General features: G+C 42.6%; 3 protein-coding genes across 4 annotated transcripts; all 3 read left to right on the top strand.

Moving 5' to 3' along the window:
* Window positions 7,747-13,688, top strand: LOC8065902 (probable tRNA N6-adenosine threonylcarbamoyltransferase). Its single transcript, XM_002440707.2, has 4 exons — window positions 7,747-8,416; window positions 12,154-12,309; window positions 12,404-12,806; window positions 13,346-13,688. Exons 1-3 carry the CDS (start codon window positions 7,829-7,831, stop codon window positions 12,803-12,805), a joined length of 1,146 nt encoding a protein of 381 aa, XP_002440752.1. The 5' UTR covers window positions 7,747-7,828; the 3' UTR covers window position 12,806; window positions 13,346-13,688.
* LOC110430052 lies at window positions 27,760-34,215 on the top strand. 2 transcript variants are annotated; one of them, XR_002447246.1, is made up of 2 exons: window positions 27,760-30,038; window positions 33,783-34,215. XR_002447246.1 is itself a non-coding variant. In XM_021446909.1 (2 exons), exons 1-2 carry the CDS (start codon window positions 29,501-29,503, stop codon window positions 33,883-33,885), a joined length of 627 nt encoding a protein of 208 aa, XP_021302584.1. In that variant the 5' UTR covers window positions 27,760-29,500; the 3' UTR covers window positions 33,886-34,215. The 2 variants fall into 2 exon arrangements, 1 of the variants encoding a protein (XP_021302584.1); XM_021446909.1 differs by having other exon boundaries at window positions 33,797-34,215.
* On the top strand, window positions 42,401-48,796 carry LOC8055711 (NAC domain-containing protein 10). The gene is made up of 7 exons (XM_021448245.1): window positions 42,401-42,666; window positions 43,906-44,038; window positions 44,128-44,308; window positions 45,818-46,350; window positions 46,921-47,136; window positions 47,336-47,425; window positions 48,483-48,796. The coding sequence occupies exons 2-7, from the start codon at window positions 43,922-43,924 to the stop codon at window positions 48,519-48,521; spliced, it is 1,176 nt and encodes a 391-aa protein (XP_021303920.1). The 5' UTR covers window positions 42,401-42,666; window positions 43,906-43,921; the 3' UTR covers window positions 48,522-48,796.

Genomic DNA, 72,089 nt, shown 5'->3' with positions numbered 1-72,089 from the left:
ATTTGAACATAAACCATCTCAAATTAAAAAAAAATATTAACTATAAAGTTTTAAATATCTTCAAACTCCAAAATTTTGATATAAAATCTATCTTTATCCAACTTTTTTATGTAAAACAGATGATAGTTAGGTTTTTCCTACCTATCACGACCAATTGTAGCCACAAACTGGCAGTAAAAACCTACCTAAAACTGTGTTGGTTGTATCCACAAACCGACTTCCTAGCTAGGTAATGATATATAGGGTAACCAACTTTCTTATAAATAGGTTGAAACTAATAGTCCCGTTCCTCATAAATAAGTTGTAGCTATAAAGCTATTAAGAAGTAAACTTAATTTGCTCTTTCTTTGTTTAAGGTGATGCAACGAAACACACCATATAGAACTACCACTTCATACAAACAAAAGAACCTTGCATGTTCTTTTATTATCATACACTTGATGGTGTTATCACTAGGTAGCTTTAGCTGATAGTCAACATTAAAAACCATTAATCTCGTGTGTAATTGGCAAAAAAAAAATCTATGCTGCTGGTACCAGAAATACTGCACCATGTCTAGGAACTCACCAAATTAATCTTTTCTTCATAATTTTATACACCCTATATTTGTTTACTAAATGTGTCCTTGTACCATCCACTTGCCCTTGTGTCAAAAAGTATATATATTAGTGAGAATTAGGGGGTGTTTGGAACTGCTCTGCTCCACCTTTTTCAGCTTCGCTCCATGTTTTTTAGCCAAACGGTTTCAGCTTCACGCACTCAATTCGAGAAAAAAAGGTAGAGTTGTGAGAGCACCTAAAGAGGTACTCCACAAACTCCAGTTTTTGTAAAGCTGCTCTACGGTGGAGTTTATGGAGCAGAGTTCGTGGAGCAGTCTCAAACACCCCCTTAATATATTAGTTTGAAAGCTATGCTTTTCACGAATATTTGTTTTTGTGACATGAGCATTTTGATTGGATCCATTAACGTCGTGATTGTGGCTACACGCCGCCGCCGTCGCAAATGACAATGCAAAGTTCTTGTACCACTGGGAGATTATGTTATTGGAGGTCGGACACTATAGATTTCTTGTTTGTACACGTATTCCTACGGAGGATTCCTGCTAACAACAAACACCGTTGCTTGGATTATGCTACTGGTCTAAGTAATTAAATGAGATGTTGTATATGTTTGTGTTCTCATAGCCGAGGAAAAGCGAAGCTTGCCTGTTGTGGTTCTAGGTTAATGGTTGCTTATTGGAACGCACACAAACGTCAACGATGTTTCCCATCTTGTACTCCCTCTGTTTTTTATTAGATGCCGGATTAGCTTTATGCTAAGTCAAACATATTTAACTTTGATCATTAGTTTTAAAACAATTATATAGATTCATGTCATAAGATTATGTAAATTCACTATGAGAAATACTTTCATAATATGTAATTCATATGTTGTGAAACTATATTTCTTTTTTAAAAAATATTTGGTCAAAGATAATAGTATTTGAGTTAGAATCTAATGTGACATGTAAAAGAAAAGAGAGTATTATTGGATCAACCGAACCAATATTAAAAGCATACAAATTTACAATATAAATGGTGGGCTATATATATATATATTTATATATATATATATATATATTAGAAAATTTTGATTTAGGAAACATTAAGATGTAATAATTGTATCAACTAGTATACGAAGAAGTATGCACGACTGTGAAGAGCAGTGCTTATTTGAAGGTGACAGCAGGAATTTCAGCAGTAGACTTAGCCTGATAAATTGAGTACAAAGAAAATCGTCAATAGAGAAAAAAAAAACAAGAAAATCTCCTTTGCTACAAAATGTCTTCTTTCTACATCCATCTCGACCCATGAGAGGTTTCTTCATTGGAAAATTCTCCTATTTCTAATGTTTCATCAGAGTGTAATGTGTGATAGTGGCATTGGAAGTTCAGTGGATGCCCTTTTGAAATGTTTTCGCCGTGCCCTTTAGAAAATAAAAAAGAGAAGAGGACGGAAGTTGGAGAAACCACATCACTTTTGTACTTTTTGCTGGAACCAAATGCCAAGACCCACTTAATTTGTATCCCCAGATGTTAAAAAGGAAACCATACTTTAAGGAAAAAAAACATCTTAATTGGTTTTAATCTCGTGGATATATGTGTCATTTGAGGATTACCTTAAGTTGTCTTAAATTTTTTAAAATACACTATATTACACAGGACAGAGGAACTAAAATATAAGGTATCGAAACAATTTTATAATCAAAGAAGGACTTTGTTATCAACTTGCTTAATTTCCTTGTAATGCATAGTTTAAAAAGACATGCAGACATGTTATTGATTTTGACTACCAATTATAAGAGTCATTTTTTGTGCTTAAAAGACATGTGTTGATGGCGTTTAAAAGATACATGGATATTAGATAGAATTGAGCAATTCAAAATAACTTATATTTTAGGATAATTCTTGAATTTTTGATACCTTGTATTTTATGACAGAGGAAGTAAATGTAAAAAGGGGTGTCGTTTATTCAAATTGAAGGTGACAGCAGGAATTTTTGGCAATAGATTGAACCGGAGAAAAAAACAAGAAAAATCTTCTTCACTAGTCGAATGTCTTCTTACGGTCTACTCCCATCTCGACCCATGCGTAGTTTCTTCGTTGGAAAACTCCCCCGTATCTCATGTTCCAGAGAAACACGTATTGACGTATATGTGTCACAGTGCTATTGAAAGCTCAGTGGATACTCTCGCCGTGCCCCAGCACCACGCAATTGAGGATGCCTTGGTTCACAAGTGTTATAGTTTAATTGGTACTATAATATTTTTATTTTATTTGATAATTAATATCTAACCATAAATTAATTAAACTCAAAAGATTTGTATTAGCTATGTTTTAAATTTTATAAATAATTTATATTTAATTCTTTATGTATGTGTCTAAACATTTTAATATGATGAAAATTAAAAAAACAAGAGCAACCAAACACGGCCTCGACGAGCCGTAGGATAGCTTGCAAATTTGTTTTCCGTCGCTAGGGCATGTCAGCAGCTGACAACAAGGTCCATGGGAAGGGACAATTGTAGCACGCCCCTTTTTTTTCTTTTTCTTTTCCAAATAAGAAGAAGAAAGTGATGCTTTGATGGCCTAGCTGCAATGCGACTCAACATGACATTATTAGCTTTAATTAATGGAATGTATCACTTTCATTTCACTAGGAGGCATGATTAATAAACTTTTCAGCAAACATATCAATATCCCCAGTCGTTTTTATCCGTTTGCAGTTCATTTAGGCCTTGTTTGGTGAAGTTTTAGCTTAGGATGCTCTTTTGATCATAGTAAACAGCCATTTTTTTATATATATCTTATATTTATTATATTTCTTTTCATTGGCTCTGGTAGCTTTATGACTTCACGGCCTGTGCTCTGCACTGCACGTTGTAGCAAATAACCGGAGTTGAAGTCATGCCAAACATAGCTTTAATAAAATTCGAGCACTATAGCAAGGAGCTAAAAAATTCATTTAGTAGAGCCATAAAAAGCCATACTTTAATATAGGGGATGGTGAACATTCAGTCCATATCACCGAGAGAGAGGAAAAAAGAGAGAAGAGCGCAAAAGTAGTAAACCACATCATCTTTTCACTGGAGCCACAATGTCAAGAGCCACCCACGCTACCCAGGCTTTACTTTGTATCCCCAGATGTCCGGCGATAAGCGTAGCCATGTATCAGAAAATTCTGGTGATACTTTGACCCAAACAAAAAGCGAGATCGATCTCATCACACCCCTGGAAAAAAACAAGAGACGAGACTTCTAAACCCATGGGACTCTGCTCCGCTGCCGCTGCCGAGAAACGCCGGCGGCGCTTCCCACCAACCGGAGCCGCAGTTTCTTTCTTGACCCGGGGACCAACCAACCGTCCATTCCATGAAGACCACAGCTGCCTTCGCGCTCTGTCTTCTGCAAGGCACCACCGAGCTTCCAGGTTGCTTCCTCAAACAAAAGCCAGGTATGAACCGCGTGCCTCGTTGTTTCCTGTCATCAGTCACATGGCATCACCGCGGTCAGAGTTCAGAAACGTCGCCGTTGCAACCCCGGCAAGAAACACGAGCATGCATAACACACATTGACATTGGTTTCTGCTGTCACAAATCTAGACGTTCAGTATCTGTGGGCTGGGCCTTCAGGGAATCCAGTTCGTCCGGTACATGTTCCAGAATCCAGATGTTGGAATAAAAACTTGCAGCTGACCTTCTTGCAAATAAAAGATTCCTCAAGGGAAACTGAAATTGCACACGGCCATTGATATTGTATATATTTATATGGAAGTACCCTATGATCGTCATCAGGAGCATTCGAGCATGACATCATCAGAATCCTCAGCTGCAAATTAAGGCAATTCGTATATATTTGCATTTGCAGGCCGTTTAATTTTGCCACACTATGTGGGCCAAAACCAGATGAATCTCGACACAAAGCCTCATTTGAATTGCCTTCTACTCCCGCCTAGCCAATCATGCATGATTCCTATCTGAAGCCATCGTAGTATCGTAGGGTGATTAAGAAACATGAACCAAACTGCAGTCGATTTGTCCCACCATCGTATTCAGTATTAGTTTCCTGCAAAACGCGGGCAGAAGATCGACCTGATGGTGTTCAAGGTTCAAGTCAATAAAGATGGGAAAGCAGATTAGGCCAAGGTCAAGTCGTGCAACTTCGTTCCCAGCCTCAAAGAACCTTCCATCATTTCTTTCCACTTTGAGTGACAGAAAAAGGTATTAACAGGACAGGGGGTGACATTTTGCAGACTACTACCAAATTGGATCATTTGACGTAATCACATAGGCGGTAACAAGAACAAAGATGCACAGCTCTAGGAGTTCTTGTTACCGCCTATGTGATTACGTCAAATGATCCAATTTGGTAGTAATCTGCAAAATGTCAATTGAGTAATTGTTTAATCAGTGATTCAGTAATTGTTTAATCGGTGATTTCAGTAATTGTTTAATCTTTGTGAATTTTCTATTTGTATAATTATTTTAATCTTTAACCAATTGTTACTCTAAATTCTAACAATACCATGTCATTAAGAAAGTATGTTAGCTATCCCAGTACTTCCATTGCGTCTCGCATATTGTTTATAGTCCAAAAAAGTCATGGCAAAATTTCTTGAAGTGGTAGGGAGGCTCCATGGGATCGCGACCGTAGGGGCCCCTCCTCACCGCTAGATCCGCCCCTGCCTCAGCCGAGGGAAGCGATGCATTAAATATAGATAAAAATAAAAACTAATTGCATAGTTTATCTGTAAATTGCGAGATGAATTTTTTGAACTTAGTTAGTCCATGATTGGATAATATTTGTCAAATAAAAATGAAAGTGCTACAGTGTCCAAAAACCAAAAATTTTGCAAAGTGAACAAGGTTATCAGCCGGATCCGTCAGGATATCTAGCTAGAGTAGTCGTACGTATGCTACATTCTGTTTTTTTTGACACCTTATACGCATGCCACATGACATCAACGCGGTCAGAGTTCAGAAACGTCGTTGCAACACGGGCAAGAAACACACGAGCATGGCATTGTTTTCGCTTGTCACACAGTTGTGTTGTATTATTAATCTAGACGTTATCCGTGGGCTGGGCCTGCATGGCCGGCCAGGAATCCAGTTCGTCCGGCACATGTTCCAGAATCAAGATGCTGGAAACTTGCAATTTGACCATTTTGTAAAGAAAAGATTCCTCAAGGGAAATTGAAATTGACCCTATGATCGTCAATAGGAGCATGACATCAGAATCCTCAGCTGCAAATTCAGCTAACGTTTCCCCCTGTGTGTGTGGATGTGCTGGCAATTTATATATATTTGCAGGCCGTTTAGTTTTGCCACTCTAGGCCTCGTTCGTTTGACCGGTTTTGAGGGCTGGGAACTATTCCAGCTGATCCACATTAGTATAAATAAGCCTGTCATTCCAGCTGGAATAATTCCAGAGAAACCATTCCATGTTAAACGAACGAGCCCCTATGTGGATCAAAACCAGAAGAATCTCCACCAAAACCTCATTTGAATTGCCTCCTACCCTCGCCTGGGCAATCATGCATGATCCCTATCTGAAGCCATCATAGTAGGGTATTAGGGTCACACCATCATATATTCAGTATTTCCTGCAAACTGCGGGCACCAGACCTGATGGTGCTCAACATTCAAAGTCAATAAAGATGGGAAAGCAGATCAGACCAAGGTCAACTCGTGCAAGTTTCCAGAATCCAGCCTCAAAGAACCTTCCATCATTTCTTTCTACTTTGAGTGGCAAAAAAAAAAACTATTAACAGGACGGACAGGTGAGATTTTTCAGACTACTACCAAATTATAAAGAGTAGTCATAGAATGAAACATGTGATCATTTGACGTAATGACATAGGAGGTAACAAACATATAGTACTCCAGGAGCAGAGCATCTTTGTTTCTACAAGAAGCACCCACAGTATTTACAATCCAACTGAAACGATAGGAAAATAATCACTAATAAAACTAATGCTATTTTTTTAAGCAACATAAAACTAATGCTCTTTGTAGTGGAAATTAAACAACCTCTGACTGGAATACTGAGCGATGGATATACAAAGAATTTGGGGTTTCACTCAAAACCAATGACTTCAGCCCATCAAAGTGTCCTCTTTATATTTGTGGAGGCAAAAGCAAAACTGTTCGCTCATATTTGTGAAGGCATTGTATGCTTGTCCTCAGAAATTAATGGATAAGCCATAATAATCAGCAATAAACCATACAAAGCTATTTTTTAGGGAAGGAGCATAATCAGCAACATATTCGGTCCCGAGCAACCTTTCAATAACCTGCCTTTGCACAATCACAGCGTTTTCATCGTTTTCTGGTATATCATGAGACTCGTGAAAAATTATAGAGAAATAACCATCTCCAATCTCATGCAAACAATGGAACGTCATGTAACTTAATAGAGGGTTATTTCTCAATCACTCCAAAAATGCTTCTCAGGGCACTCACAATGCAGACTCTATCATAGAGTCTAAAGTTATTTATTACCTCAAACAATGTGGACTTGGAGTCTAAATAAGACTTGGAGTCTTATTTTTCTACCTCTTTCTTCAATAAATATGCTGCCACATCAGCAAAATACCATAAATAATATGTAATTAAGTGTTTTGGACTCTGGGATAAAGTCTTGCATTGTGAGTGCCCTCATCCAAACAGGGCATAAACATTTCAATGAAATACTAACATGATGGGAATAAAACTGTAGCAATTAATGCATGCGTGGACTTACAAAAAAATATTACTCCCTCCGTCCCAAATTATAATTATAAGTCATTCTAAAAATCTTGGAGAGTCAAAGTTTTTCAAGTTTGACCAAATTTATATAGCAAAATAATAATATTTTTGGTATCAACCAAGTATCATTAGATTATTTGTTAATTATATTTTTATAGTGTTTCTATTTTATGACATAATCTTTATATTTCTCTCTATATTTTTGGTCAAATTTGGAATGACTTATAATTTGGAACGGAGGGAGTAGCAAACTACCTTCTCAGTGGAATCACAAAAAAGAACATGGATTCATCCACCTGATGAAGGAATGCAAACTGAAAAAATAAGTTATATTTAGTTATTAGCTAGAAGGAATGGACAAATTCGTTGGTCTATTCTTTTTGAAATAAAAAGAATTGGATTTCTGCTACATGGGCCCTCACAGCAAGTTCAATAGGCCGAAATTGGCCCGGTTTCTCCTAGGCTTTCACGTTTCGCAGTCGACGCGAGCCCGTTTCTCCCCCATTCGTCTTCCACAAACCCCCCAAAACCCTCGCGCCGCCGCCATGTCCTCGTCGCCGTCTCCGGCGAACCGCCGTCCCGCGGGCCCGCTGGCGCTAGGGCTGGAGTCCTCGGCGAACAAGATCGGCATCGGCGTGGTCTCCCTGTCGGGGGACATCCTCTCCAACCCGCGGCACACCTACGTGACCCCGCCGGGCCACGGCTTCCTTCCCCGGGAGACGGCGCAGCACCACCTCGCGCACCTCCTGCCTCTCCTCCGCGCCGCGCTCGCCGAGGCCGGTGTGGCCCCCGCTGACCTCGCGTGCGTCTGCTACACTAAGGGCCCCGGCATGGGCGGGCCTCTCCAGGTCGCCGCCGCGGCCGCCCGCGCGCTCTCCCTGCTCTGGAGGAAGCCGCTCGTGGCGGTCAACCACTGCGTTGCGCACATCGAGATGGGCCGCGCGGTCACTGGGGCCGTGGACCCCGTCGTGCTCTACGTCTCCGGCGGAAACACGCAGGTTATCGCCTACAGCGAGGGGAGGTACAGGATCTTCGGGGAAACGATTGATATTGCCGTCGGGAACTGCCTTGATCGGTTTGCCAGGGTCCTTGAGCTCTCCAATGACCCTAGCCCCGGGTATAACATCGAGCAGGTAAACTGTTCCATCAAATGCCAATTTGATTCTCCAGTATCTGTGGCTTAATGTTGTTTTAGTTCTAGCTGTACATGCACATAGACGCCGGTTTGTGTGAGTGTTTTTCTTGCACAAAGCCTTGTCACCATGAGCCATTGCATCACATACATGTAAAGAATAGTTTGGTAAAAGTTATAGTGCACCCTCAGGCTTTTAGCATGAAAGGGTGTTTATGAGTCTTGGAGCTATCAGTGGAGCTTTGGTGCCTCTTGAGCTTTTTACTGATCCTAGCCACTATTTTATGCTGGCTGTGCATTTAGTGGCTAGTTTGTTGCCTCTGTCAAATAATCAGGTGTTGTACCTGTGGGCCAGATTACTTTTGTATGTTTTGTTGAAACATAGGGATCGCATGGTTACATTTCTGTATTGAATTGTACACTGTTCACCATGGATTTATTCAGTCTATGTGATCACTTGTGTTTCCTCATTTTCTCTTAAACTAACGCATGTAGGTAGCCAAACACTATCTTAGTCCTATTTTGCCATCTTATTTCTTGCATTTATTGTATGATCATGTCCAGGTCGAGTGGATCCATTGGGTTGTTTGGTTGCTTAAGCACTTTAACCTCTATGGGATCATAATGAGCTTCATCCTATATATGTTCTGTTGTTTCTCAAATCTTTCTTCTAATAGATTGACACTAATTTTAGCTAACTGTCTGAAGTAGGCGGTCCAATCCAGTTGTAACGGGCTACGGATGTGTTGGACCCAAGACGGGACAATTGGACCAGCGTGAACAGTAGATGTGGGTACTGTAGCGCGGGTACTGTAGCGCCCTCTGTACCACGCTACAAAGGCCACCTAGGTTTAGGGAGTTCAGAAGCTATGTTTGCTCGTGAGTCAAGTCGAGTCAAGTCCTCCCTATAAATATAAGGGGAGATGTATCCTTCGGAATTAATCAAGAATAGTTTGGGGGTAAAACCCTTTGTCTCCCGCCGCCGCTGCCTCTCCTCTCCTCTTTGCCCCAGCGCACGCCCCCACCCACCACGCGCTGGGCCGACCACAGCACCCTGCTGTCGCCGTCCCCTCGTTCACATTCTAAAGAAATTCTTTCTTTTTAATCTCTTTTCTCTCCTCAGGCCTTGTTTAGTTCACCCCAAAACCCAAAAACTTTTCAAGATTCTCCGTCACACCAAATCTTATGACACATGTATAGAACATTAAATATAGATAAAAAAATATAACTAATTACACAGTTTACCTGTAATTTGCGAGACGGATCTTTTGAGCCTAGTTAGTCCCATGGTTGGATAATAATTGCCAAATAAAAACGGAAGTGCTACAGTACCCAAAAAATTTTTACCTCCCCAACTAAAGGCCTGCCCCCAAATTCCCCTAAAAATTCTGTACATGTCGACTTCTGCGTGCCAGATCGGCAACACTGCCACTCTTTCCCCTCCATTAGGCGCGGCCAGCCCTAGGGCAGCCGCCCTTCACCCTAATCTCCCTCAATTTCCTCCATTCTACCCTCTAATCAAGGGGAAGTCGCCCCCTAGATCGGAAGTGTGACATAGGGCTGCATGCCTTGATATGGTGTTTGGTTGACTGTATGTGCTAATTTATTTGAGTGTTTATGTAGATGGTTGGATAATAGGCTTTTAAGCCCTAGAATCCTTCCCATTTTATCACTGGAAGAGGGCTTGAGCTTACATAGGATAATACTAGGAAGTCCCTGTTTGTTTGGCCTATGTTAAGATTCAACTTCAACTTAGAGGCTAGTTGAAGGTTGAGATAGGCTAAACAGGTCGGAGCTTTATGCATACTATAAGCATAAGCCATAAGGGTCTTCATAGTAAAGGACAATATCTGCTTAATGTATCTCTCTAAATTTATTAGAAGCTACGCTACTCTCTGCTTCTCGATTGCTGATTGCCATGTCATCGGATACATCACTAACATCAGTGCATAATAGTTTTGCATTGCAATTTTGCATTTGAATTTTGCAAGGCTCTGTACATTCAGATTATCCCTCCGCTGCATGTGATCATTGGGTTAGCTATGCTTTGGAGGTCGATTTTTGTCTACAGGTGGCATGATGGGCCCTGCTCTTATGGACAGGTGTGTCTTAGAATGGTAGTTAGGTATACGTTGGTTTGTAGGATTGGCTGAAATCATGGTAAAGTGTAAATGGGCTGTGATTTGAGTAGTGATTATATAAGTAATATTATTTTATATGGTGTTATTTTTTCGCGAAATCACCACAACCAGTGAGACACAGGAAGGGATTTTGCTTTATCCCAGTCATAATTTTTATTATTTATTGCAATTATATCCCATTGGTCAAAATAAGTGTCATTTATGGGTTGTCTACAGTTATCACATTCAAACTTTGATCATCAATAATTCAATATATTTTTCAAATATTTTTTATTAGACTTTTGAAAATAGGTACCCCTAGATTTGTCTTTAAAAGGAGTTCCAAAATATCATAAGCTTCATATATTTAGCAATTAGTGGTTAAGATAGTGTCTCTATGACCATGCAGCATTGCATCTGTTCTAAACGACACTTTAGCAATTAGTGGTTAAGATAGTGTCTCTGTGACCATGTAGCATTGCATCTCTTCTAAACGACATTTAGTTTTGACAGGATGGTTTTTTACATAAGCTCATTAATGCATTATGCTATTTGTGCTGATCAAATTTGGCCAAATTATTACTGTCTCCTTCATGAAAGCCGCTGCTAATTCAGTTATCTTTCAGGGCAGTTCAATTCTTACTTGATCTTAGAGGATATTTACTGTATACTTATTACTTTCTTTCATATGGCAACTAAATCAAAATCATGGTTTCTATTGTTCTATTATCCGTAACATTAAGGATTCATCTTACTCAATGTTTAAGCATTTTCTTTTTTGTCATAAAATTTTGAGTTTCGACTACTGTTGGTGCCTGATTGCCCTAACTAGAAGTATAGAACTGCGTTGTCTGCCTACTGCCCTACCCACCTTACTTGGACTGCTTCCTTGCTGGACAAGTTCCAAAGCTAGGAGTTTTTTGGTCACCATCCTATTAGGATCACCACTTATCGCTAACTTGTGGTGGCTGATTAGTGCCCAGCGCCTTGCGGCCCAGGTAGTTTCCTATTAGAAAACTGATTATCTTTAAGTTTTAGCTATGCTCAAATCATAATTATAAGAGGCCCATGCCACATAGCTTTGAAGTTCTTCAGTGCTATCTTATTTTATTCCATGTTTACCACAGGCAATATTGCGGATTCCTGCCATCAAGTTGTCTTGGTCAAGTTACATATCTTACCCTTTTTTTTCTGCCTCTTCTGCTCGTTCTCTGTTGTTGCCTACTCACGAATATTTCAGTTATGTTAGCTTTAAGTTGTGGAAACTGGAAAGCTCTCACCTTGATTAGCATTTTAACTTGTTTAGCAAACATGATTTATTCAGAAGTGGTAAATCATGGTATAATTCTTAATGCTTTTTTATTAACATTGGCAACAATATGGGTTCTGTCTGTGTGAATTTTTCAAGAGAGTACTTCTGAAGTAGTTCCATGTGATATTGTTATCTACCATCTACCTTAATTATTGTATTACCTGTCACCATTAGCATTTTTTTGGTCTTTTTTGTTTTGAGGACATTTTCTCTTTGAACAGATTTATGTCTTTGTACAACATGGCACATTCTTTCACATCCTTGAGTTTGGTTTCTTAATGTACTGTATTTATTTTCCTTGTCCAGCTTGCAAAGAAGGGAGAAAAATTCATTGATCTCCCTTATGCTGTGAAGGGTATGGATGTGTCATTCAGCGGCATATTGAGCTTTATTGAAGCTACGGCGATTGAAAAGCTTAAAAATAATGAGTGCACACCTGCGGACCTATGCTACTCATTGCAGGTACTTGCATGCTCTTACACTTTTTTTCCCTTGTGGATAATAATTGGTTATGCTTTGTTGGCAGCGACACTGATGAAAGTTGTAATTTGCCCAGGAAACCGTCTTTGCCATGCTTGTTGAAATTACTGAACGTGCCATGGCGCACTGTGATTCAAAGGACGTTCTTATTGTTGGTGGCGTCGGTTGCAATGAACGTTTACAGGAGATGATGAGGATTATGTGCTCAGAAAGAGGGGGTAGACTCTTTGCAACTGATGACCGCTATTGTATAGACAATGGGGCAATGATTGCATACACTGGTTTACTGGCGTATGCACATGGTGCGACCACTCCCCTGGAGGAGTCGACATTTACGCAAAGATTCCGAACTGATGAAGTTCATGCGATTTGGAGAGAGAAGGAGATGCCAGTGCTAAATAACATCCATTCAGATGCAATGGCTGAAGTATCTAAAGATGAAGCCTCCATGCCAACACCAATCGTTGTAGATTCCTGAGGTACAATTGGCCTTTACAATGATGTCTTGCTGCTCATGTTTTTTCATGATAGCTAATGCAATTTGGATTGCTGGAGACAATCCCTACTAATTACTCCCTCCATTCAAAGTTATAAGACGTTTTGATTTTTCTAGATACATAGTTTTTGCTATGCACTTAGATATACACTGTGTCTAGATACATAGTTAAAGCAAAATATCTAGAAAAGCCAAAACGTCTTATAGATTAGAATGGATGGAGTACTTGACAATTCATGTGGAATTGTGGATGATATGGTGGTGGGTGTGATCCCACTTCCCATGCATTTGATTTTTCTACATGATGAATATGCTCTACAAATTAAGTATTCTAGTGGCATAAGTTCCATCTAGTGCACAAACCATGCTGTTAAATTGCAGAAGTATGCATCTTTTTTGGACAATACGAAACAGAAGGAACCATTACATATTTTTTATGCTTCACTGCATATCCTCATGTGTTTTACTTCTGATCAATCACAATCCGATGAGCTAACGGTGGTTGTTGCTTTTCTGTCACAGGCAGTAAACGCTTGTACGGGAAAGTCTAGAATCACCCCTGCATGAACCTTTGCTTGCTGATTGGGAGAAGCCTCCTCCAGGCACATGGCAGGTGGCTCGGAACTGTTGTGCTGCTGTATGAACTGCAGCAGGTAAAATGAATATGCTGTATGCCTGACATACCTGACGATAGTTGACATGTATCAGTCACCCTAACATTCTAGCTAGTTACTTTTCTTCATCGAGTGAACTTCTGATAGTTGTAAACTAATAGACGCATTTCCACAAAGCTAGGTTAAACTCTTAAGTTACTCTTATGATGGTAATTTGTTTCCGTTCTAAAGCAGCCCCGTTTGGACAGACATTTGATTCTTGGTAATGTTGGTCTATCAAAAAAAGCCCGGCAAACGTGTATAGATTACGTTACACAGAAGCTAATGTCCTTAGCATGTGGATAATGATTTGGTTGTGTTGAGCTGTGGCCTTTTTACCTTCCATGACGCTACACAGATCACGAATACTGGATGTGCCTTTTGATGCAAATCTGATTTAGCAATTTAGCAAGGATAGTGGGTCTTGCTCATAGGTGTGTTGGCAAGTTGTCTATGGATCGGGTGTCATTTATGCTGGACACATGCGTCTGGTAACGGGCCGTGAATTTTGTGACAGTCTGACAGGAGATGGAAATCTGATTTGGAAAGGAAAGTGGATCTTGCTCGTAGTCTGTGTTGGGCTGTTGGCTACGCATAAGGTTTGAAGTCTTCCATCATTAGTACTCATGCTATTTGAGTTTTATTATCTTTAATTATTTTTCTCACTAAAATATAGTAGTTTTTATAAGGAAAAATTGGCTACCGGACATGCAAAGTGGTGACCATTGCTGGAAAACACTTTTTCATGTAACACCCACCACCAAAACAATTGCCATTTGTAAACCATAAGGCCAACGGCTATGAAATTTTAACAGCAACAAGATACGATAGTTATCTACAAATCATCTAATACTCACTTCTATAGAAAATCTCGTTAAGGACATGAAATCATGTCCACCAGCAAATCATGGCTGTTAAGGTTGCTGGTGGACATGATTTCATGTCCTTAACGAGATTTTCTATGGAAGTGAGTGTTAGATGATTTGTAGATAACTATCATATCTTGTTGCTGTTAAAATTTCATAGCCATTGGCCTTATGGTTTACAAATGGCAACTGTTTTGGTGGTGAGTGTTACATGAAAAAGTGTCTTCCAGCAAATGCGCGCCACTTTGCATGTCCGGTAGCCAATTGTCTCTTTTTATAATGCATAGTAAATACTCCGTATCAGATACACAAATACTTACCGAGATAATTCTATACATATGCTTGACGATGAGAAGTTTATAAAGTGTGGATGAATTCATTTCAAGTATTAAAGCATTTATGACCAGGGGGTGTATTTGTATGTTCCCTCTTGCGAAGAAATGAATTTCCGTGGCACACCTTTTAGGATGAAAACGAATCAGACATGAATAAACAGTAACGTGTCCGTGTGTGGCAATGAATGTATACCTTGTCCTATGACCACTTGAAACACGAGTTATGGCTCACGTCATTTGTTTCGATATGTATTGGGGAATCAGACTCTACCACTTGTCACATCTTGGAGACGAACTTCTGCATAATAGCTAGATGCAAGTAATTGTTATAATTCGTATAAACATAGGTCAAGGTCATACATGGAGAGTGTGAAGGAATTTTAGAAGTAAAAAGACATGACAATATGAGGATGGTTTGGAAAGAAAAAATGTGGAATAGAAAAAGCCCTTTAATTTTTAATAATTATTATAAGTAATATTATAGAATATATTATAGGTATAGATAGATATGAGGAAAACCCTCTATTTTTAATATTATTATAAGTAATACTATAGATATAGATATAGATAGATAAAGAGTAGAGATTTAATTTATAGAAAAACAAGACAAAAAAAAAGAACCAACACTCGACATCGGATGGTACCTGCGGTCTGATGGATAGGCAAGTCTGATGGATAGGCAAAAGAAAACAGGAAACATTCCGTACATGAAAAACAGGAAAACTCTCGGGATAAAAGAAAAACGCAAAAGAGAAAAGCTATGGAAAATGAACGTTGGACGTTCGTGTTACGGTTCACTTTATTAGTGATCAACCGTTCTTTTAGAAGGCACCTCTTCGAAAATGTCCTTTCACATGTATATATATGTACAACTGTGGGGGTATAAACCCCTATACCCTTACGGCTAGACTTCAGCGAGGAAGCTTGACCCATTACGGGACGAGTTCAAGGCTTGATCCGACAGCCCGAGTTTCGCGCAAGGAAACAAGATGTGGAGATCAAGCAGAATTCTAGTCGGTTAGAATAGGAATTGATATCGAATTATCCATGGCAATTGTAACCGACTAGGATTAGTTTCCAGATCTGTAACCCTGCCCTCCAGACTATATAAGGAGGGGCAAGGGACCCCCCTAGGACATCACATCATATTCTCTCAGCACAAATCAATACAACCAGACGCAGGACGTAGGTATTACGCCAACTCGGCGGCCGAACCTGGATAAAAAGCTTGTCCGTGTCTTGCGTCACCATCGAGTTCGTAGTTTGCGCACCGTCTACCGATAAACTACTACCGTGGGTATACCCCAAGGTATACTGCCGACTAGCTTTCGTCGACAGTGGCGCGCCAGGTAGGGGGTGTGCGTGCAACTTTTCTGGCGAACAAGATGGTCACGATCCCAGCTTCCGCGACCGTGCCCGAAGGCCTCACGTTCACCGTCGGCCAGATCACGTGGACGACGTGTAGCGGCGGTTTCGCGACCACGGTTCCGAAAGAGATCCAGATCCAATCTGAGATCACGCCGTCTCCGACCACACGCATGACGGCACCAAGCTCCCGACCACCGTTCCCGCTCTACAAGGGAAAGGAGATCGACTGCTCGGACCTCCTCCAAGCGCTCGATCGCGCTGACTCCAAGCTACTCGAAGTCTCCCAACTAATAGATGGAGTTCTGCGCCAGCCTGACCAAGCCGCTCGAGCGGATTTTTCGAGATTCCGCCGGCCAACTCGTGTCGCCACACACGAACGGCTGGGAACGTCCCTGACGATAACCTCAACCCCCGCAGGACGATCCGTCGAGCTCAAAAAGGAAGACTATCCTTGCGGCCTGAACAACTCGGCCTCTGTTTACTCACAGCATGTCCAATCCGTTTTCAGCAAAGCGGGCTGGTCGCCGACAAGGAACAATCGTCACCACGTCAACATGGTGACCATCCGAGAGCTACGGGACGGCCAGGTGTCCAGCACCAACTCAAGCACCGGCTCCGTCCCCACCGAGGTTGTGAACACCGAAGACGAGGACTACGACCTGGATTTCCCTTCACACCCTCCGGGTTTCGACCGGTTCCCGATATTCCCCCCCCGGCGAGGGGATATTGTATTCAATGTCAGCGCCGACGAACCGGTTGTTGACAGAGAAACAGACGACCAGAGGCAACTCCGCGAACAGCGTAACGCCGATCGCGCCCAACGGCGTGCGGACGAGCAACAACAGACGCCACCAGGTAACCTCAACGATGCCTTCGACATGGTCGGGGACCAGCCGGTCTACAAAACGCCAAGCGCCAACGTGGCTGTCGCCATGGCCAACCTGGATCGGCTTCCTGACACACCCGAATGCCAGGGAGTCCGAACCAGTATCCGAGCACACCTGATCGCCGCGATGGGACAGACAGCGACTCTGCTCAAGAGAGTCCAGGACGTCTCTTATACGGAAGCCGCCTCCGACCAGACTCATCGTAGCCGGGCCTCGCCCAGCAGGCGTCGCCGCAGCCGCTCCCCCGACAACCGTCGAGGGGACTCACGGCGCGACGATGGTGGTCGAGACGCCGATGGCCGCCGCCAGCAGAACCGCGTACGCGGCCAGGAAGAAGAAGATCAACACAGGGATCTCCGCCATAACATCCCTACCAAAGATGCCCGGGACCGCATCAACAGGCGCGCCGCAGAGAGAGCAGTCCACGAAAACCTGCGCCGCATCGAGTACGATGCGACCCATGGTCCTCCGGGCCTAAGGCAGTTCTCCTCACACCTCCGCCAGGTCGTGTGGCCCCGCAATTTCAAGCTCGAAAAACTTAAAAAATACGACGGCAAGGAAAATCCAGAGAACTGGATCACCCTCTACGAAATCGCCGTCCGATCAGCGGCAGGAGATGAGCACGTCATGGCTAACTACTTCCCCGTAGTCCTCGACCAGGCTGGTCATCAGTGGCTTCTCGGCTTGCCCGAGGACTCCTTCGACTCTTGGGAAGAGCTACGACAGGCTTTCATTGACAACTTCATCGCCACATGCGAGCAGCCCGGAAACAAGTATGACCTTGAAAGGATAAGAGACAGGAAGAATGAACCTCTGCGCGATTACATCCGACGATTCTCGGATATGCGTCTCAAAATCCCGAAGATTTCTCATGACGAGGCTATATCAGCCTTTATCAAGGGCTTACGTTTCCATGAAGCGCTGAGGAACAAGCTGTTGCGTAAGCGTCCATCAACGGTAGCGGAGCTCCTCGCCACGGCTAAAAATTATGCCGATGCTGATGACGCAGAAAAACTAATCCGAGACGATGCGAGAGGCACCGACCAGCCCTCCCGGCGAGATGACAGTCGTGGCCGCTACGACAACAGAAATCACCGCCGCTCCGACAACCGCGATCACCGAGAGGGTTGGGATCGGCGGCGCGACAGCCGCGACGACTTCAGAGGAAAGCGCCCTCGCGAATACGACCACGAAGTAAACACGGTCAAACGTCCCAATGGACGACGGGACTACCAAGACGACTACAACAAAACGTTGAAGGGACCGTGCCAGCTACACCCGAAGTCTAACCATACCATGGAAGAGTGCCGCGTCCTCAAAAATATCTATACACGGCGGGCCGCCCAAGAAGACACCGCCAAGAAAAGTAACAAACGCGACGGGCACGACCACGAAGATGAGGATGAGGACCAAGACAGGGACCCCCGACACCAATACGTCAGCCCCACCGACGTGGTCCACTCCATTTTCGGGGGCAAGGTCTCCACTGAGTCCAAGCGAGAAAGAAAGCTGTTGAAGAGAGCCTGCCTCAACATAGACAGCACGGACGGGCTGATCGCAGATCCGAAATTTCCCGCCTGGTCCCACAGGGAGATCGCGTTCAGCAGGAAGGACCAGTGGGCCGCTATCCCAGAGCCGGGTCGTTTCCCACTAATTCTTGATCCCTGCATCAATAGCATCAGGTTTGAGCGCGTGCTCGTGGACGGGGGAAGCTCCATTGACATCCTCTTCCGCAACAGCCTGCCCGCCCTCAAGATATCACCGGCGCAACTAAAACCTTACGACGCCCAATTCTGGGGGGTTCTGCCAGGTCAGAGTTCGGTGCCCCTCGAACAGATAACATTGCCTGTCCAATTCGGCACACCCGATCACTTCCGGACGGAGTTCATCAACTTCGTAGTCGCGGACTTCGACGGGACCTACCACGCCATACTGGGCCGCCCATCGCTGACAAAGTTCATGGCAGTCCCGCACTACTCATACCTAGTGCTTAAGATGCCCACGGAGAAGGGTGTCCTGACCGTCAGAGGCAACGTCTACACTGCGTACACCTGCGAAGAAGAAAGTTTCAAGATCACCGAGGCAATTGACCTCTCAATCCGCATGGCGGAAACAGCAAACCAAGCCGCACAGCTGCCCCCCGACCAGCTCCGATTACCTGAGCAGGAGACAGCCAGAAAGAATTCGAAATCCAAGGAGTACAAAGAAGTGCAGCTGGTCGAAGGCAACCCCGAGAAGACAGCCCTCATCGGGGCTAACCTGGATCCAAAATAGGAAGACGCGCTCGTGAGGTTTCTAAGGGACAACGTGAGCGTTTTCACATGGAAACCCGCAGACATGCCCGGCGTCCCACGAAACCTGATCGAGCACTCCTTAAACGTCTCGAAGACCGCAAGACCAATCAAGCAAAAACTGCGACGGTTCGCTCGTGACAAAAAGGAGGCTATTAGGACAGAAATAACACGGCTTCTAGCAGCCGGATTCATAAAAGAGGTGTATCATCCCGATTGGCTCGCCAATCCGGTTCTTGTACGCAAAAAGAATAATGAATGGAGAATGTGCGTTGATTACACCGATCTCAACAAACACTGTCCTAAAGATCCTTTTGGTCTCCCTCGCATCGACGAGGTGGTCGACTCAACGGCCGGATGCGAACTCCTCTCCTTTCTAGATTGCTACTCTGGTTATCACCAGATCTCGTTAAAAGAAGAAGATCAGATCAAAACATCCTTCATCACACCCTTCGGCGCATACTGTTACACTACCATGTCTTTCGGACTAAAAAACGCCGGGGCCACTTATCAAAGGGCCATCCAGCAATGCCTCCACGACGAGATTCGCGATGACCTCGTCGAGGCCTATGTGGACGACGTGGTCGTAAAAACAAGGGATGCGAGCACCCTAATCGACAACTTAGACCGAACCTTCAAGGCACTCAATAGGTACAAGTGGAAGCTCAACCCCAAGAAATGCATTTTCGGCGTTCCTTCCGGTCTACTGCTCGGCAACGTCGTCAGTTGCGACGGCATACGACCAAACCCTTCAAAAGTCAAAGCCGTACTCGACATGCGACCACCGAAGAACGTCAAGGATATTCAGAAGCTAACCGGATGCATGGCTGCCCTCAGTCGTTTCATCTCAAGGCTGGGAGAAAAAGGCCTCCCTTTTTTCAAACTATTGAAAGCGTCAGAAAAATTCTCCTGGACAGAAGACGCCGACGCTGCGTTCACTCAGCTTAAGACCTTCCTCACTTCACCGCCTGTCCTCACAGCGCCTCAGCCCAATGAAGACCTGCTCCTTTACATTGCTGCAACCGACAGGGTTGTTTCCACGGCAATAGTGGTCGAGCGAGATGAACCGGGTCACGTCTTCAAGATCCAGAGACCCGTTTATTTCATAAGTGAAGTTTTAAACGAATCCAAGGCCAGGTACCCACAAATACAGAAGCTTATATACGCCATCCTGATAACGTCAAGAAAGCTGAAGCACTACTTCGACGGCCATCGAGTCCTGGTGACAACCAGCTTTCCTCTCGGGGACATCCTGCGCAATAAAGACGCCAATGGCAGAATCGTGAAATGGGCAATGGAATTATGTCCATTTTCCCTAGAGTTCCAGAGTCGCACCACTGTCAAGTCTCAAGCACTGGTCGATTTCATTGCCGAATGGACGGATCTCAACGAGCCTTCTGTTCCAGATGTCTCAGACCACTGGTCAATGTTCTTTGATGGGTCCTTGAACATCAACGGTGCAGGCGCTGGGGTATTGTTCGTATCACCAAACAAGGACAAACTCCGCTACGTCCTTCAGATCCTTTTTCCGGCGTCAAACAATGTCGCCGAATACGAAGCTTGCTTACATGGCGTACGACTAGCCGTCGAGCTGGGGGTTAAGCGCCTCTATGTCTACGGCGACTCCGCTTTGGTCATCAACCAGCTCAACAAGGAGTGGGACGCAACCCACGAGAAGATGGATCTCTACTGCAAAGAAATTCGCAAATGGGAAACTAACTTCTATGGCATAGAGTACATCCACGTGGTCCGGGATAAGAACCAAGCAGCAGATGCGTTGTCAAAGTTAGGCTCGTCTCGGGCCCAAATCCCGCGGGGTATTTTCGTCCAGGACATCCATGAGCCGAGCGTAAGCTCCCCCCTGGTCGACAAGCAACCCACCGAGGCAATGCTCATAGATGACGCCACTCCGACAACCAGTGGGCGCGACTGGCGTATCCCGTTCATCAAATACATCTCAGACGGGACAGGTTTTCAGGACAAAACAGAGAACGAGCGTCTCATCCGACGATCAAAGAACTACATCCTGGTCGACGGCAAACTCATGCGGAAAAACGCAAGCTCCGAGGTACTGCTCAAGTGCATACCCCAAGACGATGGTATCAAGCTCTTGGAGGACATACACGCCGGATCCTGCGGCAACCACGCCGCATCTAGAACGCTGGTCGGAAAGGCTTTCCGAGCAGGTTTTTACTGGCCGACCGCGGTCAGCGATGCAGAAAAACTGGTTCGGCGTTGCGAAGGATGTCAGTTTTTCGCTAAGAGGACCCACGTACCTGCCCATGAAATTCAAACCATCCCGTCGTCTTGGCCCTTTGCTTGCTGGGGGCTTGACATGATCGGACCATTTAAACCAGCCCCGGGCAACTTCAAGTTTGTCTTCGTGTTAATCGACAAGTTCTCCAAGTGGATTGAATACATGCCCCTGGTCAAGGCAACTTCCGAGAAGGCTGTGGAGTTCCTCAATCAAATCATACACAGATTCGGCATCCCGAACAGCATAATCACCGACCTGGGCACTCAGTTTACTGGCACCACTTTTTGGGATTTCTGCGATGATAGAGGCATAGTCATAAAATATGTGTCAGTGGCACATCCACGTGCCAACGGTCAGGTTGAACGTGCTAACGGAATGATCGTCGACGCCCTAAAGAAAAGATTGTACACCGAGAACGACAGAGCACCCGGTCGATGGATGAAAGAATTGCCGGCAGTGGTCTGGGGCCTCCGAACTCAGACCAGTCGAAACACAGGGGTGTCTCCCTATTTCATGGTGTACGGCGCAGAGGCGGTTTTGCCGTTCGACATACACTTCGGATCCCCTAGAATCGAGCACTTCGACCAGGCGACCGCCGACAACGCCAGAGAACTCGATATCAATTGCATGGAGGAAAAGCGTTTAGTTTCATGTCTCCGAACAGCAAAATATCTCGCGGCAGTCAGGCGATACTACAACAGGAACGTCAAGGACCGTTCCTTCGTGGTCGGCGATCTGGTGCTTCGATGGAAAACAAGCCAGGAGGGAATGCACAAGTTATCTACTCCCTGGGAAGGACCCTTCGTGGTGACCGAGGTCACACGACCTACGTCCTACAGATTGGCATACCCAGACGGAACACGAGTGCCTAACTCTTGGCACATCGACAAACTGCGACGTTTCTATCCATAAAGTTTTAGCGACTTTCTATTGTAAGTGTCTTATAATTTGTGACAATAAAATTCTCTATTTTTTGCCTATACCTTGTCATACACAGCACTCGGCTAAACTCCTGCCATGGATGCTCTTGGCGACAACCAAGACAAATACGGTGACACGTCACTCAGATATTTTTACAGCGCTCAAAACAACAGTCATGACAAAAAGAAAACTTTATTACAAACTTTACATACAAAGTTTACAATAAATACCCTGACGGGCAGATACTAGTCTATTCCTACAGACTACTTTATTGGCCTAGCTGCTCGGGCTGATCACCCGCCTGGCCCTGCTGCCCGGACGAAGGGGTCGGGGCCACCGGCGCCTGGCTGGTCGAGACCGCAGGCGTCGACCGCCCATCTCCAGCAAAGGACGCGCCCGACAACTCCCTGGCCGACCTATCTGAGCTCGGCTGGTCCGGAGGAGTGGCCGTTCCGCACAGGTTGATGTCGCCGATCACTGTCGACGACAAGTCCAGCAGACTACCCCGAAGTTCGTCCGCTTCCTGTGGGCCGACTTCCTTCGGGTACCCCTTCTCCAGCCTGCTCAAGTCGACCAGGGGGTAGTGGGCGCGTACCATGCTGAGGACGTGCGCGCCGGCAAACTCCCCGGCGTCCTTCACAAACTGCTGGAGCCAGTCCCACGCCCGTTGCGCCTTTTGGACCGGGGTCAACTGCGGCGCGCGGGGCTGGCTCTCCGGGAGCTCGGGACTGATCAGGTCCAGGACCGGGGACACTCCCTTCCAGATCCTGCAACAGTTGACCTTCCAGGAGTCCCGGTCCTTGACCAGCTCATCCAGGTGCTTTTTGGCGTTCACCTTGAGCACTGCAAACAAAACGAGACGTTACTTTCGGCATACCAGACAAGCAAAAGGGCAGGTAGCAACCAACAAGGCGGCACCCATTACCAGCTAACTCCCGGTCTTTTCGACTTAATTCCTCTTCCGCTCGCCGTCCGGACTCCTGTGCACTGGCGAGCTGTTGGCCGAGCTGCTCCTTCTCTTGTTGGAGGCTCGCCACCTCCTCCTCCAAGTCTGCGTGAATCCTAAACTGGTCAGCAAAGCAAACTATACAAGTACGCGAAACTGCTCGGAGCGTGTGACTAACCTTCCTGCAGCCGGTACTGGTCGGCCAGACGACGAGCGAGGTCGAGACGACGCTCCTTTTCGGCGCTCATCTCGACCACCTTCTCCCCGACCTCCGCCCGCAACCGGTCTACCTCCGCGGCAAGGGCCTTGTTCTCGGCCATGACGCCTTCTATCTGGTCAAAGCACCGTTTCCGGTACTTTGCCGTTTTCATTACGTCCTACAAAGCAAGCATACAACGATCAAGCAAGACAAGGCAAAAGAATGCGCAGCAGTACAAAAAGCCGCCTACCTTGACTTCGTCGACAAGGCGCTTGGCCGCGCGCTCCACCCTGGCGGCCTCCTCGGTCTCGGCGACCTCCTCATGACCGATAAAGTGATCCCCGCGTTGGCGCCACACATACACGTGTTGGCGGCCATCACGGGGACGACCTTCGATCTCTTCCACCTCGTCGTCGGAGGCCGCCCTGGTTTCCTCCTCCTGGGCCGCGTCACCCCCGGTGGTGGTCCCAGGCATCACTGACCCTTGGACCAGACCTGGGGAGCCCGCAGCCGGAGGGGATCCTGCTCGGGGCGGCGGGGGGACTCCACTCCCCCCGGCAGGAGGAGCGGTCGGAGATCTTCCTTTCTCCGAGGAGCCAGTTGGGGGAGCCTCTCCAGCCCTGGTCGGGCTGCTTGATGTAGTCGGCGCCGCGCTCAGGGGCTCCTCGGTGCTCCCAGGCGCGACTGCAGCAGCTGCCTGCTCTGTGGTCTGGGGGGCCGCATCCCCAGAACCGCGGGCAGGCTCGCCCGTTCCCTGGCCGGCAGTTTGGCCAGGGTCGACATCCGATGCCGCACTACAGGAACAGAAGTTAAAAAAAAAAGAGAGGAGTCCAAAGTACGTAAGTCGAACACTTACAGGTCTGACCGACGATGGGTCGCGGTAAACCTCCTCCTCGCCCGGCCGGTCGGCGCCTGTGCCCCCACCTCGGCAACTTGCGGGGCAGCGGCGCCGCTAGCCACTCGATCAGTGGCGACCGGCGCAGTGTCTGGGCGGTTCCGAGGCCGTCGGACCAACGACGGCGCAGCCTCCTCGTCGTCGTCGTCGTCAACGATCCGCACGAGCCGACGACGCTTCGGCGCTTGGCTGCTCTCTGCCGGTAGGTCTGCCGGCAGCCCCGGTGTCGGCAAGGGGTCCGCCGGCAATGGCCTTTTCCCCGCTACCCTCTCCTCGGAGGTCGGGACGGGGCGGGCTCGGTCTTCCTCACTGCTGGTGTAATGAGTACACCGAGCAGCGTCCTCCTCCGGCGGGACCTCTCCTACAGGATCTTCCATTCCCGGTGCCAGTGATACATACACTGCGCACGGGTCGACATCACCGACCTGCAAAAGCAACAGAGATGAGTCAAACTGCAGACGATATACGAATGATCAAACAGACTCTGCTACATGCCTTTGGTGCTGGTCGTCCCAACTTGAAGGCTTGCACCCGATCACTGCCACGGATGAAGCCCCCATCTGCGAAGTTAAACAGCTCGTTCAGCAGCTGTTGTACCTCCGCTTTCTCCAGGATCTCTGACCGCATCCTGGTCGGGTCTGCGCTTCCGGCATACTCGTACGCCGAGTGCACCCTCTTCTGGCAGGGCATCACCCGGCGGCAGATGAAGTTGCCGACCACGCCAAGCCCATCCAGGCGCGACCAGTCGATCAGCTTCATCAGATCCGCCACTTGACCGTCGAACTCTGGGCGGTCGGTCCAGCTCGACCTCTTCTCGGGAATGTACCCCACGTCGCAGAACGTGGAGCTGCCCGGTTCCTCCCTGACGTAGAACCACTTCTTGTACCATTCGGTCAAGGAGGTGTTCCATGGGCAGTGCAGGTAGCGATTCTTCATCCCATCACGAAGGTTGAGGTATACTCCACCTGCAACCTTGGAGCCTCCAACTGCTCCCTTCTTCCTCAGACAGAAAAGATACCGGAAAAGATCAAAGTGCGGCTCTATGCCAACATAGGCCTCGCACAGATGGATGAAGGTGGAAATAAGGAGAATTGAGTTCGGGTGCAGATTGCAAATCCCGATCTCATAGTACAAAAGAAGACCTTGAAGAAAAGGATGAACAGGAACACCAAAGCCTCTCTTGATGAAATCCTCAAAAACGACGATCTCACCAGTGCGAGGGTCGGGGTAGCTCTCCCCCTCCGGTGCCCTCCAGCCGCCGAGCTCTGCGCCGTGCAGAAGCCCCATATCGACGAGGTCACCAAGAGATTTTGTGGTGCTGCGAGACTTCTTCCACTCCTTGGCCATCAGCTCGGCCCTCTTCCTGGAGTCGCTCTTCGCCATTAGAGGGACGAATGTGGGCTGGAGTCAGGAAGATGCAGGAGGTTGGAGAAGATGAGAGCGGAAGGTTTGAAGGCAATGGCAGGAGAAGCGGTACAGACGGTCCTATTAGGCCCTTATAAACCCGCGACCCCACCTCTCCCACTTCCTGTATTCTCGGGAAGTGGGCAGGCCATGCGGCGGACGCGACGCTTCGGTTTATAATGATTATAGACAATTAATGCGGCGAAATTTTCGTACCAATTGATGGTTTCCTTTTCTCAAACCATGCAAAGAGCGGTTGTACAGTTGCCAGGTGCAGCTTTTCATGCATCCGTCTGACATGTCGTCAGGAGACCTCGTCACGTCAACTTTAATTGAAAGGATCTTTTCAAAAGTAAGAAGGCACATACGCCAGTGAGTCAGCAATCCGGGGACTGCACCGACCACCGAGCACTCGACGCTCGGGGACTGGTCGCCCAGTCTATCAGCTAGGAACTTCAAGGACTGCACCGACCACCGAGCACTCGACGCTCGGGGACTGGTCGCCCAGTCTATCAGCTCGGAGCTTCAAGGACTGCACCGACCACCGAGCACTCGACGCTCGGGGACTGGTCGCCCAGTCTATCAGCTAGGAACTTCAAGGACTGCACCGACCACCGAGCACTCGACGCTCGGGGGCTGGTCGCCCAGTCTATCAGCTCGGAGCTTCAAGGACTGCACCGACCACCGAGCACTCGACGCTCGGGGACTGGTCGCCCAGTCTATCAGCTCGGAACTTCAAGGACTGCACCGACCACCGAGCACTCGACGCTCGGGGACTGGTCGCCCAGTCTATAAGCTCAAAGCTTTAAAGCATGCACCGACCACTGAGCACTCGATGCTCGGGGACTGGTCGTGCAGTATAGCAACATATAATTCCAGGCAGCGCACTAAGTGCCTGGGGACTGGTCGATTGGTCTTTTCGATTGCAGACGAGCATGACATGCTCGGGGACTGGTAAATTCAATTTTTTAGACCTTGCTACAAGGCTCATACTTCGCCTTCCAGCAAGCTCGGGGACTACATCGGTACGATGCATCTAGCGATGCATCTCAGTTCTCGAAACTACTTTGGGGAATTTTCTTTTGACCCTGGTACCACGTGCCTACACCACCTACTACCAGGCTCGGGGACTAAGTGGGCACACTTCACCTGGCGGTGAATTTGCTTGCTTTTTTGGATGCTACTACTTTTCAAAAAGGCAAAGTGGGCACACTTCACCAGGAAAGAAATTTTTTTTTAGAGCACCATGCATTCTTCGAACAACCTGCTTCTTCGATGTCAACGTTGACCAAGGAACCGTTGCAACTGTTTGGGCGATTTCCCCGCTTATTGAAGACGACAGGCCTCACTGGTCGAAGAAGCTCAAGACGGCGTGTTGCATCACAATACATGGTGCTCGGGGACTAGCTGTGGGGGTATAAACCCCTATACCCTTACGGCTAGACTTCAGCGAGGAAGCTTGACCCATTACGGGACGAGTTCAAGGCTTGATCCGACAGCCCGAGTTTCGCGCAAGGAAACAAGATGTGGAGATCAAGCAGAATTCTAGTCGGTTAGAATAGGAATTGATATCGAATTATCCATGGCAATTGTAACCGACTAGGATTAGTTTCCAGATCTGTAACCCTGCCCTCCAGACTATATAAGGAGGGGCAAGGGACCCCCCTAGGACATCACATCATATTCTCTCAGCACAAATCAATACAACCAGACGCAGGACGTAGGTATTACGCCAACTCGGCGGCCGAACCTGGATAAAAAGCTTGTCCGTGTCTTGCGTCACCATCGAGTTCGTAGTTTGCGCACCGTCTACCGATAAACTACTACCGTGGGTATACCCCAAGGTAGACTGCCGACTAGCTTTCGTCGACAACAACTATGATCAATAATTATAACAGTTAAACAGATGTCTCCTTCGTCACGAACTGACCGTGAGCTTGACCCACCACCATGGCCGCACCCACCCGCCGACCACGCTACCCCACCATGGGAGAGGGTCCGCTTGTTAGAAGGCTTCGGGTTCGCGTCCCCCACATACCAGAGAGAGAGGAGCAAGCTCGTCCTCTAAGGCAAAGGTTCCTTCAAAGGATTGTAGGATTGGTGAGGACGAGGTGGTCATTGAGTTTTTTGGGCAACTTTGGGCCATCAACTCGCCTCCATGCCTGAGGGATCCTAGGGTTCCATCCAGCGCCGCCACCACCAAATCCGACCGATTATTCTAGGTAAGGCGAGAGCTGGTTGAGCGGAAGGATTTATCGGTGGCTGATTGCTTCCCTGTGCTTCGATCTGATCGAATCCACAAGCCACCAGTGCAAATCAGCTTCGCGGGAGACATCTGGAAGAAGGGGGAAGACAAGGGAACCTATGCTGAAGTGTTGAAGAAACCTATGGAGGAAGGTGGGAGATGGGTTTGGTAGCCTAAGTGCCGCCCTCTGCCTCCATGGCCGCAAAGGAACGTACAATAGAATCCAGTGAGGTTTCCTCAACAACCGAAGCAATAGCCAGGTTGGCAGGACCGGGGGCCATGATCGCAGGGGAATATCCAAGGTGCGCCATGCCCCCTCCACCCCTCCCTCGGCAGCAGTTGCTGCAATGACAATAGGGGCCATCTAGGCCACCGCTACCGGTGGGGCAACCTCCCCCGCCCCTAGGAGAGGTGGTCAGCAAGGGCTACGCCAAGGTACTGATACCTCTGACCCACCCCACATGTTCGTCATCGATCCTCGGTACAACAAGTTAACATGCTATAACTGTGGAGATCCGGGGCATTTTGTGGGTAATTGCACCAAACCCAAAATCTGCTTCATATGTGATATTCCCGGTCATCATATGGATGCTTGTCCAGCCTGGAAGAGTGATCACCCTGTTGCGGCATATGTGGGCAGTGCTAGCTTGGGACTAGGCTTCTATCACCTGGAAATACTATATGTTGAATCAACTCAGTGGCTTAATCTCACAAATTGTGGTGTTGTTAGAGTCAAGTATGGTAATATTACACTAGCTAAATTGGAGGGTGAGCTGTCTGAAATTTTCTCTAAGGAATGGCCATGGCAGATTAGAGAACTGAAGACTGGCAATTTCCTAGTCTGTTTTCCACCTAACAAAAAAGTATCTAACATCAAGAATTACCTTCATTCAGCCTGAGAAAGGATGGGGTACAAGTGGAGGTTCTAGAGTGGCTTGGGGATCTTAAACCCTATGGGGAACTACAAGAGGTGTGGGTTCAGATCAATGGTATTCCTCCAAGATGGTGTCATTGGAGAGTGTTTGCTCAGGTTGTCTCTGGTTTTGGTCTTATGACACAAGTTGACTGGTCAGCTCTCTTCAAGTCCTTCTATGAAACAGTCAGAGTCAAGGTGGCATGCAAGGACTACACTAAAATTCCAAACCAAAGGCTATTTGAGATGAACAAGAAACTGCATGTGATTATCATCACCGTGGAAGCAGAACAAGAGAAGACACAGATTGCTCCAGGGGATGATGGAGGAGGTGGAGGGGATGATGACTTGGGTGAGGATGGGGAGGATGAAGACTTACTAGATGATGATCCACTAGCTAAAGAACAACCCCACCACTCTCAAGTTTCCTCTGATGATAACACTAAGACCCCCCATCAAGTAAATCCAACAGCAACTCGGGGTATAAAAAGGTTGATATGGAAGTCAAGAATTTGGAGGATATAGATCAAGGCAGCTGTCTGAAGGAATGTATGGAAGGAAATTACATGATGGTGAACTCAAGTAGCGGCAAACTAATGGGAGATATGAAAGCGCTCGATGATGACAATTCTGATTTGGCTATTAAGAGTCTAGCGAATCAGAGGACTTTACCACATCGGGAGTTACGTACAGGTGTTGACTCTAGATGGGAGGAGTTTAGAAAGTTTGTTAGTAGGGATGCAGACACCGAGGAGTGCTCTAATTTGTTGAAAAGGATGGAGCTAGAGGCTTTAGATGATGAGGATAAAACACTCAATGATGAAGATATGATCTCTCTTGAAGAATCAGGACTTCTAAGAAACATTGATTTGGAGGGCAATAGAGATCAGGATGAGGTTGGCAAGAAAGCTCAAAAGAGAAAGACTGGATGGGGTCCTATTTTGAGAATTCCGAGACCAAGAAGGGTTCCTGATGATGGGAGAACTGTCTTGCAAAGGGCACAAGAACTGAAGAAAGTGAAAAATCTTGAGAAAGGTAACAATCATTCATCCTCTTTTGCTTTTAAAAGCAATATTTCTTTGAATGACAAAGCTATTTCTGTTGGTATTGAGTTGGGCTCTGATAGCCAGAGTATTAATGAAACCATTAATGGTTTAAAAGAAAACGAGTTAGCTAATTTGAGTAATTTTACAGAAAATAACCCTGAGGTTAACCTCCCTGCAAACTTGAGTATTGAAGCAGAATTAGTGGAGTTTCCGCCTTTGGCGAGTTCTGTTAGTCCTCCTAATAGAATTAGTAGGGAATGTGGTAGTCATCTTGGGTGCAAGTTGTCTTTAAAGATAAGGTGGTAGGTTCTATAGAAAAGTTTTCCAATGATAGGTGCATTTTGGAATGTGAGAGGCCTAAATAAGGAAGGCCGCCTTCAATGCATAACATAGGTTCCAGGAAACAAAGAAAGAAAATTTCCAGGATTCTTTTCTTAATTATGTCCATAAGGACTTCTGTTGGAAGGCTTTACCTGCGGTGGGTACCGCCGGTGGTATTTTGGTGGGGGTGAATAGTATTAAATTTGAAGTTCTTTCCTAGCAGGTAGGCTCTTATAGCGTAGCTGCTATGATTAAGAATAATAGTGATAAGCTCGTGTGGAGATTGATTGTGGTTTATTGATCACCTTATGAGGAAGGAAAAGGTGATTTTCTGCAAGAATTAAGAAATCTCCTGGATAACTGGGAGGGTCCTACTGTTATTGGGGGAGATTTTAACATAGTGTCTAATGTAAAGGAGAAAACAATGGAAATATTAATCTCAAATGGGCAGATCTCTTTAAAGAGATGGTTAATATGTACAGTTTAATAGAGCTGAAAAATTCTGCCAGGGCTTATACCTAGACAAACAATCAGGACATTCCTATAATGGCTGCATTAGACAAGATCCTTTGTATGACTTTGTTTGAGCAAAAGTTTCCGTTAGCGTATGTCTCGGTTAGAGCTATAGCTACAAGTGACCATGTCCCTCTGATTTTAAATAGTGGGACTAAGGAGAGGAAAAAGCCTAGTCTTTTTAGGTTTGAAAAGTGGTGGCTGGAACAAGCTGATTTTAAAGATTTAGTGAAGGAAATTTGGGCTACCCCTTGTGCGTTTAGTGATGTTCTTGATATTTGGCAGTTTAAAGTTAGGTTACTTAGGAAGAAGATTAAGGGTTGGGCTATTAATGTGAATGCTAGCCTGAAGAAACTTAAAAAAGAACTTCTTGAGGAGTTCCAAAATTTAGATTGACAATCTGAGTTGAGGGAGTTAAATCCTAAAGAGAGTGATAGATTAGAGAAAATCAACAAGGACCTAGAAGCAATCTGGAAAATGGAAGAGATTAAAGCGTGGCAACGATCTAGAGATAGACAAGTTAAAGAAGGTGATAGAAATACTTCCTATTTCATGGCAATAGCCAATCAACGACATAGGAAAAAAGGATTGAGGATCTTGAAAGCCCGGATGGTTGGATTGATGATAATCATGACATGTTGGCACATGTGGTGAATTTTTATAAAAATATTTTTGGTAAAGAACCTGGTAGTGGAGTTAAGTTGAGAGATGACTTCTGGGAGGTGGATGAGTTAATAACGGCTGTGGAAAATGAAGCTTTGCATGCTCCTTTCTCTGAAGATGAGGTCAGGACTGTAGTGTTTAGCTCTTATGCTGAGGGTGCACCTGGTCCAGATGGTTTGCCTTTCCTGTTCTATCAAACCTTTTGGGAAACAATTAAGGGGGATTTCATGAACTCAGTGTATTTATTTGAGAAAGGAGATTTAAATCTCAACCGTCTTAACTATGCAATGATTACTCTTATCCCTAAAGAACTTGATGCCAGGACTTTGAAAAAATTTAGGCCTATTAGCCTTTTAAATTGTAGTTTCAAAATTTTTGGTAAAATGCTCAATAATAGGCTCATAGCAGTGGCGGATAGGCTTATTACTTCTAATCAAACAACGTTTATCAAGGGAAGGTACATTCTTGAGAGTGTGGTTGCAGCGCATGAAATTATTCATGAAGTCCATAGAGTAAAGAGTCAGGGATTATTCTCAAATTGGATTATGAAAAAGCCTATGATTGAGTTAGTTAGAGTTTCTTAGCAGACATGTTAAAAACTAGAGGCTTCGGAGCTATCTGGATTAATTGGATTAAAAAAAGTAGTGCAAGGTGGTTCTATTTGTGTCAGGATTAATGACGAGAATAGTGGTTTCTTCAAACCAAGAAAAGGTCTTAGGCAGAGCGACCCTTTATCGCCATTGCTCTTTAACCTCGTGGCAGTCGTTTTTACTAGAATGTTGATGAAGGCAGCAAGACTAAACTTGATCTCAGGTTTGATGCCTCAGGTCATCAAAGGAGGGATCATTAGTTTACAATATGCAGATGATACTTTACTGTTCTTAGAAAATGATCTAGAAAAAATTAGTAATATTAAATGGCTCTTAGTTTGTTTTGAGCAAATGTCTGGGATGAAAATCAATTATGAGAAAAGTGATTTACTTACTATTGGGTTGGATGAGGACAGCACTAATGCTGTCGCTAAAAGTTTATGCTGCAAAATCAGTGCTTTTCCTATCAAGTATCTAGGAGTTCCGCTGCATTACACGAAATTAAGGAGAGTTGATTTACAACCTGTGATTGACAAAATAATTAAAAGAATAGCTGGATGGAGGTGAAGCTCCTGTCCTATCCAGGTAGGCCTACTTTGTTGAGGGCGTGCCTTGCTAGCATTCCTATATACCTCTTGTCTATTATAAAGTTTCATAGATGGACCATAGATATGATTAACTCACATATGGGTCATTTTTTATGGAATAATACAGAAGAAAAGCATAGATACCACCTTGCTAACTAGTCCTTAGTGGCTCAAAAGAAAGAAGTTGGTGGGCTAGGTGTCCCAGACTTGAGAAGTCTTAATCTTGCTCTGTTAAGTGCCTGGATTTTTAGATACCAACTGAACAAATATGCAATTTGGACTAAGATAGATTATAAATATAGGACTGAAAATCCAAATGTTTTGTGTTGTTCCTTTGTTGGATCTTCTCCTTTTTGGAAAGGAGTAATCTGGGCTATGCAGCAGCTAAGATTGGTATTCATTGGAATCTAGGGAAAGAGGATAAGACACGTTTTTGGGAGGATAAGTGGTTGGGGAATACAAACTTAGCTATTTTATATTGGCCCCCTGTATGTCATTAATGAGCAACAGGGAAAAACTGTGAGTGAGGTATAGGATGATGAAAATTTGATGCTTACTTTTAGAAGGACAGTATCTGAACAAGGTATGAACCTTTGGTGGGAATTGGTGAATGTGATAAGCGATGTCACCCTCCTTGAAGAGGAAGGGATCAAATGATATGGTCATATAGTTCTTCAGTAAAATATTATATGTTGTTAATTTTAGAGGTATTTCCCCAGTGTTTGTCAATGCAATATGGAAGCTTAATATCCCTCCAAGAGTCCAGTTGTTTCTGTGGCTCTTGTCTAAAAATAAACTTTTAACGCGAGACAATTTGGCGAAAAGGAGACCTGTGGAGGATAATACGTGTCTTCTTTGCGGTGAAAGAGAATCTATCATTCATCTTTTTTTGAATGTTATGTGGCTAATTTGGTATGGGGTCATATTTTTGAGATCCTTAATCTAAATTTGGGTCATGACTTTGAGTCGGTTGCTCGTTTTTGACTAACCAATAAGAATCATCAGGTTACAAATAATATTTCAGCTGTTGTCTTATGGTCATTATGGAAATTTTGGAAGAATTGTGTTTTTAGGGGCGCAAGTGGAGGGGCCTAAAGGTATCCTCAAGATTGCAAGGATGTTACAGAGGTGGATCTCGCTGATGCAGCAGGAGACTAGCTAGGATGTGCATGGAGGAGGTGATAGCCTAGCCGGAACAAAAAGCATTAACACCACCTGAACTGATGTAGTACAATCAGATGGGGTCTTTATCAAGGTTGGCAACATCGGGTGTTCACTACACAGATTCCAAAATTGTTCTGAGATTGCGACGATCTGATTTGTTTTCAGAAAGTTTGAATATCGAGGTTTCTACCATTTGAGTGTTAGGCGTTATGGCATCAATTAATGCCGTCACATCAAGCTCTTTTGTAAGGCGGGCGCGCCAAAACGCTAAACTTAGATGAGAAAACCTTCTTTTCTAAAAAAATAATGATAACAGTTTCCACTCTCATTTATCTCTAGTGTCTCTTGTTTTACATCAAACCACTCTTACGTTAAACATGTTATCAGCACGAATTGCCTTCTCTGCCATCTCTCGAAAGGAAGAAGCAGAGGCCTTCGAAGCCCGGAGCACTTCGCTGCAGATTCGCCAAGAACGAAAAACATCAGCCTGCACTAGTGGAGACCAACGGTGACACAAGTCATATATCGAGGCAAATTTGCTTGCCTCTACATTAAATTGATGATCTCTGCATACAGAAGGTACGAAACGAACATGTTAATTGTGTTGGTCATGTTTTCTTCGCTTCTGGGCATTCGTCGTCCTACAACGATCACCAACAGCCGGCGAAGGTCACGCAACCGGTCGTGGGCAAGGACGGCTGCGGCTGGCTGTCCCCGGCGGCTGGAGGCCCCCGCACGGCATCCGTGCCCACGACCGGTGGCCCGGCGCTGCCCCGTCCTTGCGACTAGCAGCCATAACGTGACTTTGAAGCCCTGCACCTGCGGACCGCTGCCTGCAGCCAACAAGCGGCTTCGCGCCGCTGCTGGCGCACCCGCGCGGCGGCCTCGACCCGGTGCTCGTGGCCCTCGAGCGGCTCTCATGCCTGCAGCTACGCTAGCGGCTGAGGGCTCGACCCGTGACAGCGGCGTTCGCCTAAAGGGCGGCAACGTCCCCACGGCCGTAAGGCCGAGCGGCGTTTCTCTCCCTGAGTCCCGAGCAAGAACCGTCCGTCTACCGTGGATGGGAACAGATGAAGGCTGCAGAAGAGCTTTTATACGATGAGTCTAAGGGTTGTACCAAAGAGTTCATGACGCTACAGTTTGTGCATATTATCGCTGACATGCTTTCAAAGGAGAACAAAGTGCCTGCTAACACATACTATGCAAAGAAGCTAATCAGTCCGGTCACTATCGGTGTTGAGAAGATCCACGTGTGTAGAAATCACTGTATTCTATACCGCGGTGATGATTATAAAGACTTAAAGAGTTGTCCAAATTGTGATGCAAGTAGATACAAGACGAATAAAGACTATAGAGAGGAAGAATGTGCTGCCTTCAGAAATAAGCAAAAGAAGACCCAAAAGAACAACCAACAGAGTTCAAAACCCAACAGCAAAGAAAAAGAAGTAGACTACTATGCGCAAAAAAAGATTCCTGCTTTGGTAATGTGGTACCTTCCTATGGTCGATCGATTGAGGTGTTTGTTAGCTAACCCAAAGGATGCCTAACTTATGAGCTGACATGCCTCTAATGAGCACAAAAATGACGGGAAGCTAAGGCATCCAGCCAACGGCAAGTAGTGGCAAGATTTTAATGACAACCACCAAGACTTTGCTGACGAACCAAGAAATGTTAGGTTCACACTAAGTACACACAGAATGAATCCATTTGTCAAGAGAAGCAGCAAGCACAACACAAGCCCGGTGATCCTCACCATCTACAGCCTTCCTCCATGGTTGATGCAAAAGCGAAAGTACCTTTTGTTAACCATCCTTATTTCTAGACCTACACAACTTGGAGTTGACATGGATGTTTTTTTTGAGCCCTTAGGCCTTGTTTAGTTCCGAATTTTTTTTTGGTTTTAGGTATTGTACTACTTTTATTTTTTTGGTAATTATTGTCTAATCACGGACTAACTAGGCTCAAAAGATCTATCTCGTGATTTACAGATAAACTGTGCAATTAGTTTTTGTTTTTGTCTATATTTAATGTTCCATGCATGTGCTGTAAGATTTGATGTGACAGAGAATCTTGAAAAGTTTTTGGTTTTTGTGGTGAACTAAACAAGGGCTTAATGGAGCACATGAAATTCACGCTACGAGCAATTATGTTTGCTATGATCAACGGTTACCCATCTGTCTTTACATTATCAGGATAGTTCAAGGAAAAGATTGGTTGCGTAGTATGCATAGGTGGAACTGCTTATGTGTTCCTTGATGGATCTAAGAAGTTAGTGTACATGAGGCACAAACGCTTCTTATCGAAAGGGCATAGGTACCGCCTGAAAAAGATGGATAAGTACTTTAATAATAATGATAAAGTACACTCTACTGCACCATTTGGTAATAGTAAAGGACAAAGAGTTTTTCAAATAGTCAGCAAAATCAAATTTATTTTTGGATTGAAGAGAAAAGACAGAAAACCAAGAAAGGATGTCAAACCAACTCTAGGGGCTACATTAAAAAAGAAGTCTATTTTCTTCGAGTATTTGCTATACTAGAAAGAGTTAGATGTACGCCACACGATCGATGGTATGCACGTTTAGAAGAACATGTTTGAAAGCCTAATTAGCACCTTGCTAGACATAAAGGAAAAGACAAAGGAAGGACTCAATTCACGCATGGACATGGCACAGTTAGGCAAAAAAAGAACTTCACCCTGTTCTTCTAGAAAATAGGAAGTAGCATCTTCCGGTAGCAAGCTACAACCTCAACATAGATGAGAAACATGCAATGTGTGTGTGGTTAAAGAATTTGAAAGTCCCATCTAGATTCTGCTCCAGCATATGGAGTAGTGTGTCAATGAAAGACCTTACACTCACCAACTACAACTCACATGATTATCATATCATGCTGACTACTTTCCTCTCTATTGCCATCAGGGCTATAAATTCTGTGTTCTTAAAGATGGTAGTCTTTCGATTATGCTACTTTTTCAACAAGATCTCACAAAAGGTAATTGACAGAGATGAGTTGGTGTCTCTTCAGGAATTTGCTGTGAGACAGTGTCACAATTTGAAATGTGTTTCCCTCCATCATTATTCGATATCATGGTGCACCTTGTGGTGCATTTGGTTCCACGAATACAGGCATTGGGTCCCATGTACTTTCATAAAATATGGACATATGAGCATTTCATGTCAATACTAAATAGCTATGTATCAACTCGTGCTCGTCCTATGACATCTATGGTAGAAGGGTACTGTACCAAAGAGGCCATTGAGTTCGGAGGTCCATTCTGCAATAGTGTCCTAAAAGACCAAGTTGCAATAGGTCTGCCTGTCACGACAAGAGGATAGGCTGCATGTAAGTGGGAGAACAAGACGTAAATCATTCATCCCACCAGATTACAATACAGTCCTCGAGGCACATCACAACATCCTACATCAGCTCTCGATAATGGAGCCTTTGATCGAGCAACACATGAATGAGCTTCGCGAATATAATCATGGGCACACGAACGATTAGGTAATGAAGGAACATAAGACTTGATTCAACATATTGCTAATGGAGCAGGACATTCCACCTGAGAAAACAATTAAGGAACGAACCATTAAGGCATTGGCATCTAGACCATCACGCTAGGTCTCGATATGGCAGACCTATGACATTAGTGGCTTCATATTTTGTACCAAGTCTAAGGACAAAAAGAGCATGACACAAAACAACAGTGTTCAATGCGAGGCCATAGACGATGAAACTGGTGAGATTAGTACATACTTTGACTTCATTGAGGATATATTGAAACTAGACTATGGTGCATTTCAGGTCTCCATATTTTGATGTCAATGGGTCGAAGACAAACATGTCACAGTGGATAACTATGGGGTCAGAGTTCTTGATCTAAGTAAGGTAGGTTACATAGATGACCCATGGATCCTTGCTAACCGTGCTACAAAGGTCTTCTATGCTGAACAGATCCTTTCTAAGAATGAGAAAAAAATACACATAAGTCAAAGCATGTAGTTTTTCCTGGAAAGCAACAAGCTATAATAATTGATGGTGTATCTAATCTAGAGGATTTAACTAGTTCAGCGACATGTCTCTTTTATAGACCATCCAGTGAAGACAAGGAATGTTGAGCGTAACATCCCACACAATTCCTTACCCTGGGTGCACCCAGGTGGACAAGGAAGAAAAGTAGCTGGCTAGATTATGTTTGTTATTTATCATGTAATCCATTTATGTTATAATGTGTATATTTTATAATGTATAGATTATGCTACCCTTCTCTGCATTTACATGGTTATATTTTTTCCTGCAACGTCATGTGAGACACTATTGAATCCCTAGCAACATTATAAAAAATAAGACAGAAAATAATATAATGAAACAATGTATAAAAATAATATATAAACAATAGAAACAAGATAATAGACACAAAATAAACAAAATATAACAACAATATAAAAATAATAATGAAACAACGTATAAAATAATATAGAAACAATATAAACAAAACAATAGAAACAATATAAAAATAATAATAAAACAATGTATAGAAATAATAGAAACAAGATAATAGAAACAAAATAAACAAAATATAACAATACAAAAATAAAAGACAAAATATTTTAAAACTTATACAGGCGGTGGTCAATGCAACCGCATGTAGAAAGATATTTCTACATGCGGTGGTCAATTCATTTCTATATACGGTTGGTATTGACCACCACCTGTAGAGATATGCTATGTATATATATCATTCGTTTGATTCGGTCAAAAGTCCGAAGGTGCTATTCTTGTCCCATCGAATGTCAGACCTCCTCTCTCTCTTCACCCCAACCACCATCACCTGCTGCAATAATATTTTGTGCTGATGTTTCTATGTAAGGTCTTGTTTAGTTTCGAAAACTTTTTAGTTTTTGGTACTATAGCACTTTTATTTTTATTTGACAAATATTGTTCAATCATGGACTAACTAGATTCAAAAGATTCATCTCGCGATTTATAGATAAACTGTGCAATTAGTTTTTATTTTCATTTATATTTAGTGCTTCATGCATGTGTCGCAGGATTCGATGTGACAGAGAATCTTGAAAAATTTTTTGGTTTTTGAGGTGAACTAAACAAGGCCTAAAGTTTGACCTTATTTAGTTCACCCCGAAAACCAAAAACTTTTCAAGATTCCCCGTCATATCAAATCTTGGAGCACATGCATGAAGCATTAGATATAGATGAAAATAAAAACTAATTGCACAGTTTGCCTGTAAATTACGAGATGAATCTTTTGAGCCTAGTTAGTCCATGATTGGATAATATTTGTCAAATAAAAACGAAAATACTACAGTGTTAAAATCCGAAATTTTTTCGGAAGTAAACAAGGCCTTTATGATGAATGTCTATGCCAGCTCTAGGAATCTCTATATTATTTCTTGTAACTTGGCACTATGTAATTCCATCTATGACCTTGTTTAGTTCACCCAAAAACCAAAAACGTTTTAAGATTCTCCGTCACATTGAATCTTGCGGCACATGCATAAAAGCATTAAATATAGACGAAAACAAAAACTAATTGCACAATTTGCTTGTAAATCATGAGATGAATCTTTTAAGCTTAGTTAATCTATAATTAGATAATAATTGTCAAATAAAAACAAAAGTGCTACCATACTAAAAACCAAAAAAATTTCGGATCCATCCTCTCACTACTCCATTTTGATCCAACTCGCCGAGTCATGTCTAGGTGCTAACATCAAAGTGCAATCTGCAAAACGTTAGCGAGAGACACTAGGGTCAATAAAATAATAACTAATTGCATAGTTTACATGTAATTTGCAAGACAAATCTTTTGAGCCAATTTAGTTTATAATTGGACAATATTCGGTAAATACAAACAAAAATCCGTTTTGCAAAATTGTTTGGAACTAAACAAGATCTAGTATTGGCACGGGCCAAACTAGAGCCTATTCGCTTGAGCTTATATGTCGAATGTACTAATTATTCAATAATATTTTTCTCTTATAATAAATCAGCAAATAATACTTTCAATTATGACTTTTTTGCCAAGTAAACAGGCTCTATATGTCATCGTGTCATGGAGCCAAAAAAAATTGAGGTGATAGTGCTTGGAGGCTAGCAACCGGCAAGCAAGCAAGCAAGCAGCCTAATTCTTAAATATATATGTGCTGATAATTAACGGTTTGTCTTATATTATATACCCCCTCCATTCTAAATTATTGGATGTTTTCATTTCTCTAGATTTATTTCTTTTGCTATGTATCTAGACATAGTGTATGTCTAAGCACATACAAAAAGCTAATATCTTCTCTCAAAAAGAGAGTTTTATTTCCTTGGCCCTATAAAAAGTGCCTCTTAGTTTCTTAGCCATTCTAATCAAACTTAGTTATTTAGCTCAGATTCGAGTTTTGCTTGGTTTTATGCCCTTCTGTTTGTTTAATAGGGTAACGGGGTTAAATTGTACACGAAAAGACTATTTTGCCCCTGGCGCTGAATGAAAAAGAATAGTAGCATATATATGCACTGTACGGGTTTTCACATGGCTTAATATCAATAATTTTACAATATTATCTGCAATAGTTTTTTGAAGCATGGGGTCACTATTTTTATATATATTGGCACATGACAATTATAAATTCAAGTGCACACATACGTAATAATAATTGTCATGTCACTTGAATATATATATAGTGATATTAAGCCATCTGAAAAACCTGTACAATGCATATGTAGGCTACTGCTCTTTTTCATTCAGCACCAAAGGCAAAATAGTCTTTTCCTGTACTACTTAACCCCATTACCTCATCAAACTAACAGTAGGGCCATAAAACCAAGCAAAAGTCGAATCTAGGGCTAAATAACTAAGTTTGACCAAAAAAGGCTAAGAAACTAAGAGGCACTTTTTTTAGGGCTAAGAAAATAATTCTCTCATCTAAAAAAGGTAAAACGTCTTATAATTTGAAATGAAGGAGTAAATAACATTTTTTTGTTAATTACTCAATGCTATAGGTTGGCGCTACATAATACTGTATATATTTATTTTTCTATTTTTCTAGACTGTGAGGGCTTATTTTAGAGTTTAGAACAAGATGTTAACTTTTGCTGACAGAGTATGTTTCCTTGTCTTATAAACCGTATTTTTTCTGTCAGCCAACAGTGTTTTTCTCTCATAATAAATCAGCTAATAGTACTTTTAGCTATGACCTTTTAGATAAGCGAACAGATCTAGTTTACTGTTAAATTATTTTCTTAGGCCTTGTTTAGTTCACTCCAAAATTCAAAAACTTTTTAAGATTCTCCGATATATCAAATCTTGGGGCACATGCATGGAGCATTAAATATATACGAAAACAAAAACTAATTATACAGTTTATCTGTAATTTACAAGACTTATCTTTTGAATCTAGTTAGTCTATTGTTGAACAACAATTGTCAAATACAAATGAAAATGCTATAGTTTCAAAATCTAAAAACTTTTGATAACTAAGGCCTTGTTTAGTCCAAGACAGAAAATTTTTTGGGTCTCACATCAAATATGTTGGCATATATTTAAAGTACTAAATATAGAGTAATAAAAAATAAATTACATAACTCACGTGGAAACTAAGAGACAAATTTATTAAGTCTAATTAATCCGTCATTAGCACATGTGAGTTACTGTAGCAGTTATGGCTAATCATAGGCTAATTAGGTTTAAAAGATTCGTCTCACGATTTACAACCGAACTGTGCAATTAGTTTTTGTTTTCGTCTATATTTAGTGCTTCATGCATGTGTCCAAAGATTTGATGTAATGAATGAAAAGTTTTTCGGTAGAGAACTAAGGCCTTGTTTAGGCTTTGTTTAGTTCCCCAAAAATTTTGCAAAATTTTTCAGATTCCCCGTCACATCGAATCTTTAGACGTATGCATAGAGTATTAAATATAGATGAAAATAAACACTAATTGCACAGTTTGATCGGAGTTGACTAGACGAATTTTTTGAGCCTAGTTAGTCCATAATTGAACAATATTTGTCAAATACAAACGAAAATACTACTATTCTTATTTTGCAAAATTTTTTTGAAGTAAACAATGCCTTAGTTCCGAAATGTTTTGGGAAAACGACACGGTAACATTTTCGTTTTTATTTGACAAAAATTATCCGAGTAACTAGGATCAAAAGATTCTTCTCGCAATTTAGAGACAAATTGTATAATTAGTTTTTTATTTTTATCTATATTTAATGCTCGATGTGACGAGAAATCTTGAAAAATTTTGGTTTTTTTTGGGTGAACTAAACAAGGCCTAAACAAGAATAACGCTTGAAAAATTCCATTCCAGGGTGTTTAGAGCCGTCAAAAAGGGTCTAACCGCGTTTGACCGGTGGTTGAGGCCGTATTACGTTCGCTGACGTCTTATTTCGGCGGCCGACGCTTCCCGAGCAAGATTGGAGGAGCATGCACTTCTCTCGTGTCCGGCCGGTGGACCCCAGCCCCCCCAGGCTACTTCTTCTTCGGTCCCATCCCATCAGATGCGGTGATAGCGAGAGAGCAGTGACGGTGCCCGAAGCTCCGCGGTGGCTTGGGTAGCAAGGAAGCGGCGCCGGCACACAAAAAGCCCGCACGGCCGGGATCCTTCCCCTTCACACAACCCAACCCCCTCGGCCTCGCCTCGATCTGCTTCTGCTCTCCGCTGCTTGGTTGGCGTTCTCCACTCCTCTTGCTCCTCTTCACCCGCTCCGGCCGGCAACCGCAGCGATCCGAGCTGCCTCGCGACCACGGACCGCCGCCGCCGCCACCTTGTGAGCTCCTTTTCCATTTTTTCGCGTTTTTTTCTCTCGATCTCGTGCGTTTCTCGGTTTTCTTTACTGCGCTCGTCAGATCTATGATCTGAATGTCCTGCTGGGCGGCGTTGTGCATGATTTGGGGTTCGCAGTAGCTCTGAACCTCTCAGCCACAGCACCACACCGACCTACCTTGTCTACCCCTGGGTTTTCGATTTATTACCTCGTTGTTTACCCCCCGTCCCCACTGTTTGAATACTTGCGTCGCGTGCACCCATTTCTGGGCTCTTTGCAGTGGCAACTTGGTAAGAGAATCTGGTGATCCGTGGCTGGAATGATCTGCGTGTTCAAAATAGAAATCAGATGACTAGTAGTGTCCAACTGTCCATATATATATATATATGATATATGGGTCTTTTCCCCAGTGAACTGATGATGTTTAGCTTTGGTGAGGCTACTACTATTTAACTGAATAATCAGGAGGTTCACATTACATGCTTTCAGTCTCCTGTTTTAAAGTTGAAGGAAATCCAGAGCCACCTACCTGCGAAATTCTTATTTCAACTTATCCTCATCAGTTCTTTATTGTGCTTATTAGTTATTATAATAGCAACATTTCGAAAGTTTGGGCTCCTCCATAATTCAAATTATTCTGGTTGCTTGCAATTTAAAACCGAATATGAATTTCTTATAGATTCTGGTCTTTGGCCCCTTTACCATTGCAACCTGGAATTGGGCATCCACTTTTACATACTGCTGCTTCACTAGGCGTATTTGGAAAGGGTCTGTTAATTTGGTTGGGTAGCACAGCTTTTGATCACATGCTTAGTCAGCGAGGGATTCAGTACCAGAGTTTGGTGGAAAGCATCCACTGCATCCCATCAGTCGCAAGACAGCGATCTCATTCCAGCATTATAGTCTTGGGTTGCTGAAGTGCAGGAAGAAAGAAATGCACGGGATTTTCTAGTGGAAAGAGGCATCAAATTTTACAGAAGATCAAAGATAAGGCTTCACTTTGGTATGGGCCGGGAGCAGAACACTTATTAAAGTTCATCTAACGTTTTTGACAATTGCTTTTCTCTCTTTGACGGTCACGGCTACGGATTATAGTCGTCCTTGCGGACTAGGCCAGCATCTTTCTAAAACGCATCATGCTAGCTTCTTCATTTTAATACAACATCCAGCTCTTTTTCTGTTTTTTTTTTAAAATTTCAATCTACTGTGCATAAAATAAATGTGTGAATCCACCATCAATAGGGAGCACTCAAACGCCATGTGCAGCAGCAACAGCACCTCTGACCTCACTGATGAGAAGCTTAAGGACCAACAACGGTCGACACCAGCTTCACGGCGCTGCCCTAGTTGCGACCATGAGCTCGACTGCAATCCAGTATGCTAAGTTACTAGTTTGCAGTAGCAATGATATTTTTTTCTAAATTCTCATACATACGCATGTGCATTCAAATGCTGCTATTGCAGGACATGGTTGGATTTCCAGCAGGTGTCAAGTTTGATCCATCAGACCAGGAGCTCATAGAGCACCTGGAGTCCATGGTGAAGGAAGGAGGCTCCAGAGCACACCCCCTGATTGGTGACTTTATACACACAATTGATCAAGGAAACGATGGCATTTGCTACACCCATCCTGAGAATCTCCCAGGTGCGATGACACTCCCCTTCAACCTATACACACACATTGCCACCATCATCAGCTATGTTTTATCAGCTACTACTAATTTGGAAGTAGGACCTGATAGAATCTACCTAATTTTAGAAAGGAGCCTAGCTCATATAGTTAGGTGGGAGGTGTGGTCAAACACCTAATCACTTAGATTCTCTCTCGTCTTGAATTTATGTGTCTGTTCTCTTCTTAATAAAAAGGATATGGTTAATGCATGCACGACCATGCTATTAGCATACCACACGCACACTTCTCCATTGAGCAACCTGGCCTCCCCCTAGCTCCGACGATGAAATGCCACCACCCTTCTGCTCCGATGACAAAATAATGTAACCTCCAAACCACTTACAACCATACCCTAATCACAGTATCCACCTCCTCCCTCTCAAGCCAACACCCTTGCCGTTAGCACTGGCCCAACCGGCCTCTCCTACCGCCCGATGTGCAGCACCCCTGCCTCCCCTCCCCTACCACCACCGCCGCCGGTCCATCGACCTTCCCAAATTTTCATTTATAGCTGAGAACAAAGAAATCCTCAACTCCAAACTCGAAACCCATAAACCCTAACCACTAACCTAGTCGGGGTCATCAGATCCACTCAACTTGTTGGAGGAGGCTCAATGACATTGGATCTGCTCTATTTGTGAGAGGAGGGCCTATATGGCAGCCATGGATTGAGGGAGAGAAAGAGATAGGAGAGGAAGGCAGAAATCGTTGGAAAACAATGGTTGTGTGAGTGAGGATAAGGCCGAATCATACGGTATGGCCTGAAGGTCAAGCTAGGGCCATGCGTGTGCATTGTGATCTCCATCCAGCATGAGGGGCTACGTGTTGTGCAGTAATTGCATTGAATTGCATGGCCAATGTAAAAGGATTTACTTAATAATAAAAAACTGCCTAGTTCCTCCTAGATTCGCCACCTTTGTTGAATTCATCTAGTTTTTGTTGCAGTTGAGTTCTATTATTGTTTCACTGATCGAAGAATTATTGTTTCAATCAAAGTCTACATCTATAATGTGGCCATATACATGATCTCATACTCTTGTTGGTCACTTGAACTTGGTGTGCTCCATCTATCATCTTTTAATGGATTTGATATTATCCACCTCCACATGTCTATGGGATGTTTGCAAATACATTTTTTATCTATGCAAAATTGGCGCCGGGCACACTTTGTTTACCTCTCCCTCGTGATGGGAAGATGCAGTAAGTTTCCAAAATATAGATAGCTATAGCCCTAGGCTACCTTTTCTTTCTCCAGCTAGGGTTAGTTTTCTACACTTAATTTGCTATGTATAGTATAGTGGTTAAATATGTGAATAAACATGCACCTGTAGGCTGTAGCCATAATTAACACTAATAACCAGAACTTACATATTAGTATGAGTCAAAACAGTTTAACTGATACACATCTCAACTTGTTAGTTTTATATATGCCCTGACTGCTTAAACTCTAATGCTTACATATAGTTAATTGATTATCACTAGGTGTGACAAGAAATGGAGTTAGCAAGCACTTCTTCCATAGGCCATCCAAAGCCTACACCTCTGGTACAAGGAAGAGGAGAAAGATCAAGTCAGAACGTGGCCTTCGCAGCTGCGATGATGTTGGCGAGGCGTGCTGGCATAAGACCGGCAAGACACGTCCTGTGCTCGTTGGTGGTCAGCAGAAGGGGTGGAAGAAGACCCTAGTGCTGTACAATAGCTATGGAAAGCAACGGAAACCAGAGAAGACCAACTGGGTGATGCACCAATACCACCTCGGCAGGGAGGAGAAGGACGGGGAGCTGGTCGTGTCTAAGGTCTTCTATCAGCAGAAGCAGCTGCGTCCTACCGCGACAATGATGGGACAGAATGATGAAAGGGTAGAAGTGACCTCAGAGGCCATGAAAGATATGCTCCCTGGGTGCGGTGCGGCAGCCGCTGAAGCTGGGGATGCCATGATACAACTGCAGCAGCACCTACAGCAGAGGCAGGCTGATGGCCAGAGCAGATTTACTTCTGCCAGGATGTCCCGTGAGGTAATTTGTTACTATAGTTGTTCCCTTTATTCTAGATCAAGATTCAGGAGTTTTAGAATTTTTGCATTATATTGAACAAAATTAGCAAAATATTAGTTAGTTTGGAATGCATTTGAATATGCCGGTATCCGAGACTTGGTCTTCTAATTATGCAAGCTTGCAACTTGCAAGCTATTAGTCCATTCTCGTATACATCTATAGATAATCATGAAATAACCCTTTCCTTTTAGCATCCAAGCATTTTTCACCTTTATTTTTTATAAAAAATAAATACAATATGTTTTAATAGTCAAATTATTACATGGAGAACAATCAACATATAATTGGTATATGTCCAACTTTGAAGAGCCAAATACATAGTTACACACACACAATAAAGCAAGCAGAGAACAAACCACTAAGACAAACTTCTGGATAGAATTGCATCCTCCGACCACAAAAGAAACAATTATACTAACGATCCCCTTTTGTTCAATTGAACTAGCTAGTTAATGTGTAAGGGACTCTAATTCCTTTAAATACACAAAGAGTTTTCATGAATGTATAATAATCTTATCCGTTTTGATGCAGGTTGGTGTAGGCAACCCATTAGTTGGTGATCAAGGACTGCTGCATGAAACCCACCACATACCATCACAACATAATGAAGTCCGATCAATGCTCGTAAAACCAGTGCACACTATGCCTTCTGTTGAAAGCACACCCCTTGAACACAGAATCGACCAAATTATCGCCTGCAGTGCAATATCCCTCAGTCCCCCTGAACAGCGCAGTGAAAACCAAGAGGTGCTGTTCAATCTATCATGGACCATTTTGTTGAAAATGCTACTATTGGACAAAGATGCGTTAGATCATCTACTAATTCTTTGTACATATACTCAAAAGGAAATATCATGTTGTTATTTCTGTTGGCTGTTTACTCATGCAATCCATTTTCTTTGTAATATAGTATACGAGTTATATTTGAACATGAATTTTGAAACAGGATCGGCAGCAGCAGAAGAAAGTTGACTGCAGAAGGCCTTGTAGTTCGGAAGAAGCCATGATAGCCTGCCAGACATCAAGCACAGAAGAGGTAAGCTTTCTGTTATACCTTTTATAATGCTTCATATAGTCTTTGTATATATGATTAGATCGATTAAAGTAACCTTGGACATATCTGGTGCTCTATTTGCTAATCGTTTTATGCCGTCATCATGAAATAAGCCTTCAACATGACTGCAATTTTTCACCCCATTCTCGCTTCACTATTGGGGTGAGATTTTGGTGCCTTTAATATAATTTGTTATAGCACACATGTTTAGACAAAAGACTATCCTACTAGCCTTTACACATTTTACAGGACTGGGGCCTAAATTCTAGTGTAAATGCAAGACCAGACTTTCTTTAGTTTCAAAAGCAAATCAGCATGGAGAGATGCATGAACTTTATATTTCCCTTATCATGTCATACCATTGTTCTTCTTTTCCTCAGCTTATATATTGTGTCTATGCAGTGCTTGAAAATAGATGCAGTAAAATTGGTGGGTTCATATTGCCATGCTATATAGGCTAATGCATGTTTCAGGTTTATTCTCACTAATTAACATGATGTTGCAATATTGCAGAAAGATATTTATCTTTTCATATTTTCTCTGTTCATGTTGTTCCTTTAATAGCAATGAAGGAAACAAATCATTTCCTTTTCATTCGATGGGAAATCATTTTCTACCTGTGATGCAAAATACGAATTAATAAGTATATCCCACACGTTGTTGTGGGACTTCCTTAAAATACGTTGCATGCATGAGGTAGACATGTTCTTGCATTAATTGGTTGAAAATTAGTGGGCTGACATGGCATTAGTGGGTGATGATGTGGATAATGAGTGGGGAGCAATGTGGATGGCTTGCATGTTGAAATAGAACTTGTAGAGAGGTTTGAAAATATAAAAGATAGATATACTTAATAGGAAACAATTTACAACACTTATTTTGGTCATAGTCGTATAGGAGTAAGTAGTTTGCATATATACGCTAAAAAAAGGAGAAACAACCACCATACAAGTTACTTTTCTACCTTTTATGATTTCTATATTGCCAATGTCATTTAATTTTAGATATGTAAATTGGTTGGCCTCCTCCTGTTATGTAGGATGTGCAGGAAGAGCTTCAACTCTTCCCAAGGAGATAAAACAGCCTTATCAACACCGACCTCCTGATCACCACCAAGATGGATAGCACTGCTAGCTGTACCATCAGATCAAGCTGTTAAGTCATGAATCAATCCTAGGAGCATCAAATCAATACTGCATTACTGTCTGGTGCTTCCTGCTCTGCCACAAGTTTTTTGGTAGAGCTAGAATTTTTAGGTTAAGAGCATTGGTGATGACATTTGAGATGAACTCTATTACTAGCTAAGTAATATATATACATGTAAATGTTCAGGATATAATAAATATATTTTCATATTATAAGCTTAATATTATGAGGAAAAACTTGATTTATGTCATCTCTTATTTGTGTTAGTCTTTGTTGATATCTATGTGATTTATGTCTAATATTTATGTTACCTTCTCCCTCTGTTTTGTTCTTGTTGTATTTTTTCCTAGACAACATCTAATTGGTGTACATAGTATATACGACCAATTAGCTAGTTATGACGTTAAATTGGATAATTGGATTAGTTGGGTAGAGATTAATTAGAGACTTAGGGCTATTTAATTTTTTTTCTCTCGCTATAATTTTCAATATCATTTTATACTTTTAACTTTCTTTTGTATTGTAAAAGAAATATTGATTTGGTTACTATTTATACTCTTGCTAACACAATATACATATATGTGTATGTATGCGTGCATATTTTGTCACATGTTGTTATCATTGGTATACCAAAATAGCCCCCACACGCACATGGTCAGATCCTGGCTCCGTCCATGGCCCTTGCATGTGCATGGCTTAGGCCTTGTTAAGTTCACCTTCAAAATTAAAAACTTTTCAAGATTTTTCGTCACATCGAATTTTATGATACATGCATGGAGCACTAAATATAGATAAAAACAAAAACTAATTGTACAGTCTACATGTAAATCGCAAAATGAATTTTTTAAGCCTAGTTATTCAATAATTGGACAATGTTTGTTAAATAAAAATGAAAATGCTACGGTGTCAAAATCCAAAAACTTTTTGGATCTAATTAAACAGGGCGTTAGTGTGTGGGCTCGGTGATCCAGGACTGCAAAGTGGCACAATAATTTGTTAGGTCTGGCCACTCGATGCTGGCATGGTAGGAACGAAGGCAGTCCAGCATGGAGAGGAGAGGAGAGGGTCGTGGGGAGGTCACTAGGGGCACACGTGAAGATATATAGGATGTGCCATAGCGAGGAGGTGGTGTACACTTTTGCAAGGCAAGATGAAAAATACGTCAGGGATGTAGGGAGGCTCATCATAATAAAGTGCATCTTTTTTTTTTCTTTGCGAACAAAAGCATAATGACGTGCTTCGCAGCTACACTTTCCTAGCTCTGGCGGTCCTGCTTCTAGTTCCTTGGGCTGTGGTCTCTTTTTAGGTTGGTGGAGAATCGGAGCTAGGGATCTAGCCCCCTAGTGTGGCTATCGTGGGGGAAAGGAGCGCGGGTGCTCAACATTTGACTAGAGTTTTATGACCTTAATATACTATTGTGGCATCATATGACGACGAAAACAGTCGAAAACGGAATTACAGTGTAGAAAACGAACACGGTCGGTTCGGGATATTTCTACATTTTAGCAATTAAAGAGTATAAAAAATGGTTGTGAAACTAACTAAAACTGACAAATTTTAATGTTTGACAAAATTCATAAACGGTATTGTCGACGAAAGCTGGTCGGCAGTCTACCTTGGGGTATACCCACAGTAGTAGTTTATCGGTAGACGGTGCGCAAACTACGAACTCGATGGTGACGCAAGACACGGACAAGCTTTTTATCCAGGTTCGGCCGCCGAGTTGGCGTAATACCTACGTCCTGCGTCTGGTTGTATTGATTTGTGTTGAGAGAATATGATGTATGATCTATCCTCTAGGGGACCACTACCCCTCCTTATATATCGTGAAGGGACAGAGTTACAAGTAAAGTATCCTATTTGGTACAAAATCTTGTAGCCTTGCGGTACACGCCGACCAGTCGTGCGCCGCACGTCTTCATCCTGTGGGCCGAGCCACCTCTGATGGTGCGGCCCATATAGGCCCATGAGGGTATAGGGGTTTATACCCCCACAGCTAGTCCCCGAGCACCATGTATTGTGATGTAACACGCCGTCTTGAGCTTCTTCGATCAGTGAGGCTTGACGTCTTCAATAAGCAGGAAAGTCGCCCAAACAGTTGCAACGGTATTTTGACCAACTCAAAAGACAGTTGATCAACATTGACATCGAAGAAGCAGGTTGTTCGAAGAATACATGGTGCTCTTAATCAAAAAAGATTTCTTTCCTGGTGAAGTGTGCCCACTTTACTTTTCTGAAAAGTATAGTATTTCAAAAAGCAAGCATATTCACCGCAAGGTGAAGTGTGCCCACTTAGTCCCCGAGCCTGGTAGTAGGTGACGTAGGCACGTGGTGCCAGGGTCAAAAGAAAAGTCCTCAAAGAAATTCTGAAACTGAGATGCATCGCCAGATGCATCGTACCGATGTAGTCCCCGAGCTTGCTGGAAGGCGAAGTATGAGCCTTGTAGCAAGGTCTAAAAATTGAATTTACCAGTCCGTCTGCAATTGAATAGACTAATCGATCAGTCCCCGAGCATATAACGCTCGGTGGTCGGTACAGCCCCCGAATTCTCAAATTGGTGGGCTGGTCGACCAGTCCCCGAGCGTATAGTGCTCGGTGGTCGGTACAGTCCCCGAATTCTCAAATTGGTGGGCTGGTCGACCAGTCCCCGAGCGTATAGTGCTCGGTGGTCGGCATAGTCCCCGAGCACGACGTAGGGACCGGTGGACAAGTCCCCGAGCGTGGTTGGGAACGTAAACGTGCCCGGTGGTCGGCACAGTCTTCGAGCACAGCATAGAGAGTAGTCGACAAGTCCCCGAGCGTGGTTGGGAACGTAAACGTGCTCGGTGGTCGGCACAGTCTTCGAGCACAACATAGAGAGTAGTCGACAAGTCCCCGAGCGTGGTTGGGAACGTAAACGTGCTCGGTGGTCGGAGCAGTCTTCGAGCACAGCATAGAGAGTAGTCGACAAGTCCCCGAGCGTGGTTGGGAACGTAAACGTGCTCGGTGGTCGGAGCAGTCCCCGGGCACAGCGTAGGGAATAGTCGACGAGTCCCCGAGCGTAGCTTGTCGACTGGGCCAAACCCCTGAAAAATAAATATAAAGAATAGGTAGTACATGATGTATAAATAAACTTTAGATAAAAATCAGTACTGAGATAAGTTTTAGATTTTTTGTTATAAAATTAGCACAAGTAGTTAATTCATCCTAGAGCTTGTACCAGCTCTGGTCTAGCCAACAATCAGCATGAGGTGCGGAACCTAGACACGCGTGGGATTGTCAGCCTCGCCAGAGAGCTACTGCCGACCACCCGGAACGCAGAGGGCGGATCTCGTGCACGTGTAGGGAGGAGTCGGAGACAGTACCGGCTCTGGAAAGCTCGTGTAGGAGAAAAAACTAGTGTGGCTAAACAAAAAGTTGTTTTTGAAGGATAATAAAAAATATTATGCCAAAAATAAATAAGATATTAGAAGTGTACTTATCTTTGGAAGAAAGTCTAGTTAGTGACGACAAAATTGTCCGGCCTTCGAGCTTTTCGACTTGTCATGACGGTGGTCGCTGTTGTCGTAGCGTCGTTCTTCGCGGCGATTATTATTGCGACTGGTGGTCAGAGCAAGTAGGCCAAACAATTTGGTCGATGGCCCGAGCAGGTAGGTGTTGTCGATCTGCCTCCCTTTGTAGCAGGGAAGCGGGTGACGCGTTGTCGGCGTGGTCGGAGATGTTGCTGGAGTAGTCGGAGTCGTAGCCAGCGTGGTTGAAGCCGCCGCCGACGTCGATGAAGAAGTGGTTGGCGCAGATCGGATCTACACCTCCTCCGTGGTCATGGCGGTGAAGTTGTTGAAGCTGACGGTGAACGTGAAGTCGCCCGCCATGGCCGCGAAGTCGGGGATGATGGCCATCTTGTTCGTCGGGAGAGCTGTACGCACACCCCCTACCTGGCGCGCCACTGTCGACGAAAGCTGGTCGGCAGTCTACCTTGGGGTATACCCACAGTAGTAGTTTATCGGTAGACGGTGCGCAAACTACGAACTCGATGGTGACGCAAGACACGGACAAGCTTTTTATCCAGGTTCGGCCGCCGAGTTGGCGTAATACCTACGTCCTGCGTCTGGTTGTATTGATTTGTGTTGAGAGAATATGATGTATGATCTATCCTCTAGGGGACCCCTACCCCTCCTTATATATCGTGAAGGGACAGAGTTACAAGTAAAGTATCCTATTTGGTACAAAATCTTGTAGCCTTGCGGTGCACGCCGACCAGTCGTGCGCCGCACGTCTTCATCCTGTGGGCCGAGCCACCTCTGATGGTGCGGCCCATATAGGCCCATGAGGGTATAGGGGTTTATACCCCCACAGGTATCGAAATATAGAAAAAGATATTATAATATAGAAAACGAAAGCGGTCGGTTCGGAATATTTCCGTTCCATTTTCATCCTTTTCATATTGATGAAGAGAGAGATGATGAAAGTTTTATGGATAAAACTCTTCTACACTGATTCCAAAAAATATTAATGTGTTGGGAACTGAGTTATGAAACCCCATTAAGATAGGTCTTAGGCTAGTGCTAATAGCGATAGGGTTGGGATGAATATTATACCAATTGCCAGCATGCGAGACCAATATGTGGTGATCGCCTTGCCTTGATCTATGTTACACTAGTAGAGAACAGACTTTCGATTCTAGGCTGGTGACTCAAACTGGGATTAAAGGTTGCCCTTTCGTCCTAGTTGGAGCTACCAGTCCTGGGCTATATACTTTCTCCTTCTTCCTCCCCCAAGCATTTCTTGCTCTGTGCCTGCTCTCTATTCTTCCTCCTAGAAGAAGTTCATGCTTGCGGGATTGGTGAAGACTTCATTCCTCCATCCATTCTTTGGTTCTAAAGGTTATTAAGTTCATCCTCCCATATGTTTTATCACTAGTATGGATCATTTCATGGGTTTAGGAATAGAGAAATTTGTAGTTTTTTAGATTGGAAATGACGGTGGATTTTTTATTTATATACCATTTGACCTCAAAATCAATTTATAGTTTGAATATGAAGATGAAGGAAACTTATAGTAGCTAGTTCATCAAAACTAGTATGCACCTTTCATTGCCTCATTTCATGGTCTAGAAATAGAGAAATGTGTGGTTTTCTAGATTGGAAATCATGGTGGATATTTTTTATTTATATGGCATTTGAACTCAAAAAACACTTGATAGTTTGCATATGTAGATGAAGGGATCTTATAGTAGCTCATGAAAACTAGTATGGACCTTTAATTGCCTCATTTCATGGTTTAGAAATAGAGAAATTTTGGGTTTTTTAAGTATATGCCTCATTTAATTTCATGGTTCACAAAATAAGAAATTTATAGTAGTTGATAAAAATAAGTACAAAGAGCATATGGCAGCTGCTACCGGGTCCTCGGCCTCGCATGGGGTTCCTAAGGGATGGAAAACCTCCCTCTTTATTGTGTGTGGCAAATGTGAGCAGCAGATTGTGAGGGAGTACAGGGTGAACAAGAAGGGTCCCAACAATGGGTGCATCTACACGTCTCTGGATCATGAGGGAGTTCTTTTTTGTCATATTTTTCAATGGTTTGTAGCCATTTTCATGATAATTTTGATTAAAGTTTTCGATTTGGTGTTGTAATTTTAGTGGGATGGCACTGGATAATGTGACGGTTGGTATTGGGAGGAAGAGTATGTTGAGGTGGCTGATGAGACTACACCTATGTATCATGAGGCAGTGAACCCACAGAAGAATGATTTGTCTGTTTTAGTTGGAATTGATCGTGAAATCGTTCTTCTGCTGAAGTGCATTGTAGGCCTAGTTTTAATAAATTCATTTTTGAGAGTAAAATAGCTATGTGGTATAGGATATTAATTAATCATGTTGATTAGTGGATATTTTGGATCTTTTAGTTAACTACTAATAACCATGCATGTTGTATAATATGGGTTACTACAAGTTTTTGATATGGTGTATGTCATGTAATGCAGATGAACTGACAATGGATATACAGCGCTGACCACTGCTCCCTAGAGTTCATGAGGGGCATGTATGATTTCTTAAATGTGGCCAAGGCAAACACGTGAAATGGTTTCATGTGCTCTATGTAAGAATGAGAAGGATTATTCTTGCTAAAGGAAAAATTATGAAACACTGTTCACGTCTGGTTTCATGCCAGACTATATTTGTTGGACTAAGTACGAAGAAAGAGGTGTTATATTAGAAGAAGATGATGAAGAAGAAGAAGGGGATGATGACAACATGATTTTCTATGATTTTGCTGAATACAGTGCCTTTGATGATACTGCAATGGGGGAGCTAAAGAAGAGGTGGCGGCAAAAGATGAGCCTATTGATGATCTTGGTTAGTCCATCCATAATGCATAGAGAGAATGCAAAAGTGATAAGGAGAAGATTAAGTTTGTCTGCGTGCTAGATGATCACAAGAAATTGCTATACCAAACTGCTGAAGAGGTGCAAAAAAAGGTGAGTACAACACTGGAATTGTTTCAATGGAAGGCAAAGAATGGTGTATCTGATAAGGGATTTGGGTAGTTACTAACTATCTGAAAGAAGATGCTTCCGAAGGCAAACGAATTGCCTACCATTATGTAGAAATTCAAAAGATACATGCATGTCCTAATGACTACATCATCTACCATGGCAAGGAATATGAAAATTTAGATGTATGCCTGGTATGCCATGCATCATGATACAATATCAGGCAAGATGACCCTAGTGATTTTGAGGGTGAAAATCCTAGAAACAGAGTCCCTGCTAAGGTGATGTGGTATGCTCCTATAATACCACACTTGAAACATTTGTTCAGAAACAAACAACGTGTAAAGTTGCTGCAATGGCACGATGAAGAGTGTAAGGTAGACAATATGTTGAGACACCCCACTAATGGGTCCTAGTGGAGAGCAATTGATAGAAAATTCCCAAAGTTTGTAGATGATGCAAGAAACTTAAGGTTTGCTATAAGTATGGATGAGATGAATACTTTTGGGGAGCAGAGCAACAATCATAGCACTTGGCCTGTTATACTATGTATCTACAACCTTTATGTTGTGCATGAACTGAAAGTTCATTATGACCAGTGCTCATCCAAGGCCCAAAGCAACCTAGAGACAATATTAATATGTGCATTGATGAACTTATACTTTTGTGGGGCAACACAGGTGTATGTATGTAGGATGTAACACCCAAAAATTTGCTTTTGAATTAATAGGATTTAATTGGATTTATTTAAGCATTTTGTGGGCATTTAATCTAGTAAATGAAATTATTTTCATTGAAATTAAAATTTAACAGAGATAGAAACTTGTCTATGCATTCATGCTGGGGCATGTTTTATTTTGTGCTAAGAGACTTTGGTTTGAAGTCAAATGTGTTCAAAATTCTATTTGGAAAAAGGCTTTGAAAAATAAAATAAAAAAATAAAGGGAGAAAGTCCCAAGGATCCAGGCCGAGGCCCAGCTTCCCTCACCCCCGGCCTGCCCCTTCTTTCCCCCCCCCCCCCCCGCGCGCGGCCCAGGTCTCCAACCAGCCCAACCATGCACCTCTCCCCTCCCCCTTCACCGGCCGACAGCTGGGCCCCTCCTCTCTCTCTCTCTGACCGCGCAGGCCCACCAGTCAGCAGGCGCCTTCTCCCTTCTTGCGCCGTGTTCGAGCAGGACACAATCTCACCGAAGCAATCCCAGGGAATTGTGATTTCCTTACCCTTTTCGCAAACCGAGCGCTATAAAGTGTTTTCACTCAACCCCGCAACCTCTTTTCACCATCCTTTGCACCCCGGGAACCCTAGCCGTCACTTTTCATCAAGTTTGGATCTCACAAAGCTTCAAGCTAGGCCGCCGCCGTCGCGGGTCATCTCTGTGCCTTCTCAGCTCAAGCCAGCCGCCCTAGCGAGTTCGGGGTAAGCTCCTCCGTGCGTTGGTACTTTTCTTTCGTTGTTTGGCGCTCGGAATCAAGGAATCGGTGGACTCCGGCGAGCACACCCATGGCGCCGCCGCGGGGAGGCTCAACTCCGGCCGGTCCGCCGCTGTTGCCCCCTGGAAGCGATTTCAACCATCGGATCGGAAATCAACGGCCCAGAAACAAAGATACCCCTTCGATGTTTATTTCGCTAAAGAGCCCCTGTGTTTCTTAATTATTGAACCCGCGGTCCGTGGCGTATTTTTGATTTTACACTTTCTAAATTAAGAAAACGTATTCTCTACCGGGTTAAGAAAAATACGCTTTCCAGTAATTACAGTTTTGCCATTGGTTTTGTTTTGGTCAAAAAATATTTGTTTTAACTCTGTTTTTGTCCATTCAAATTTCATTAGATTCATAATTACGAGCTCTACATGTTAGAAGTATTAGTTTACTGTTTTGAAACTTTTTATTTTCGCAGTAGCATTTAATTAATTATTTATCTATAGGAAATCTTGGAAAATTTATATCTTCTACGTTTTAAATCCGATTTTCGTGAACTTTACGTTTGTGTGATCGTAGCGCTGCGTAGAACATTTTGATAAACTTTTACACTTGTTTTACCACTGTATGGTGTATTGTTCTAATTATAGCTTGTATGCTTCGTGTATGATTGTCTACATTGGATTGCGTGTTGTTGATTGATGATCGGGTATAGACGGTGAGCAATACGTTGGTGATCAAGGTCAATCTTTTGAAGACCAGCAGGCTCAGGAGAGCTTTAATCAAGGAAAGTATAACTTGGGATCATCCTTGTTACCTATTCACTTATAAATACACATATATATCATATGCATGCTTCCACCTTGTCGACCTTAGCAAAATCATAGATGTTTGTTACCTGGATTCCTTGCTACCTACTTGATATGCATTTGGTGTAGTTGTGCTAGTGCTTGATATAATCTATGATCTTGTAAGATGATTAACAACTAAGCGATGAACATAAAAGGATGACAAATAACTATATGAGATCTTGTCTGTAAGTGATCACCGCGACAACAGTGCAACCATGAGGGCTATAATGGCTCTGGCTTTAGCTCAGTATGAAGACCTTTTCTAGCTTGTTAGAGGTTACCCGAAAGGGCGGAGGGGCTGAACCGACACGGGTATAGTGTGAGCCCCTGTCCCTATGTGTATAGGCTGCGCGCCATTGTGCCATTCGGAAGGGGGCTATCTATATCTGCTCGCGAAGGAAACCTTGCGGCCCTAACATGTTAGACGAACTTTTGAAAGGCTTCATAGTGATCCCTGTCGACCCTCCTTGGTAGTGGGTTAAGAGGCTGATCACCTCGGGCGAAAGGGTAAATCATGACTCATGGGTAAAGATGTGCAACCTCTGCAGAGTGTTAAAAACTGGTATACTAGCCGTGCTCACGGTTAAGAGCGGCCTTGGGGGTTCTTACATCGACGACGCTGAGATTGTTAAGTTGTTATGTTCATTTGATTATCGTTTATGCTAAGAGTTAATTATGCTTACATTTGATTATGTGATTATCGGATTATTTATGCTACCTTGATATTCGCTATTAAATTATGAACATGCTATCCACTATTAAAAGCTAAATGCAGTCAAACCAGTGTCAGCTATTTGAGCCTCATGAACCCCTGGTTATACTTGTTGAGTACGATATGTGCTCACTCTTGCAATTTCCCAACACCCCAGGTTGTGCTAATGATGATGATTGGAATGAGGACTATCGCTATGAGTATTAGGTTTGAAGTCAACCAGTCAACGATGTCCCTGTGTGGTGCTTCCGTCGAGAGCGTTGTTTATTTCTATCATTATGATTGTATAAGACTATGTGATTTATTATGTTCCGCTATGTAATAAATACTACAATGGTACATTTGAGATTTGTCTACTTATGTGTGCGACTGTTTCTGGGGCACATATGAGTCTTTTATGCATCCTATTTTGTTCTTAAAATATGGGTGTGACAAATTGGTATCAGAGCTTTGTTGACTATCGGACGCAAGCCTAGTTAGAAATTGGCCGTCTTAAGGTTTTGAAATGGCTATAAAATCCTTGTTCTATAAACCTTGATATTTTCTCCTATACTATTGCTATTCATCTTCACCTTGTTGCTTATTTTAAAGACTTGTTCTCATCCCCACTCCTTGCTTTATATGCTTTTAAAACATTTTCTTACCACCTTCTGGCGTTATTGAAATAAGTGTTTTAGAATCTTTACCTTAGTAGGAAGAGAACGATAGTACTGCAAGTTGAGTCAATGCTTGAAGTGTGAACCTTTGATGCCTGGTTTGGTTTGTTATTATGCTTATGCTTGATTTGGATCTTTGTAATGAGTGTAATGATCTTGTAGATTTTCTCTACAATTTCATTTAGTTATAGGCTTAAGGTATAAGGATTAATGAACTAAATAGTTGGGTTTGGTTAAAATCCTGTTTCTATCCTTTGCTGTTTTCTGGAGCGGTCTGCAGTAAATCTGGTACATCTCAAAATCTGTTCGTGCAATGTTCATCAAATTTTTCTGGAGACAAGTAGACTTTCATATTCTTCCAATGCCTCAAGAATTACATTATTATCTGTTATGAGCTGTGAGTTATGGCTGTTCAAAGTTGAGGTTTCTGCGCAGTCTGGAATTCTGGAACGATTTTGGTTATGTCCAGTTTTGACTAATTCAACCACAGAATCTGTTAATATGGCCCAAATGAAAGTTGTAGATAATTCCTTTATCTTTCTAACAGTGTATAGGATGTATCCATTTGATTTCTGGAATTCGAGATATGACTGATTTTCTAAATTGCTAATGTTGGATGTCGTCCAGAAAAATTCAGATTCAACTATCTCTTGTATTTATCATGTTGGATATTACTGTGATATGTTTCTATACCTTGGAATGCAGATGGAAGCAAGAGTAAGAGGCAGAGGCAGAGGCCATGGCATGGGTGCCAATGATCCAATTACTATAGAAGAGCTTATGCAAACTCAGAATGAGATTATGCACGTCTTCATGCAGCACCTACAGCAGCAACCTCCACCACCACCGCCGCCTGTTCATGTGAGAGATAAGCGTGGCGAGTTTATAAAAGGAAGACCTCCAGTATTTACACACTCAGCTGATCCTATGGAGGCAGATGATTGGCTTCGTGCTGTGGAGAGACAACTGAACATAGCACAGTGCAATGATATGGAAAAGGTGTTGTATGCTTCTGGACAACTTCAGGGAGCAGCTCAGACTTGGTGGGAGTCATACCAAGCTGCTCGTCCCAACCATGCTCCTCCTATCACTTGGTTGGAATTTTGCAGAGACTTTAGAGCATGACACATCAATGAGGGAATGATGGAGCTCAAGCAAGAAGAATTCAGATCTCTCAGGATGGGTTCTATGACTGTGGCTGAGTATCATGACATGTTTGAGCAGTTGGCTCGCTATGCCCCAAATGAAGTCAAAGAGGATGCGGATAAGCAGCGTCTCTTCATGAAAGGTCTTTACTATGAACTTAGGTTGCAGTTGGCTGGAAATACTTATCCTACCTTCCAGGCTCTGGTGAACCGTGCCATTGTGTTGGATAACATGTGCAAAGGTCAGGATAAGAAGAGGAGGATGCTAGCACAAGGTTCTGGAGGCAACAATCGCTAATGTTTTAATTCGATCAAAAGAGGTTCCAGGGACCGGTTAGTCAATGGGATCGCAACCAACAAACTCAGCGTAATCCTAATCAACAGCAGAGTGGTCAGTAGATTCCCCGCTCAGGAAATTCAAATGTCACCGCTATGAAGAGAAGTGCTTCCAATACCCCTACTAGGTGTTTTCACTGTGGGAAAGAAGGGCATATGTCATATGATTGTCCGGAGAGGTTAAACCAGCAGAACAACAATCAAAAGTCTAATTCTCATGGAGCAAAGGTGAACCACGTGGTTGCAGAGACAGTACAGGAGGGACCAGAAATTATGATGGGTACGTTCAGTATCAACTCTATCCCCGCTACAGTTTTATTTGATTCTGGAGCTTCGCATACATTCATGTCACAAGCATTTGTTAGAGTTCATAGCATTCCACTAGTTGCCATGAAAACCCCTATGCTAGTAAACTCACCGGGAGGGACTATATCAGTTTCTTATTGTTGCCCTTCAGCAAGTCTTTCTTTAAGGGGGGTAGATTTCCCGGTCAGTCCTATGGTTATGTGAACTTCAGGCATAGATGTGATTTTAGGTTTGGATTGGATGAAGAAATATACTACGGAGATTAAGTGCAAAGAGAAAGTAGTAGTTGTGATAACACCAAAGGGAGAGAGAATAAGTGTTGATGTAGCAGTACAGGCTCCACCCACAGCTACAGTGAACCAGCTAGATGATGATGTTGATCTTCAGGATCGTGTAGTGAATAAATTCCCAAATGAATTTTCAGATAAGTTACCAGGTATGCGACTTGACTAGAGACATTGAAGTTGCTAGTGCAATGAAATCGGTTTTTAGAGGCCGAAGCAACTTGGGAAAGAGAGGATGATTGGAGAGAATCATATCCACAGCTGTTTGTTTATGCACTGCTCAATCTCGAGGACGAGATTCTTTTAAGGGGGGTAGAATTTGTAACACCCAAAAATTTGCTTTTGAATTAATAGGATTTAATTGGATTTATTTAAGCATTTTGTGGGCATTTAATCTAGTAAATGAAATTATTTTCGTTGAAATTAAAATTTAACATAGAGATAGAAACTTGTCTATGCATTCATGTTGGGGCATGTTTTATTTTGTGCTAAGAGACTTTGGTTTGAAGTCAAATGTGTTCAAAATTCTATTTGGAAAAAGGCTTTGAAAAATAAAATAAAAAAAAGAAAAGAAAGGGAGAAAGTCCCTCGGATCTAGGCCGAGGCCCAGCTTCCCTCACCCCCGGCCTGCCCCTTCTTCCCCCCCCCCCCCCGCGCACGACCTAGGTCTCCAACCGGCCCAACCGTGCACCTCTCCCCTCCCCCTTCACCGGCCGACAGTTGGGCCCCCTCCTCTCTCTCTCTGACCGCACGGGCCCACCTGTCAGCAGGTGCCTTCTCCCTTCTTGCGCCGTGTTCGAGCAGGACACAATCTCACCGAAGCAATCCCGGGGAAATCATGATTTCCTTGCCCTTTTCGCAAACCGAGCGCTATAAAGCGTTTCCACTCAACCCCGCAACCTCCTTTCACCATCCTTTGCACCTCGGGAACCCTAGCCGTCACTTTTCATCAAGTTTGGATCTCGCAAAGCTTCAAGCTAGGCCGCCGCCGTCGCGGGTCATCTCTGTGCCTTCTCAGCTCAAGCCAGCCGCCCTAGCGAGTTCGGGGTAAGCTCCTCCGTGCGTTGGTACTTTTCTTTCGTTGTTTGGCGCTCGAAATCAATTAATTGGTGGACTCCGGCGAGCACTCCCATGGCGCCACCGCGGGGAGGCTCAACTCCGGCCGGTCCGCCGCCGTTGCCCCCTGGAAGCGATTTCAACCATCGGATCGGAAATCAACGGCCCAGAAACTTCGCTAAAGAGCCCCTGCGTTTCTTTATTATTGAACCCGCGGTCCGTGGCGTATTTTCGATTTTACGCTTTCTAAATTAAGAAAAAGTATTCTCTGCCGGGTTAAGAAAAAATACGCTTTCCAGTAATTACAGTTTTGCCATTAGTTTTGTTTTGGTCATAAAATATTCGTTTTAACTCCGTTTTTGTCCATTTAAATTTCATTAGATTCATAATTACGATCTCTACATGTTAGAAGTATTAGTTTACTGTTTTGAAACTTTTTATTTTTGCAGTAGCATTTAATTAATTATTTATCTATAGGAAATCTTGGAAAATTCATATCTTCTACGTTTTAAATCCGATTTTCGTGAACTTTACGTTTGTGTGATCGTAGCGCTGCGTAGAACATTTTGATAAACTTTTACACTTGTTTTACCACTGTATGGTGTATTGTTCTAATTATAGCTTGTATGCTTCGTGTATGATTGTCTACATTGGATTGCGTGTTGTTGATTGATGATCGGGTATAGACAGTGAGCGATACGTTGGTGATCAAGGTCAATCTTTTGAAGACCAGCAGGCTCAGGAGAGATTTGATCAAGGCAAGTATAACTTGGGATCATCCTTGTTACCTATTCACTTATAAATACACATATATATCATATGCATGCTTTCACCTTGTCGACCTTAGCAAAATCATAGATGTTTGTTACCTGGATTCCTTGCTACCTACTTGATATGCATTTGGTGTAGTTGTGCTAGTGCTTGATATAATCCATGATCTTGTAAGATGATTAACAACTAAGCGATGAACATAAAAAGGATGACAAATAACTATATGAGATCTTGTGTGTAAGTGATCACCGGGACAACAGTGCATCCATGAGGGCTATAATGGCTCTAGCTTTAGCTCAGTATGAAGACCTTTTCTAGCTTGTTAGAGGTTACCCGAAAGGGCGGAGGGGCTGAACCGACACGGGTATAGTGCGAGCCCCTGTCCCTATGTGTATAGGCTGCGCGTCATTGTGCCATTCGGAAGGAGGCTATCTATATCTGCTCGCGAAGGAAACCTTGCGACCCTAACATGTTAGACGAACTTTTGAAAGGCTTCATAGTGATCCCTGTCTACCCTCCTTGGTAGTGGGTTAAGAGGCTGATCACCTCGGGCGAAAGGGTAAATCATGACTCATGGGTAAAGATGTGCAACCTCTGCACAGTGTTAAAAACTGGTATACTAGCCGTGCTCACGGTTAAGAGCGGCCTTGGGGGTTCTTACATCGACGACGATGAGCTTGTTAAGTTGTTGTGTTCATTTGATTATCGTTTATGCTAAGGGTTAATTATGCTTACATTTGATCATGTGATTATCGGATTATTTATGCTACCTTGATATTTGCTATTAAATTATGAACATGCTATCCACTATTAAAAGCTAAATGCAGTCAAACCAGTGTCAGCTATTTGAGCCTCATGAACCCCTGGTTATACTTGTTGAGTACGATATGTGCTCACTCTTACAATTTACCAACACCCCAGGTTGTGGTATAGGATATTAATTAATCATGTTGATTAGTGGATATTTTGGATCTTTTAGTTAACTACTAATAACCATGCATGTTGTATAATATGGGTTACTACAAGTTTTTGATATGGTGTATGTCATGTAATGCAGATGAACTGACAATGGATATACAGCGCTGACCACTGCTCCCTAGAGTTCATGAGGGGCATGTATGATTTCTTAAATGTGGCCAAGGCAAACACGTGAAATGGTTTCATGTGCTCTATGTAAGAATGAGAAGGATTATTCTTGCTAAAGGAAAAATTATGAAACACTGTTCACGTCTGGTTTCATGCCAGACTATATTTGTTGGACTAAGTACGAAGAAAGAGGTGTTATAATAGAAGAAGATGATGAAGAAGAAGAAGAAGGGGATGATGACAACATGATTTTCTATGATTTTGCTGAATACAGTGCCTTTGATGATACTGCAATGGGGGAGCTAAAGAAGAGGTGGCGGCAAAAGATGAGCCTATTGATGATCTTGGTTAGTCCATCCATAATGCATAGAGAGAATGCAAAAGTGATAAGGAGAAGATTAAGTTTGAGTGCATGCTAGATGATCACAAGAAATTGCTATACCAAACTGCTGACGAGGTGCAAAAAAAGGTGAGTACAACACTGGAATTGTTTCAATGGAAGGCAAAGAATGGTGTATCTGATAAGGGATTTGGGTAGTTACTAACTATCTGAAAGAAGATGCTTCCGAAGGCAAACGAATTGCCTACCATTATGTAGAAAGCAAAATAGGTCATCTGCCCTCTGGGATTAGAAATCCAAAAGATACATGCATGTCCTAATGACTACATCATCTACCATGGCAAGGAGTATGAGAATTTAGATGTATGCCTGGTATGCCATGCATCATGATACAATATCAGGCAAGATGACCCTAGTGATTTTGAGGGCGAAAATCCTAGAAACAAAGTCCCTACTAAGGTGATGTGGTATGCTCCTATAATACCACACTTGAAACGTTTGTTCAGAAACAAACAACCTGTAAAGTTGCTGCAATGGCACAAAGAAGAGTGTAAGGTAGACAATATGTTGAGACACCCCACTAATGGGTCCTAGTGGAGAGCAATTGATAGAAAATTCCAGTTTGTAGATGATGCAAGAAACTTAAGGTTTGCTATAAGGACGGATGACATGAATACTTTTGGGGAGCAGAGCAACCATCATAGCACTTGGTCTGTTATTCTATGTATCTACAACCTTTATGTTGTGCATGAACTGAAAGTTCATTATGACCAGTGCTCATCCAAGGCCCAAAGCAACCTAGAGACAATATTAATATGTACATTGAAGAACTTATACTTTTGTGGGGCAACACAGGTGTATGTATGTAGGATGAGTACAAATAACAACACTTTGACATGTGAGCATTGTTGTTTGTAACAATCAATCACTGGCCTACTCTTAGTAATCTTTTAGGACAGTCAAACAAGGGATATAATGCATGCACACACTATTTTTATAAAATCAAAGGTATATTTTTGAAAAAATATCGAATGGTCATGTCCATGTGCTGTCATCATTTTCTTCCATTGAATAACACCCTAAGAAAGAGAGGCAAACATTTTAAAGGTAAGGCAGAGCACTAAACAAAGCCTAAGAACCATAGTGGTGAAAATGTATTCAATATGGTCAAGGATGTACAAGTAGTCTTTGAGTAGCCAACCTATTTTGAAATGATGCTAATGGACACACACCCATGTGGAAGAGTTCCATATTTTGGGATCTACCCTACTGAAAAGTCCTAGAGGTCCATAGCACGATTGATGTGCTTGTTGACAGTCATTATACTTCAATTATGACCATCAACTATTGCATTAAATAACATGAAATGGATCACAAACTATAGTTGTAGGGTTTGATTTTGATAAGATCCATGAGTTTTGGTGTTTCCACTTGTCTTGTAGGTAGGGATGAAAACGGATCGAATACGAACGGATATCATCGATATCATATTTGTTTTCATAATTTTGGTCGGATTCGGATTCGAATACGGATAATGTCAATCATGTCGGATAAGATATTATTGGATGCCGACGTCATAAATATATGATTTAAGTATTCAGATATGGATACGGTATCGGATGTTGAATATTCGGACTCGGATACGAATAGATATGAACCTCTCTAAATGAATTCGGTCTCGTATATGATCGGAAAATATCCATACCGTTTTCATCCCTACTTGTAGGAATATTGATTTTTTACCAAATAAAAGTATCCCAAATGATGAATTAGAGTGCACCATTACAGAGAGCTTGTTGAGATGATCAAAATATGTCAATATGATGAAACCTATGTGAGAGACTCTAGAAGGCGAATCACCGAAGCGGAGCTCGAGGGGCTTCCATGTGGGGCCAGCCGGCCCCACCCTAGGCTAGCTAGCCTATGGGACCTCCCCTATCAGCCTTTGGTTGCATCTACACCATTCCTTAAGTCGGTTTGATCCAAGGGCTCACGTTGCACCTCATAGGGCTATATAAACATGCCCTTGCCCCCTGCCTAGAGCTATCCTAGAAACCCTAATTCATATATCAAGGGATCAATTGAAGAGGTGTCCCATGAAAGGATAACCTCTCTTTTAGATCGATATCAAGAGAATTAGGACTAGACATTCCAATGTAGTAGAATAGATCTAGTTGAGGGTTAGTGAGAGTTAAGCCATGCTTAGGTTCTGGAGAAATCTTCAGAGGTCAGGTATATCTTTGTATCTTATCTTTGTAAGACCGATGCTTTAATATATTTATCTTCTATATCTACTTTATGCCTTCATGTGTATGGTTAGTATAATTATCATATCTTAGCATGGGATCTCCGCTCACATCAGGTGCTCTGTTATCGTTCATGATTAGAGTAGTAATCGATAGTATAGACATGGTGTCTAGCCTATAGGTTACCTGAGATTGCACTCAACCCTATGGATAATTGTGGTAGCCCTAGGTGGTGATCACCCTGATGGTCGACATAGTCCACCATGTTTGGGTTGGTGATTGTAGGACTGTATTTAGAACTTCCTAGCTCCTTTGTCATCTGTCTCTATGGCTAGTGTTCTGATGTCCCAAAATGTTATTGTGTGATTGCTATATCTATCTATGCTTTAGTGATCATAGAACCAAAGTAATAGAGAAGTATATAGGAACCTAGAACTTTCCTATTGTCCTCTTAGTTTAGCTAAACTACTTTTTTATCATGGAATTCTCCTATGTGTGTGTCATTATGCATAACTCTTATCATTTATCATTTACCCCCACATTAGTCTAGTTGGTGTATTAAGTTAATATATGCATGATGGTGATCTATCAGTGTATTTAAACCTTGCTTCCCTATGGGTAAATACGATACTCTGAAATACTCTAGGGTAAAAACTTGTGGAATTTTCTCTATGTTAATAAATACCAACAAGTTTTTTGGCACCATTGCCGGGGAAGTATTTGGCATAAAGATTTTGATAATGATAATGACATCTTCTAATTTAGTGTACCACTAGCTTTAGTAGGATTACCATTGTTCTATTGAATTGTGGCGTAGATAGGACAACGTCGTTGTTTGACCTTCCGGCAAGCTTCCACAAGAAAAGAAGAGAAGAAAAACATTAGAGAACCCAAGGTGCCCGAACATTCAAGATCCACCAACATTGGAATCCTGCCATCTCATAGGTTTGTGTATACATATATTGTTCTAACCATGTGTAGATTGAAGAAAAGGTCATCATCACAAGAATTCAAATCACATCTCAAGTGACGGAAAAATACGTTGCACTACTCACAAATTCCATCTTGTGAGTCATGGTAAGTATGATCAAGAAAGGTGCAAAAGTCTTGCTCATGGACTTTATACTTGATGATTAGTTATCTTTTTAACTTTTTCATTTCATTGCATGTTTACTTTGAATAATCCATGCATTCACTTCCATTTAGTTTAAGTTTTATCACATCAAATCCATAGTATATTTAGTTCCTTGCATACATCCATATTCCTTGCATTGAAAATAAAAAAATCCTCATCATGATCATACTCCTTCATCTCTATTTGAATAAATTTCCATAGTGCTTTCATGCTACCTTCCTTGCCATAGTAAGTAGCCATCCTTCAATCAGTAGAAGTGAACACTATTTACCGGCAAGTGTGAAGGCAAGTGGGAAAAAACTAATTTGTAGAAAACCATTTTGTGCAAAATAGAGATGGAATTGAAGAAATAATTTAAGCACATTTATATATCCATTGAAACCAATGAGCAGTGTGGGTACAAGAAAAAACAACATAGTTTTGCATCATAAGTTTCATCTTCCCAGCATACAAAGTAAACAATAAAGGCATACTTCTAAATACCTTTGAAAAGAACATATACTGAAATTAACAAAGGGGAAATTTTGATGAAATAAATGCAAGCATGATCTTGCTTCATGTATCTGTAATTCTGTATGCTGGCAATGCAGTCAAACTGACCAATCATTCGGAATCCGAGATGCAACAAGACCTCAACAACTCATCGGAGGTGTCACCATGCTGGAGTAGTCCTCTGTGAGCCATGACTACAGTCATTGTCGGTCATCAATCTTCTCCGGGCCATCCTCAACATACATCGACAACCCTAGGATAATCCCCCCAATATCCTCTTTACTCCAGGATCAAATATTCAATATTCCTCCAGCAAGGAAGAGTTGAAGGTATTAACTGAAGATTCAAAAAACATTCAACCTGAAGATAAAGAAATAACAAGATGACCGTAAAAGCTCACTGAACAATGTAAAATCAGGGTATCATTCATCTGCCTTGTAGTTAGCAAAGAAGAAACATGATTTCAAATTTTTGTCTCACATGTAGTGTCTTATGAAATCTGTCAAGAATTGAACAGGCAGAATACAGAAATAAAAATAACAAATTAGTTACAACAGAGTTTTTTTTAAATAATCAAGAGTTTTGTTTTTCAGTAAAAAGCATATTTGTTTCATAATTTACTTCAGAGACCATTGGAGTTTACTTCAGGAGACCATATGGCTGCTTCCAAAGGAAGCCCTTCAAGTATATGGAGATGCTCCCGGAGGTTAGGATCCACTGTTGCCGACTTGTTGGGGATCGGAGAAGCTTGTTGCGGTATGAAGATCGCCTATTTAGCACCAGCTATGTATTTGCTCGGCTGAATTGGAGGAATTAAAAAATTGGAGGGGAGGGGAAAAGAGACGATGGCTCTACCGAACTCACCACACCCGCACAGGGCCGCACAACGCTGCCAAGCAAATCTTGCTCACTCGATGCATAGCGATGGCTCGCACTGCTTGCCCGTTGTGTAGTGGACGTGGCACTCATAGTCGGCGGGGGAAGAGGAAGCAGAGCCCTTGCGGTGCTCGATGACCTTGAGCGGTTGGAGCTTTTGGTCACCCCACCAGCAAATCACGCGCGTGCCCACCTGAGGGAAGGTGCGCCTCCCACGATGCGGACGCAGCCGAGGGAATCCACCACGGCTACACATCTGCCCTACACGGATCCACCTCTAGGGGAAGGTGCGCCTCCCATGACGCGGATGCAACCAAGGGAATCCGCCACCGCCACTTTTGTGCTGCATGGATCCAGAGCCCAAGGGTGGTTGCCCATCACCAACACCCACGCACGCAAGGCCGTTGGGATGGGGAAGGGCACCGCTAGGGAAGTAGCAAGAGGCGGTTGGTTTAGAGCTGGAGGAGAGAGATCCATAGCGTCCTCGACGCGTCCATTGCTGGGGGCTCTTAGAGTCCGGCTTTTCGGACGGGATCCACCATCCGGCAGTTTCCGCGTCTACGCTACGTTTGCCTATGTGGTCCTGCATCTTTTCAGACTATTTCTTCATCACATTGTTTCCTGATTAGACCTTTGCTGTACTTTTCTGTGACCCGTGCTCGTATTCTCATCTTGTACACTAATTAATTTTGGCTCGTAGCTTTCCCATGCGCAGCTGGTAGGAGACATTCCAGCAGCATATCCATGTCAGACCCATGCACGCAATAGCTTTCAATGAATAAAAAAAGTCATAACTCCTAAATAAAATATCTAAATTAAATTCTGATTACACCATTAGATTTCTTGTAATAAATCCTTTAAATCAAGATCCCATATGAATATATTTAGATACAATTTTAATAACGAATATTTATCATATAATGATAGAACATTTTTATATTGAACTGAGACGATATTTTAGTTTAAAAACAATGTTTCATCTTCATAAGAAAATATTCTAAGAACCGTATTGGTATTATAATTATAGTATACATAAAAATAATAAATAAATAAATACATACATAACATAAATAAAACACAAATAAAATCTAGAGCAATGCGTAAGGAAAAAATAAAAACATATAATAGAGAAAAAAATTAAAAAGAGCATCTCATGAATACTTTTCAGACATCCTAAAATACACTATACAATATCATATGTATACTAAGTGAACATCACTAAAAATAATAAAATTCAGAGGAAAACATAAGGAAAAATCACATAATTGAGAAAAAATAAAAAAAAACATCAAATGCATAAAAATATACTATAGAACATCACATGTGTACTAAGAGAACATCACTAAACCATAGAACATTACTGAACACATTATAGAACATGACTTATATATTACGTGAATATCATTAAATATATCATAGAACACCACATGTGTACTAAGTGAACATCACTAAATACATTATAGAACATCACTGAGTACATTATAGAACATCACATATACATTACATAAACATCACTAAAATACATCTAAAATATCACATATATACTAAGTGAACAACACAAAGAACAATATAGAACATAAAATATAGGCTACCAGATGTATATTACGTGGACATCACAAAAATATATCATAAAACATTACAAGTATAACACGTGAACATAAAAAACATATATATATATATATATATATATATACACGTGGATCTAATAAAAACATAAAAGATCACATTTACACTATATTGAACAAAAAACATAGAACATCATCAAAAATAAGACAAAAATATGATTACAAAATTAATGATGCAAGAAAAAAAGAAAAAGAAAAAAGAGAAGTAAAAAATTGAAGAAAGAAAAAAAAATAAAAAACATAATTAAGTTTAAAACAAATGATAAAAACACGATTAATAAATAGTAAAATATATAGAACAAATAAAATAAATGATTCACTTAAATAAGAATAAAAATGAAAGAAAAAGAAAAAAGTAAAATAAGAAAGAAAACATAGTAAACTTATAAAAATGAAAAAGAAGAATAAATAGAAGTGAGGAAAACAATAAAATAAAAGCAAAAGTAAAAAGAAAAAAATAAAAGGTTAAAATAAATAAGAAAAAAAACATAGAACGAAGAAAACAAACAAAATTAAAACTAAGCAAACAAACAAAAAGAAATAAAATAATAAAATAAAAGATAAAATATAATTTAAGCAAAGGAAATAAATTGAAGAAAGAAAATAAAAAAATAAGAACATGAAAGCAAAAGAAAGAAGAGAAAAAAAAGAAAATAATAGAACAATAGAAATAATAATAATAAATCGTATAAAAGAAATAAGAAATATATATATAAATGAAATAGGAAAAGAAAAGAAAAAAGAAAACAAAAGAAAAAGAAGGAAACATACGGCTACTGCTCGCTGCCGGAGAATAAAAGAAAAGAAAAAAAAGAAAAAGAAAAGAAAACACACGTACCTAACTAGCGCTGTCAAAAAAAATCAATCTTGAGCATCTCCAGGGTTTTGCATTTGAGGTTTGCATTTGAGTAATTTGCCAAAAAGCTCCAAAAGAGGTATCCAACGGTTTTGCATTTGGAGTTTGCAATTTGGGCAACTTGGCAAATGAGGGAGCAAACTTGGCAAAAATGACAAGTTGTGGACGACTTTGCAAACCCGATCGCGTGAGCAAAGTCACGCGCGAGGAAAGCGCGCGCGCCTGGAGACCTTCTATTTTTATTCTTTGCCAAGTCCAAATGTCAATTCCCTTGGAGATGGCCTACTTTTATCCTTTGGATTTTGTTATGTGAGTTTGCAAATAGCAACAAATGCCAAGTTAATTTGCCAAAGCCTTTGGAGATGCTCTAAGCCGATAGCGTTCTCGCATGCGTGCATGTGGGCCATGCGTGAGCCTCGCTGCATCGCGTTAAAAGACATCACGGCTGGCGCAGGAAAATTTATGCGAGATTTCTTAGGCACGTGTCTCCCGTCACTACACCACAACCCTTAATGAGCGACTGACTTAAAGTTGTTGTAAGGGGTGTATAGTGATTGAGGGTCCGTGGCTAAAAGTTATAGCGACGGACCTGAGCAGTTGCTATTGAAGCCGTCGTTGTATGTATATAGCAACGGACATCATCTTTAGCGACGGACCATCCATCGCCCCATCATTTAGCAACAGACAGTCTATTAGTAGTTTTAGCAACGGACAGTTCATCGTAATAACAACTTTTAGCAACTGACAGTCCATCGAGATCAATTAAATAAGTGAAAAAAATAATCCACATATATTTAAAACTAGACCACATTCACAACCAATACTATACTAA

The sequence above is a fragment of the Sorghum bicolor genome, chromosome 9, assembly GCF_000003195.3.
Source record: "Sorghum bicolor cultivar BTx623 chromosome 9, Sorghum_bicolor_NCBIv3, whole genome shotgun sequence".
In the NCBI taxonomy this organism is placed as follows: Eukaryota; Viridiplantae; Streptophyta; class Magnoliopsida; order Poales; family Poaceae; genus Sorghum; species Sorghum bicolor.
The sequence above is the reverse complement of the archived record's forward strand: the minus strand, read 5'-3'. Positions and strand labels throughout refer to the sequence as shown.

Excerpts from the sequence above, each read along its gene's own strand:
- LOC8065902 (XM_002440707.2), top strand. The coding sequence starts at position 7,829 with ATGTCCTCGTCGCCGTCTCCGGCGAACCGCCGTCCCGCGGGCCCGCTG. Across the intron at positions 8,417-12,153 it reads CCGGGTATAACATCGAGCAG|CTTGCAAAGAAGGGAGAAAA; the intron begins GTAAACTGTTCC and ends TTCCTTGTCCAG. Across the intron at positions 12,310-12,403 it reads ACCTATGCTACTCATTGCAG|GAAACCGTCTTTGCCATGCT; the intron begins GTACTTGCATGC and ends TAATTTGCCCAG.
- LOC110430052 (XM_021446909.1), top strand. The coding sequence starts at position 29,501 with ATGGAAGTCAAGAATTTGGAGGATATAGATCAAGGCAGCTGTCTGAAG. Across the intron at positions 30,039-33,796 it reads AGTGAAAAATCTTGAGAAAG|GGGCGCAAGTGGAGGGGCCT; the intron begins GTAACAATCATT and ends TTGTGTTTTTAG.
- LOC8055711 (XM_021448245.1), top strand. The coding sequence starts at position 43,922 with ATGTGCAGCAGCAACAGCACCTCTGACCTCACTGATGAGAAGCTTAAG. Across the intron at positions 44,309-45,817 it reads CCATCCTGAGAATCTCCCAG|GTGTGACAAGAAATGGAGTT; the intron begins GTGCGATGACAC and ends GATTATCACTAG. Across the intron at positions 47,137-47,335 it reads AGCGCAGTGAAAACCAAGAG|GATCGGCAGCAGCAGAAGAA; the intron begins GTGCTGTTCAAT and ends ATTTTGAAACAG.